Raw genomic sequence first — 72,089 nt, forward strand, 5'->3', positions numbered from 1 at the left:
GAACTATTTGCATTGGTTTTTTTTAGGTAGTAAAGATCTGTTTGAACTCTTTTGGACACTTTATAAGTCCTGTAAAATTAGTTGACAATTTGGTTGTAGTTTGGACTTGATTCCAAGTATTCGTATTAAGGACTTTTTGAGAGTTCGAATAAGGTTTCTAACCTTGGAACCATGCGTTTCTTTGCCTTGTTTTTGTTTTTATAATTAATTTTTAAAAATAATTTCAGGAGACTTTCGATTAATTTAGAAGCGCTTAGGTGAGTACAATTTTGCTGATTGGGTCTAGTATTTTAAAAGCCCTCGGGCGTTCGCCTAGGCGCTAGGCACAGGTCTGACACCTTGTCTTCTCTCACATAATAAGGCAAGCATTAAGCACATGCCCTTGTGAATCCTTAAGTCCCAGAGTCCTGGGCATTGGGGATTTTTCATTTCTTTTTAAAAATTGTTATAATTAGGGTATTTACTTTATTAACTAAAAAATAAAATTTAATAAGCCTAATGTGGTACTTTTATATGCAGTGCATCTCACCACTTTTTTTCACCTTGCTCTTAAGTCTCAAGAGGCTATTGCTCTTTAAAAAATATTGGTTAGATTTGTTGCCCTGTTGCCTACTATGCTGTTTGATTTATTCCTATTATGGCTTATTTTCTTCTTGAAATTCTGATGTGCTATATGGTTGAACTCACTTAGACGGTTGTCGTGTTGATTTTATAATGTTTAACATGCTGAGGTGCTATTATGTGGTTTTGTGAATATAAGCATGTTTGTTTTGTTGTGTTGAGAGCATAATATCGTTTTATGTGATTTTGACATAAAACATGTTTTGAAGTAGCATCAAAATTCTGTAGATTCAATTTTAGTCATCTAATTCTCGCCTTCTCATCATTTTTGAAATTTAACTGGGAAGCTATGGAGCAACAGATTGTTGGGCTTCGCTGCCAGAGAATTGGCTGCAATGCCTTGTTCACTGAGGAAGACAATCCCGAAGGTTCCTGTCAATACCATGATTCGGTTTGTTAAAACACTCACATACTCTTTCTCCTATCAACTTCAATAAACTTAGAATTACGGATTGTTGTTCAGTTTGAAATTTATTAAGCTATCCCAGCTTGGAATTAAGTTTCATAATGGAAACCAAGTTTATTCTCTCTTTAAAAGAAAAAGGTTTGTTTACAAGTGTTAAGAAGCTCTCGTGTAGCTCTTGGGAATTTAGTGTTCATGGCTTGTTTAACATACTTTATTGAGAGATGCTTGCTATCATTTACATTGTTTCATTTAATATTCAGAAAATTTTGTGGACTAGAAAGTTTCCAAATGGTATAGTTAGACTTTATTGGAAGTCGGCTGGTGGGGGGCACTGACGTTCTTCAGTTTTTGTATTTCATGTTTCCATTGTATCAAGGGTCAAATGAACAAATACTCCTTAAATGTCCATTCTAGTATAACACATTGGGATGTAACATTGTACTTTTATACTCTCAATAAGTTGAAAATTGTATCACAAGTATACACCTTTTTCTCCTTCGCCATTTCCTTTTATTCGATTCCTCTCGGCTTGTATTTGGGCAGCCCTTGAACTCTCTTGGTTTTGACTCACACCAAAGGTTGGGTTCGTTATGAATTGCAGTTACAAAGCCATAAGATCTCTCACAATTATGAGCCTGGCTTGGCCTGTGAAGTCTGATACTACGTAGACCTTAACAGTTCCTCATCTAGTCGTTACTGTCAAACCCCAATCTGTCTCACCATGAAGTCAATAAATGTTGGATCCATGACAAATTTAGGCTCCAAAACCATTAAAGTTGTCTGGTCATATTCCTTCTTGAGTGAGTTGTGATGAATACCAGGACTAACAAGAAGAACTTCCTTCTTTATTTCAACAATCTAATCGAAAATTATAGAACAAATGAATTGAAGAGGTCTCAATTCAAAGAACTAGGGCTACCTTCTTGATCTCCTATCTTTCAAGGATGTAATTTCTCTAGTATAGAAATCATATCCCTCTTTCTCGCCCAACTAAGCTATTTATACTTTTCTATTAGCTAGCTACCTTAACTAACTAAAGTGCCTCAACTTATCATAGTTAGTTATTTCTTGCACGTGCTCTTTTTCCGCCTTCTACTATTCTGTAGAATAATTGGAGGTCTATCATTACTCCTCCCTTCCAAATTCACCTTGTCCTCAAGGTGCAAATCTGGATGTAGCATCTGCATTTCTTCATACTTTTCCCACGTTGCTTCATGTGGTGGCAATCCTTACCAACTAATCAGCACTTCCTATTTTCTTGACTCATCCTTCCGATAATCAACACTCTCTTAAGGTACAACCTTCCACTCATGAGTCTCGGTCAGATGTTCAGAATACACATTCTCATGTTCACTGATCATTTTCTTCGATTGGAAAACATGAAAAACCGGATGGAAAGAGTACCAACTGGTAATTCCAGTTTATATGCTACAGGACCCACCTTTTTGATAACCTTTAAGGTCTAAAAAATTTGGGAGAGAGTTTCTCATTTCTTTTCTTTTTCATAAACGACTGCCTGTAGGGTCTTAATTTGAGAAACACCATGTCACCTAGTTGGTATTGCACGTCTCTCCTCCTTTTATCAACATATTTCTTCATGTTTTCTTGTGCCACCCTTAGATGTTCTTTTAAAACACCTAGAGCCACATCTCTTTCTCTGAGCTATTCATCCAACATGGATTTCACTGTCTCTCTTTTGCCATAATAGATTAATGGAGAAGGTTGTCGCCCGTACAGCACTTGGAAGGGTGTTACACCCAACGCCCTTTGGTATGTTGTATTATACCAGTACTCAGCCCATGGCAGCCACTTCAACTATTCTTTTGGCTTTTCACTGCAGAAACATCTTAGATAATTCTCTATTTCGTGATTTACAACCTCGGTTCAATTTCGTTTCTACTAAATGAAAAAGCTCTCTCCAGAAATGGCTGAGGAAAACCTTGTCTCGGTCTGATACTATTGAAGAAGGAAAACCATGCAATCTCGCTATTTCTTTGATAAACACATCAACCACTGTCTTGGCCGTGTATGGATGTTTGAGCAATAGAAATGGCCGTATTTGCTCAGTCGATCAACTACAACAAATAACACCTCAAAACCTTGGGCCTTAGGCAATTCTTCTACAAAAGTCCACAGAAATGTCGCTCCATGGTTGATTAGGCACTTCCAAGGGCAAGAGTAGGCCAACAGGGGACAAGGTGAATGCCTTATTTCTTTGACACTAAGCATTCATCACAATATTTTTCTACATCGGTTTTCATCCCCTCCCAGTACAATTCAGCAGTTAATCTCTTATAAGTTCTCAAAAATCCCAAATGGCCTTCCAAAACCGAATCATGATATATATGAAGTATAGTAGGAATTAAGACTGAAGATTTAGAAATTACCAACCTGTTCTTATACTTCCACATGCCATGTTGTATTGAGAACTTTCCTTCGGTTGCTTCAGTCGAGCCACTCATCTCTGCTACTATCTTTTGTAACTTGGGATCTTTTTTAACTTCCTTTTTAATTGTCTCAAGATCAACAATATTTGTAGTTGACAGGCTGTACAAGTCCATTGTTGGAGATACTCTGGAAAGAGCATTGACCGCCTTGTTTTCCATCCCTGGTTTCTACTCTACTTCGAAGGAATAACCCAATAGTTTGGCTAGCCATCTTTGATACTGTGGTTGAACCACTCTTTGTTCAAGAAGAAACTTCAAAGATTTCTGATCTGTTCTGACTATGAATTTAGTCCTTAACAGATACAGTCTCCATCTTTGGACCGTCAAAACCACTACATCAATTCTCTTTCATAAATCAGCCATGCTCTGTCCCTTATAGTCGAAGTATGACTATAAAAGGCAATAGGTCGTTTCACTTGAACTAGTACTGCTCTACTCCCACACCCTGATGCATCTGTCTCAATTTCAAAAGGAAGGGAAAAATCAGGCATTGCTAGATTGGGGAGAGTCATCATAGCTTTCTTAAGCTTCTCGAAAGCTTCTTCAACTTCACTGGACCATTTAAATCCTCTCTTTTTGAGCAATTGAGTAAGAGGAACAGCAATGGACCTATAATGCCGAACAAATTTTCTATAATATCCTGTCAAACCAAGGAATCCACGCACTTCTCTCACGTTGGTTTTACATGGCCATTCAGCTACCGGTTTGATTTTTTCCGGGTCTGTCTCTACTCCTTGTTTTGATATTATGTGACCAAGATATTCAACCTTGGATTTGGCAAAACTGCATTTTTTCTATTGGCATAAAACTCGTTTTCTCTTTGGATTTTAAGTACCTTCTCTAAATGTTTTAGATGCTCTTCAATACATCTACTGTAAATCAAAATATCATCAAAAAATACCGACACAAACTTCCTCAAATATGACTTGAATACCTTATTCATCGATGATTGAAAGGTGGCTGGTACATTAGTAAGCCCTAACGGAATGACTAAGAACTCATAGTGTCCTTCGTGAGTTCTAAATGCTGTTTTTTCGATATTTCCTCATTTATTTGGATTTGATGGTATCCAACTTTCAAATCAATCTTTGAGAATAAGGATGCCCCGTTTAACTCATCGAATAATTCTTCTACAACTAGAATTGGGAATTTGTCTGGGATAGTAGCATTGTTCAGTGCCCTATAATCCACTTAAAAACGCAAGCTGCCGTCCTTCTTTTTGACTAGGAGAATTGGGCTTGAATATGGACTACTACTCGGCCTTATAACCCCTGAGATCAACATTTCTCGCACTAGCTTCTCCATTTCTTGCTTCTGATGATAAGCTTATCTATAGGGTCTCACATTTACAGGATTGGTGTCTTTCTTTAGGTGTATGTGGTGTTCAATGCTCCCAATCGGAGGTAACTTTTCAGGCCATTCAAACACATCTGAAAAGTTGTCTAACACTGTCTTCACCGATTCTTCCACAGTGCATATATTCTCATTTTTGTTTGGTTCAGCTGTTGATATTTCCATCGGTTCAACTGTTCTACATTCCACCAGAAAACCTTGGTCATCCTCTCCCCAAGTTTTTATCATATTTTTAAGGCTCACTCGAGACTTAGTGAGACTTGGATCCCCTTTAATACTCACTCTTCTACCTTGATGCTGAAATGTCAAAAGTAAATTCTTCCAATCTACTTCGGTTACTCCCAAGTTCTAATGGCAGAAATTCGTCCTTCACTATCCATTCTTCTAGCTGAACTTCTACTCCTTCGCAAACTCCCTTTCTTTGGACTGCCTTTCTAGACCCCAATATAACTCCATAATGAGGAGTTTCTTTCGTTGGTAGTTGTAGAAGGTTCGCTAATTTCTCAGAGATGAAATTATGAGTGGCCCCACAATCGATCAACACAATAACCTCTTCATTCTGTAGTTTCCCTCTCACTTTCATGGTCCCTAGATCATTCAATCCTACCATAGAGTTGATTGATAATTCAACACAAGTCGTTTTAATTCCCTTGACTTCTACATTGTTCATTCCTTTCTGTTTCCTCTTCTTCGATAATTTCAAATTCCTCATTGTTATCGGTTACTACAAACATCTGCAATTCTCTTTGATCTCTCATCTTGCATTTGTGATCGATTGAATACTTCTCATTACACTTGAAACACAAGCCTTTCTCCTTACGAGCTTAGAACTCAGCATCAGGTAGTCGCTTGAATGTTCCTTCTCTTTTAACTTCATTCGCATTCAATCCTCTCAAGGTAATGGTCCTTATAGGGAATGTAGTGTTTCCTGTTTTCAGTTACAGAGGTGCCCCCAGTGTTTTTCAAAGTTCCTCCAGAATTTGGCGGGTATTTTCTAGTTGCGTATCCATTTAAATTGGCTTCTCCCTTTATGATTTCTCTATTCTCAACTAATTGAGCTATTCCCTTTGGTATACAAAACTCCACCTCGGCTTTTATCCAAGGAAACAATCCATTCATGAATGTCTCATCGATTACTCTATATTAAACAAGTTTATCAAACAAGTTTCTATATTCTTCTACAGTAGTTTCCTGTTTAATTCGAAGAAACCTTCCACATATTGATCCCTTTCTCACTGATCGGAAACGTATTAATAATCTATCCTTCAAATCTGCCCAGCTTAAGAACTTATTTCTCTCCTCTCGTGATCAGTACCAGTTTAATGTTGGACCTTCGAAACTAATGGTTGAAACTACCATTTTCTCAGATTCACAAAGTTTGTTAATTTGAAAGTACCATTCTGCACGGAATAACCACGAATCAATATCCTCGTTGTTGAAGATCGGCATCTCGATTTTCTTGAATTTGTTTCGGTCTCCATTGTTATCCTCTGTATCAGACTTCTTATCGGCTTTTTTCGAACCGATTTTGCGATTGGTAGATCGTTCGTTTTCCTTCGCACTTCTCGTTGGCGACTTGCGAACCATTGATTCTGATAACCTTTCGCTCATCTCATCATCGATCTCTCCGTTGCCGTTTCCATGAATCGCAGTATCGCCTGTTGTTGCTTCTTGGATTGCAATTGCATCAATTCAAGATTCTTTGTGGTTTCGGTCAGGTTGAGTTCGATCACAGGAATTTTACTCATCTCCTTCTTTATTCCGACAATCTCCTGATCGATCAACTCCATCCTTTCCTCGATCCTTGTTTGAACCATTTTGGATTTCTTCCCCAGAGTTCGTCTCTGATACCAAAATGATGAATACCAGAACTAACAAGAAGAATTTCCTTCTTTATTTCAACAATGGAATCAAAAATTACAGAATAAATGAAATTAGGAGATCTCAATTCAAAGAACTAGGGCTACCTTCTTGATCTCCTATCTTTAAGGATGTATCAAGCCTAATTTCTCTACTACAGAAATCATATCCCTCTTTCCCGCCCAACTAAGCTATATATACTTTTCTATTAGCTAACTACCTTAACTAACTAAAGTGCCTCAGCTTATCATAGTTAGTTATTTCTTGCACATGCTCTTTTTCCCCCTTCTACTATACCGTAGAATAATTGGAGGTCTATCAAGTTGATTTCTAAGTTTAGTCTATGCTGGCCCAATAGTTTCTTAACTTATGGACAAACCTCGATTTGTCTCAACTTTAAAACCATTGGCTATGAAGCATGGGCACTCCTAAAATGGGCAAATGTTGGTGTTGGACACATGTCAAGTGCTGACACACTCCGACATGCCTTGGACATGTGCCTGACATGCTAGTTGGCATGTCTGTTATTTTATTATTTAATTTTTAAGGTCCGACGTGGCAGGACATGCCTCAACACGGCCAGACATGACAAGCGACAGCTCAGGACACAACAAGCTGCAGTTTTTAAGGAAAAAAGTTTAGAACATTATAATTTGTGTCTAGTTGAGTGACGGTGAAAGGAGGGGCGGGTGGCCACGTTGGTGAGGGGTGGTCGGCGTCAACAACATTGATTTGACTGAGCGATGACAAAGGGAGGGATCGACGTCGTTGGGAAGAATCAAGGAGGAACTCTGGAAAGGGGGAAAACTGGATAAGGGAGGAGAGATGAGAGGGCTGTCGTGGATGTCGAAGAGACTAGTGGAGGGAATAGGGTAGGGCTTTTTTACATCCCTTCCATGTTGGATTTTTTTAAAATGGGTTTTTGACTTTTAAATGCCCTTTCCTTTTTTTTTTTTTTTATTATTTATTACTTTCAAAAAACATTATTTTAATAATTAATAAAAAAACTGAAGTATTTTATTTCTAAATCTTTTAATGTTATACTTATATATATGTACTCAAATATATGTATGTGTGTGTATGTATTTTTTAAAAAATAACGTGTCCTCGATGTACGTATCCTTAACGTGCCGCGCTCTACAGTTTCAAAAATTGGTGCATCGTCGTGTCGTGTTATTTTGTGTCTTGTACCAGTGTTCGTGCTTCTTAGGCCATTGGTGGTCTCCGAGATGAATTTTGACTATGTTGGCATAGAAGTTATTGGAGTTGCAAACCTGACTTGGCCAAGTCAATTATTGGTGGCTTCCTCACTTCATGAACTTGCTACAAGTGCCTAATGTCAACTATGACAAAGATTGAAATATTCATTGATATGTCGATATATCCATCAATGTATCCGTAAATTGGAAGGTTCTACATCGATATTTAGGATTAATTGATATCTCCAATATCTTTTATAAATACACAAAACTCAAAAAGAATTTCATCTATTTAATTCCAATGTGAATAGGAATGCTAATAACAGGATGCATTATGTAGTTTGAAAGCAATGACAACTTAATTATTGATTCATACAATTTTATTATTTTTTTATTATTAGAAATATTTGTTGATAATGATATTGATGTATCCATCTGTAATCCTATGATGACTGCACATTGATAAAGAATGGTTAATTTCCTTATTACTCAAGGCCGTGGGATTTCAGCTACAACCTCCAGGGATCCAAAAGGTGGTCAGCCATATTGCATACATTTTCCCCTAGAGGTTGTTGCTGAAATTGAGCAGTCGTAGGCTTTGCGGTGGGCAATTAACTCTGTTGCTCTCCTGTTGCAAATTGTGCTTGAAAGACCCTTTTCTTCCTACTAAGCTCATGTTGGTAGTATGTTAGATACCTAGATTAGTATAGGGTAGGGGTATAAGGGTGATTAGTTATGTAGGCAGTTAGATTGTTATAAATAGGAAGTTGGTGAGGGAAAAAAGGGAGATCAGTTTTGTGGGTAGTTCTTCTGCACTCTTTCTTGAGAGAGAGGATAGGCAGAGAGGGTATTTTACTTGTTCGTAGTTAATTTCTGCATTTTCATCTCAGAATTGATATTCATCAATTATTCTCTGTAATAGTGAGGTTTATATCAATTAAATAAGAACACATCTTATTGGTGTTCTATCATAGTACTTGAAGTTGTGTTTATGATTATACTCTTAGTTCAATTAAAAACAAGGGTCTTGGTGGTGTAGCTGGGCAGAGGGGTTCCCTTGTAATTAGTCTTCTTATGATTATTAACGGTTGGAGGACTCTTCTTGGTTAGCTAGGTGGGAGGGGTTCCCTCTACCCTGCTCTTAGGCTGTTCTTTTGGCTCTACTGGTAAATATTAACCTTTGTTGTTTATAAAAAAATAATAAAAAACAATTATTTAGTAATTACATGTTTCTTTCCTCAACAAGTTATGTTGTCTTGTTCCTTTGCTGCGTAATGTGTACTTTACTAATTGTCTTTTTCCCTTTACATGCTATGCGGCCACGGGTTTGGTTGAAATTTGTGGTCTTCATTGTTCCCAGGGAGTAAGTTCACATCCACCTATTGGCTCTCAAGAAAATCTTAGTTTGTTTTCATACAAGGATTTTGTTTTTTTTAAACATATATTTGATAGAAGGTAAGTTGAAATATCTTTTGCAGCCTATATTTCATGATGGGATGAAAGAATGGAGCTGTTGCAAGAAAAGAAGCCACGACTTCAGCTTATTTTTGGAGATTCCAGGGTCAGATCTTTTTTCGTTCTTTTATTTTTAGTTGGAATGCTACACTGTTTCCATGCATAATTGATATGAACTGATGTTTTTTGATTCCATTCCCACACTTTCCTAGACTATATATATTACTTCTATGCAAATACAAATTTTTTTCAGGGCAATTCTAAATATGAACCAAGTCTTGGTATCCAGACCCTCAAGAATTTACTCTTGTTTTTTAGATTCATCAATTTTTCTATAGATCGTGTAACCATTTTATTACTCCATTTCCGGCTTTGAGTCCTCATCCTCTGATGTGCAACAGATTCACGTACTTGCTTCGTTACCCCTCACATTCTGATGGGTGGGTGTGACTTTTTTGTGCTGTCACTTTGCTCCTTGATAATATATTCGCCTGAAAATTATCTGATCCTACTACATTTGGCTTCTAAAAAAACTAGTAGGATATTAAGTTCTTGGATAACTTAAACTCATTCCATCAAATCCCTTTACTATTTGCTTTGGCCCATGTTGACCGTTAAGCCGCACACAATGGTTTAATGATATGAATTATTGGTCTTCACTCCTTGTTTATATGGTTTTTCATTTGGACTTTGGAAGATATGTGTTGTATTCATACTGCATTTTTGTGACAAGTATGACGTGTTCTTCTGCATAGAATATGTTTTTGTTTCGCTGATCTTTCATTTCTGTAAATCTGTCTACAATTTATACAAGTGAGCATACCTTTCATGTTTAAGACTTAGATGGATGGTATTAAAAGTTAAGGTTGGTCTTCGAAAGCCTTTTAAGTTGAATCAAAGTTGTAGTTTTTGTTCACTTTTTTGAATAAAGATGCAAGACCGGAAAACATACAACTGAAAAGCCAGTTTTGACCAAGCCAACCACTGCTGTTAAGAAGTTAAGTCCTCCTTTGTCTTCCATGACAAATGCATTAGGGAAAGAGTCATGTGCTAGGTGTCAGCAAGGTTTCTTCTGTTCAGACCATGGTAAGCGCATCTTTTTACTTTCTTTCAATTTGTATCGGAGTACGGTACCTTGATTTTATGCTATATTTGCTGATGAGTTTGGTATCCTCATCTGGCAACTCTCCTGAATGTTAATATTGTAATTTAATCCAAGTTTGAATCTTAGGTACACAAATTAAAGGCACTAACAAATCTATTAATGAAACCTCAACTATACCCGGTGCAAGCAATACTGATACTCAGGCCCCTCCAACAAAAAAAAAAGAAATTGGTATTAATGAACCTCAGATCTGCAAGAATAAGGGGTGTGGTAAAACTTTCACAGAGATGGAGAATCATGAAACTGCCTGCAGTTACCACCCCGGACCTCCTGTTTTTCATGATCGGTTGAGAGGGGTGAGATCATATATTTACTAAACTTTAAAAACACCTTTTTTTTTTTTTTTGTCGTCATGGCGTTCAATTATAGATTTATCAACTACCGATATTGATGCTTTCTATGTTTGATTTAAAGTGGCAATGCTGCAACATTCACGTTAAGGAATTTGACGAGTTCATGGAAATTCCTCCCTGCTCTCGTGGTTGGCACAATGCCGATCCAGCATAACTAAACAACATAGCCATATAAGGTATTGAGGTTCTTGCATTTTAGAAGAATGCACTAACCCTTTGGAATTCTGTTTCAGTTGGTTTTTTCTTTCTTATTCGATGAAATCTCTCAATCTAGACAAATTTATATATTGCATATTTCTCCACTCCATCTTCCTTCCAGAATTGATTGAACTACCAGAAGCTTTGCAAAGATAATCTATTTACTTCCGAGATAAATATCATAATAATTTATATGGTACAGGGTTTACCATGAACTTTTATTGGACTTGTTTTGTAGTACAACCTTGTGTTTCTATGAAGATATTGGAAGGTGGACTGGTTGGTCGTATCTGATTCCGACATTCATTTCCTTATGGCTTATAAATAGGAGAAACAACTGTGGAGATCTAGTTAACTTCATCAGCATATATACTAAATGAATGAAGCTTCAGTATGGTTATGATAACTTCAATGTTGTATATTTTTGATCCTGCGATATAACATTATTAATCTTTTGAAACTATGTCCTCGACATGTTCTTCCCTATAGATGCTTATCTTGTGGCCGCAATGATTGGCATCCCCCTTATAGTTAAATTCTCCTTACATCTGATGGCAAACTAGAGCCATATTGTTGCCCCCAGCAGTTTGATTGAATGGTATATGTATTCATTTCATCTAATCACACAAAATATAGTTGATTGACAAGGTGTGAAAAGTGTGTCATGTGTAGTTGGTAAAGTTTAAAGAGTAATCATGCAACAATATATGCTAATTATTGTGGAAAATGAAACACTAGTTGCGAGTGAAGAATTGTGAAAAGGGTAGAGATTTACCAATTCACCTTGACAAAAGATTATTTATAAAGATTCTTGCTTATTTATGTATTGTGGTGGCAAATAAGGATATTGAACTCAAAGGACTTGAATTCAAACTCAGAAAGATTGTTACAAAAAATAAGAAAGCATTAAAAGATCAAGCAAAAAATTTAAAGAATTATGTTGCGAAAAGAAACAAAGTATATTCTAAGTTGTTCCAACTCATGATAATAGAATATGTGAAAAAACTACTCAATTAATAAAGGTAAGGCGAGAGTAATTGGACATTTGAGGGGGGTTTTGGAGGGTTTTTCAAAGAGTTTTTGAGTTTCCTTTGGATGAATTAGCGTATGGGAGTGAGGGATGCTATTTATAGAATTTTAGGGCGGTGGAAATTTAACTTGGAAATTTAACTTTTGGTGAAATTGGTGAAGAAGAGGAAGGAAATGGGGCTTTTAACGTCGGATTGGGTATTTTATGTGTAAAAAAGGAAGTAACATGTTAGTCTCGAATAGCAGTAGATGATGGGCGAAAAGAAATGTGTAAGAAGTGTTTTCGGATTGAAATCCATATTTAAATGTGTAAGAAGTGTTTTCGGATTGAAATCCAGATTTTGAACTTATAACCTTGGGGTGGCGTGTGTGAGTGGATGGACGACATGTGTCATGGCAAATTTGCAATATTTACCAAAATGCTATTTGATTAATGCTGAAGAAATTAATTCATTGATGATGGGTTTCGAACATGCGACCTTGGAGTAAAAAATGCTGAAAAAAATGTGTGGTTGTGATTCGAATTCGGTGGATTATGCACATGGAATTTTGAATTCTTTCTCATTATTTACCATTTTCCCCTTGTCTTCAGATTGCTTGTTTTCCTTCTTTTCGACTCTGTTTGAGGTGATTTTCGTTGCATTAGGTCCGTAGCGGAGTCTACTATCACATTCGGCATACAAATATCAAAATAATGAATATGTATGCACTATGGGTTGAGAATAAGCTAGTAATAAAGAGGTAAAGATTTGTCCTAACAAAATACCTCCAACTTAAGCTTTGTTTGTCTCGTGCGAAGTAAAACTAATAAGGATTAGTCAATCATGTAGCATGCATGAGAAGCAAACATGAACTTAAGAGAAAAACAAACAGTGATGCAAGTATATAGGCGATCATTAGCCTGTTACTCAATGCTTTAACAATCTATTACTAACGAGTATAGGTGATCATTAGCCTGTTACTAACGAGTTCAACCTAACCACGTTACTCAATGCCTTAACAGTCTATTCAAATCTATACTTAAACTTTATTCAAACTATCAAAGAGATTACAAGCTACTGATTGAATTTAGGGTTTAACTAAGTTCATCCGAAACAAGCATGTTTAGACAAACTTAAGTTTGCTACTCCGTCACTAGACATGCTTCGAAAGGGTTAAAAAGACATCTTAGACTTGTTTTTTTTCCTACTATGGATCGAGAAGGATTCATCCTCTTTTCTAATTCCTTAGTCTACTCGATGTTATGTTAAGAACTTTAAGAACTGGGTAGTAACTTTCTTTTGCTTAGGTCAAAGTGAGGGATTCCTAGGAAGGGTTTCGTGCAACACTAACTGATCATGTAGGAATGCTCAACCTTTCAACCTACCCGACTATATTCTTATCTTTTTTTTTTTTTAGCTTTTACATGCATAGCGCATAAATTTTTTCTTTTTCTTTTCTTTTTGCTCAAGGATACCTCACGTATTGCTTATAGTTAACACTCTCTTTTCTTTCTTTGGTATGCAAAAAAAAAAAAAAAAAATGGTAGCTAGACCTTGCTAGAATCGATGGACTATCTTTGTCTAGGGTTTTTGACTTAGTTTCTAATGACCGTTTCCTTCGAAGTGACAACCAACTTTATTAATGCCTACCCTTTTGTAAAGGAATCTAGTTTGTTATGACTAGAGAAGAGGTTTCTAACTCATGTTTGACAAGACAAGAGTGTTAAAATCGTCTCAATGTCTAAAGAGTAACTCCTATCCTTTTTTAATTCTATCTAGGCTAGATTTGGACTAAATGTATCATAGACACTTCTTAATAACGCAACAGAGAAGACAAGGCTAGAAATACATCCATTCTTGTATCTTAAAATTACTTCTTTAACATTTCTTTAGCTAATTCTTGAGTATCTTGAATTACCATTCTTGTATCTTAATATTAGTTATTCTTAGTTGTTCTTTAGTTAATTCTTGTATCTTGAGTTAGTTCAAAAATAAACTAACTCAATCCTACAAAGTTAGTTCTAAAATAAATAACTTCAATAACTATTGTAATTTTTCAGCCTATATAAAGGCTTCCCCTCTCATTAATAAAAAAAATCAGAAGTATTATTTAGGAAATTCCCTAAAGTTTATGCATTACTGCATCACCGTTCCTGCAATAACAATAATAATAACAATAATGATAATAATAACAATGACAACGACGACGACGATGTCCATTTAGTCTTAAATCTTTGAAAACGCTAAGAGGCACGACATTTATTGATGTACCTAAATCAAACATTACATTAGATATGTCTATATTACCTATTATGCAAGGGAGTGAAAACATTCCCGGATCAACACATTTTTTTTGGAAAAATTTTCTTTTAAAGAGAAGATACATTTCTACTAACCATTGTTTTTCTTGGTTCCTACTCATTCTCTTGTGAGTACATAGTTCTTTGAGAAACTTTGTGTACCTCGCTATGCTCTTGATTGCCGTCAAGAGGGGAAGGTTGACTTTGACCTTCTTGAAGACTTCAAGGATTTCTTCGTCATTCTTAAATTCCTTCCTTGGTGATGCAAGCCTAGAAGGAAATGGAGGATTAGAACAGTCTCTTGAATCATTATTGAAGGAAGAAGAAGCATCAGAGGAAGAAGGGTTAGTATGTACCTTATTCTCTTGATTAGAATCGACTTTTTCTAAGTTTGGATTGCTTTGAGACAAGGAGATACCATCTTTTTCATTTAAAATTCTGCCACTTCTTAAAGTAATCGCACTCACATTTGCGTGGTTGGGCGGGAAGTTTAGCCTTCCTTTCCGTTTTAAGAACATGTATTGCTAATTGATTAAACTTACCTCCTAACTTAGTAATTAATGCTTTCGTAATATCTATGTCACTTCTAATGGCTTCAAATGCATTAACGATTTGTTCACCCAACTTAACTAAATTTTTCTCAATCGGTTTTGAAACTATTTGAGCTAAGAGCTAACTTGGAGATGATCTCCTCTAGGTACGTACCTTGTGATGAAGATGATGAAGTGGAAGTGTTGGTAGGTTTGGGTTCTTGAGGACTCACCTTAGGTTTGGATGGTCCCTCTATCTAGAGTTATAGGTGTTACTCTGTGAATCATTTCTTCTAAAACCTCCTATGGGCATTGATCATTGTGATGGCCTAGTGGTTATTTATAGAAATACAAGTTATTATGGTCTTTTAAGTAGAACAAGGGAGCCAAAACACAGGATAATGTGTCACATAGTTTCTATCGCAAATCCATAAACATTAGAGAATATAACTTGCATAAGTCGCATGCTTGTTTTATCCTGCTTTTTAGTGTTTTATCGTAGGATTATAAAGAAAAGAAGACACAGTGAATTGCAAGAGGAGTGCATGCAAAAGTACTGTGATAGGAAACTTGTATGGCGATTAAACATCCTTATGTGAGGAACCACATCATCACGCGATGAAGATTCACTAGCAGACAAGAATGGTAGTTGGAGTTGATGTGGCTTGACAGGGCTGCAATCGATGCTGACATGTTCAGAAGAATAGAAACTTCTCGTCTAAATTGGTCTATATAAAACCTCCATCCCTACCATGTAAATATGTCGGGTCTGAATGGACCAAAACCTAAAGAGCTCCATAAGAGCCGGCAAAAAGGACTAGCCTTTCCGCCTTTTGTAAAAGATCTTTTCTCTTCCTGGTCAAACTTGTAAGTGAGAGCTTAGAGAGAATCCTTCTTCTTCTTCCCCCTAACTTGTAAAAGAGCCAACGAATGCTTAGGCATTTTGCAGCTCAGATCCTTTTTCTTGCTTTCCATTTTTGTACTTTCATTGTAATGCCAACGTTCATTTTTTACATGGTCATATGACCTACATTCTTTAATACATTGCAACTTTTCCCCTTTCAATCTATCATTCCATTACTGTTCATTTTTGAAGTGTTATAAGTAGCTTATGTTTGTGATAAGTTCTTGATAAGAGATTTAACTTATAAAGTTCTATCGCGTTTAGTTAAGCTCACTCCATCATTTGGCTAGTGTTTGTCGTCAATTGCTCGAGAGAGTAAGTAGCAAGAACATAGCTAAACGTGTGCAAGGAGGAGTCTGTAGACAAACTCCACCCTAGCGATTAAACCTCCATCATTTGTATTCCGAAAGGAGAACAAGTGTGATAACTTGGCACCTAAAGGTTGTTACCCTTAAAAGAGAGGTAATATGACCCTTACAAGTAATGAAATGTATATAGTCATTGCGTAATTATTTTTTATCATTTACATCTCGAGAGGTGAGTAAGTGTGGTGTTTAGACACTAAGAAGTGTTCACCTTAAGTAAAAGATGTTAAGTGAACGTTATGGCATCAAGGACTATCCCATGGCCTAATTGCCTAACAATGCGGAGACATTCCTTCACACTTTCTTTAACACAAGTTAGTTCAATCTCCATATTTCAACCACGTATTGTCACTGTTTACAAAATCTCTAGTGTAGATAGTAGATTTAGTATACAATCATACATTTATTTTATACTATATAAAAATTGTATACTGCCTAGATGAGAAGTAGACTTTAGAATTAAGGTTTGGTAGAAATTTTATGTGTTCAACCTTGGTTTAGCTAAGAAATCTCTCACTCTACTTACACTTGGGCAAGCGAGAAGAAAACTTGTACTACATATTTACCATTTGGAAATCAGCAACGCATAGATAGGAAGACACCTTTTTTATTCCTTATTTCTACTCTAATTGCCTACTAAGTCATTCACTTAGAGCTTATCATGACATATCCATGAATAAATGTTGCACACACACGAACTACCACCCCTTAGCAAGGCACAAACTCCACAAGCAGTGACCTTAAGAACCTCCCCTTGCTCTAGAAACTGGAAAACAAAAATTTCTAAGAATTTTTCATAAGTTGTTCCCATGAAGTTATGGTTTGCAGCTCTAGGTTAATAAGCCATCTTTTTTAGTGATCGGGTAATGAAAAGGGAAAGGCCCTAAGGTTAACTGTTCTTCGGTTACCCCGTGAGGTGCAAGGAGTTTACAAGTCCATGAAAAATGTCTAAGATGCTTGTGTGCATCTTCCCTATTTGATCCTTTAAAGATGTAAGTTCGTGATCAAGTCCAACCTAAGGTGGAAGTTTGTTGTGGTAGGTGGGATCACTATACTTATTGGCCTTTGATGCACCTCAAGCTCATAAAGTTCCTTAAGGGTTTTTTCGGGTATCTCCTCTCCATTGTATTGTTTAAAGGGTTCTCTAGGGTTGTCTTTAAAAGTCTTTCTAAAGGTGGTTATACTTCTTTGTGAATATGAGATTCTAGATTATTTGAGCTATTAGCCTTTTTATTTTATTTTCTTAGTTTCCTCTCATGCAATGTAATATCTTCTACAAATTCTAAACTAGAAGCATTAGGCATCCTAGTCATGCACTAAGGAAACCAAAGAAAAAGAAAATAACATGCAAACTTTTTTATATGTTTTTTTAAATGTTTTTTTAGAAGCTACAAATTCAAAATACTTTCTAAAGATATCCAAAAATATGCAAGCAAGAATTCAAGAAAGTAACTATGTCGTGTCACTCCTCGACAACAACATCATTTTTTGACAAGGCAGGAAAAGTGTGTAATATGTAGTTGGTAAGGTCGTTTAAAGAGTAATCATGCAACAATATATGCTAATTATTATGGGAAATGGAACACTAGTTGCAAGTTAAAAGAATTAGAAAAAGAGTAGAGACTTATAACCAATTCACCTTGACAAAAGATTATTTATAAAGACCCTTACTTATTACCGTAGTGTGGTGACATATAAGGGCGTCGAACCCAAAGGAGTGGAGGGGATTCTTACTTGAATTCAAACTAGGAAAAATTGTTAGAAAAATTAAGAAAGCATTAAAAGATTAATCAAGAAATTTAAAGAATCATGTTGTGACAGTAAATTCTAAGTTGTTCCAACTCAAGATAATAAAATATCTAAAAAATTTACTCAATTAATAAAAGTGAGGCAAGATTAATTGGACATTTAAGGGGGTTTTGGAGGGTATTTTGTAGAAAGTTTTGTGTGATTTTTGAGTGGGAACTTGATGAATGAGCGAATTGGAGTGAGTGAAGTTATTTATAGGATTTTAGGGCAGTGGAAATGTAATGTTTGGTGAAATCGGTGAAGAAGACAAAGGAAATGGGGCGTTTCACGTCAAATTGGGTATTTCATGCGAAAAAAGGAAGTAACGCGCATTGGACTTGAACTGGCAACCTGAAGGACGCATGCAATACAAATGGTTGACACGTGGCTGCAAATGACGAACGAAAAGAAACGCGTGCAAAGTGTTTTTGGATTGAAAATTCAAATTTTATTTTACTTCAGTTAAAACTCAAACTTGTAACCTTAGGGTGGTGCATGCTTGTTATTTTATATGCATATGCAATGACTCGTGGTTACGTCATGATCAGGCTTTAATTGAGGGACTGACAGGCGACTGAGATAGGTTATGTGATAAAAGATGCAATCCTACTCATGCGTTGCAAAACTTCTAAAGATATGCATGTAGTACAAGTTTCCCTGTCTATTGTTCAAGTACAAGCGAAGAGAGGTTTCCTAATAAGTCTAGGGTCGAACATAGGGAGTTAATGCTCTTAAAAATCAACTAAAATCATGTGGTATAGTCTATATAGTATTGGTATGAATATAATTTATCCTACTTATTTACATTAAGATGCTTTGACGATGCAATTGAATGGAAAGTGAACTCAGTTCTAGGCATGACAAGAAGGAATGTTTAATTTTCTAACCACAATGAATTGTGCTTTAATAGTTTGAAAAGATACAAAGCATACATTAACTTCAAATTAGAGCGTGTAACCTCTTGGCACCTTCGCCATACTTTCTCGTCTTTTGGGATCCAAATACCTAAAAGTTAATATGTGATTTGTACCTAATCGTCTTGTTTGCACTATTAGTAATTTGTCCTTAATTAAGGTGGCAATTTTTCGGTGATTTCGCCGCACATGTTAATATCTTTGCAACTTATGCGAAGGACAAATTCGGTAACAATATTGCATTTCTACAATCTTTCGCTGCCTTCTTAGTTAGCTACGTGCTTTCACTTGTTAAGTGATTGTGATCAATATCATTGTCTTTCTCTCAAATACACAATGTGTTGACATCCGCGTTTAACTAAACAAAACTTATAAAACAACAAAAAGATTTTCTAGTATTAAAAACATTGCAAGCTAACTAAACAGATTGAACATGAACAATAAAAGGAAAATGAGAGAATGATAGAAGAAATGCATCGCTATTATAAATATAGCTTTAGACCTCTCAACCATAAGGTACATATTTCATAGCAACACAATAAAGACACAAAATGGAATACAAAGAAATGTGTCAAGCCGTAAAGTATGATTTCTCATATTCCTTGGCTCTAACTTTTGCCTATCTTTAAGGGAAAATGGTGAGGAAAAACTCTCTCTTTTGTTCTTAGCTATCACCTAAAACTCAAAGGGAGAAGAAAGAAGGGAAGAAATGAGCTTGCTTTCCTGTCAAGAACGCACACCCAAGTTTGAAGTATAAGATTTACTTAGAAGGATTGATGTTGACAGGACATTCCACGTGTCATTAATACCTCTGAAAAGTGGCATCAGCGTCGTGCATATGTCATTTTATCCTTTTATTTAACATTTGCACCAATCAAATTTCTGACATTCAAACTATTATACCTTTAGATTGAAGTTTTGTTTTAATTAGAATCTTAAGTTTTAAGATTTGCCCTTCATTTCGACTTTTTCAAAATACTCATGTTCGATCTTTATGTTTATCAATTAATTTAAAATAATTATGAAATAAAAATTTGAAGTTAATTTTAAAAGTTATGAAAAAAGGGCCGCAATATTAGCACCAAAGATTGAAAGTGAATTTAGTAAAAATTTAGGTTTAAAATGTTAAAGGGAAATGAGTAAAACGTGGGTGCTAGTTGGATGACACTGGGCCTTACATCCTTTCCATGTGGTCCATTTTTATGGTGCCATGTGTCAATTTTTGATTATTTTCTTTCTTCATCTCATTTCTCTCTAATTTTTTATTATTTCTCTCTTTATTTTTTCTTCATCTGAATCTCAATTTCACTTCTTTTGCCTTCATCTCTTGATTGTTCTATATTTCTAACTGCATGATACATCTACGAATTAAACAAGTCAAGTGTGTACGATAAGGCACCGAGAGGTGTTCGCCTTAATATAAGATAGTTATAAATAATGAAATTAAATAGGTTAGATATAAATCATCTGGTAACACATATAGGATGATTTGACGTGATGATTTATAACTTCAAGTATTTGTATCTAGTAACATAAATCATTTGGTCACATTATCTGCAACTCATCCTATATTAAGGCGAGCAACCTCTCTATGCCTCATCACTGTACACACTTGCATTTTTTACATGTATGTTAAGGAGAAATTCAATGATAAGATTGTATTTCTACATTCTATTCACCATTTATTTAGTTAAATCCAGGTCACTACTCTTTCGAGTGACAACATCTATCAAGTACATAATACTTTCTCTCGAATAGAATGATGTATTGATTATAATACTTAACTGAACAAGAGAAATAATACTAATATCTAGATTCTCTAATACAAATTATGCATTTCATTGTATCATGTTTACAAAGAACTAATGCTATGGAGGAGTAAAAAAATGGGAGAATGAAATGAAATTACAAATGAAAAGTACAAGGGATGAGTCGAGACTTTGAGCATAATTTCTAATGGTCATTTGCTCCTTTTTTCCTAATACAACTAAGGGGGAAATGAGTTATGGATTCCTCTCAACTCTCTTCTAAGCTCTTGATAACTTGTAGACATACAAGTTATTATAGCTTTTTAGGAAGAAAACATGTAACTAAATAGATAAAATAAGTAAATTATGTGTTAGAATTAACAAAAAAGTTTTATGTTTGTTTATCACATTTTTCATATCTGGTATGAATGCAGGTTTTTAGGCGAAAAAAAGAAGAATAGCTTAGCAGCAAACATCAAGCAAGGAGACACGCGACCACCAGGCGATCAAAGAATGAAGCTAGGCAAATCACATTGCTAGAAGATAAAATGGTTGGCACGAATGTTAGAAAAAGGATTGATGAATTAAAGAATTAATGAAGGGAATGTCTGCAGCACGAAGCAGCTTTATCAAAGAACTAATGAAGCCCATACGATGATAAGTCCTATAAGTCCTCACATATAAATAGAAGGTTGTTTCTTATAAAAAAGTGTGCAAAAATATTGGAGAGCTGATAACTTGTAGAAATACAAGTTATTATGACCTTTTAGGTAGAACAATGGAACCAAAACGCAAGATAATGTGTCGAAACGCGTAGCTTCTATTGCAAATTCATAAACATTAGAGAATACAACTTGCATAAGTCTCTGTGCCTGTTTTACCATGCGTTTTAGTGTTTTATTGTAGGGTTATGAAGAAAAGAAGCAGCATAGTGAATCATAAGAGGAGTGCGTGCAAAAACTCTGTAATAGGAAGATTGTCTAGCAATTAACATTTGTAGGCAAGGAATCACATCATCGCGCAAAGAAGATTCACTAGAAGACAAAAATGGTAGTTAGAGTTGATGTGACTTGACAGGACTGCAATAGGTACTGACATGGTGCAAAAGAAAAAGATAATTTCCTACCTTCTATAGAAAGCCTCCTTCCCTACCATGAACACTTAGCTAGTCTGAATGGACTAAACCTTAGAGAGCTCCTTATGAGCCGGTGGAAAGGATTAGTCATTCCTCTTTTGTAGAAGTTCTTCTCTTCCACCTCTTCTTCGGTTAACCTGTAAGTAAGAGCTTAGAGAAAGATTAGAGAAAGACTTCAGCATCTTCTTCCCCCTAACTTGTAAAAGAGTTAAGGAATGTTTAACCATTCTATGGCTCAACTCATTTTCTTTACTTTCCATATTTGTATTTCATTTGTAATGTTTGACTTTTATATTGTACAATGACATAAACCCCTACATTTTTCGATACATTGCAACTTTATTTCCTATCAATCTATCATTTCTTTGTTGTTCATCTGTTGAAGTGTTATAAGAAATCTAACTTGTGATAAGTTCTTGATAAGAATCTAACTTATAAGGTTCATCGCGCTTAGCTGAGCTTTACTCCATCACTCGGCCTACGTTTGTCGCAAACTACTCAAAAGAGTAAGTAGCAAAGACATAATTAAACGAGCATAGGAAGAAGTTTGAGAACAAACTCTATCATGGTGATTAAACCTCCATCATTTGTGTCCCGAAAGGAGAACAGTGTGGTAACTTGTCGTCTAGAGGTTGCCACTCTTAAAAGAGAGGTAATGTGACTCTTACATGTAATGAAATCTAGATAGCTACCACTTAATTTCTCTTTATCATTTGTGTCTCGAGAGGTGAGCAAGTGCGGCATTTAGGCTCTAAGAAGTGTCCGTCTTAATTAGAAGATTTTTAAGTAGTCTCTATCTCATTAAGGACTACCGCATGGCTTAATCGCCTACAACGCAAAAACCTTCCTTCACATTTCTTTAATGCAAGTTAGTTCACTCTTCATTTTTCCACTATTCCATGTCACCTTCTACAAAGTCTATAGTATAGATAGTAGATTTAATGCACAATCATACTTTTATTTTACTATATAGATATTGTATACCACCTAGATGAAGAGTGGACTTTATAATTAAGGTTTGATAGAAATTCCTTGTGTTCGACCCTGACTTATTTAGGAAACCTCTCACTTCGCTTACACTTGGGTAAGTGATAGGAAAACTTGTAGTCAATGCAAATATAGTAGGTACGCGGAAGGGAGTGTGTGCTTTTATTGCACAATCCTAACCTAGAGACATAGTGAGCATCTCGCGTGCAATGACCATGCTCACCCTATAACGTAATCGCAGACTTGGAACCTCAATGACACACCTACGAACTAATTGCTTCTGCAAAGAGAGGTTTGCGATAGGATCATTAAGATAATGAAATCTAATTTACATATTAATCACGCAACCCATGCGATGAAATCAAACAACCAAGAGCAAGTTCATTGCATCTTTATTTTCCTTGCGTGTTTTAGGTAAGAACTTAGAACAGAGTTGAAAGAAATTCTTCGTTATGCTTCTCCTTTGTGTATTAGGCAGAAAACTGAGTCAATGAGTATGAGAAATCATACTCAGAGGCTCGACGCATCTCTCTATACTTCCATTTGTAATTTTTCATACTGTATTTATAATTTGAATATCATGGCCGAGAGGTCTAAAGTTTTAATTTTAGATCCAATTTCCTTCCACTTTCATTCTCTCATTTCTTTATCTATTCATGATTATTGACCCTATGTAAAAAGGAAAATGACATGAGGCGTAATCAATGCTAAAGAATCTGGATGTCTACCTGAGTTGTCTAGTTAAGTTAAGTACAGCAATCAATGCCTTATTTTATTAAAGAGAAAGAATAAAGTAATGACTATTGCCACTTAACAAATCGATGACCTAGATTTAACTAAACACGCGGCAAAATGAATGTAGCAATACATTCTTGTCCCTGAATTCATTCTTAGCATGCATATCAGAAATGCTAGTGTGTGTGACGATAAGGCACCAAGAGGTTGCTCGACTTAATACAAGATGAGTTGCATATAATTTGGTCAAAAAAATTAGATATAAATCATCTTTTAACTTTAGGTATTTGGATCTCGAAAGGCAAGCAAGTATGGCGAAGCATCAAGAGGTTGCTCGCCTTGAGTCTGAAGTTAATAAATGCGTTGTGTCGCCTTGTTGGATTGATTACCCTTGCTTTCTACTTGCTTATTTAGACATTCATGCATTCATATGGCCAACGCACACTAGAGTTCATATTCCACAAATCACCAACGTCATTTTCATCTTGTCTCTCCAATGCATGTAGGGTATATATGCATAGTTAGATAATATTGTCCATATATTTATATTGTATAGATACAATATGATTTTAGACAAGAAAGACTGAAGCCTTAAGATCATTAGTTCCTTGTGTTCGAACCTGACATATCCAGGAAATCCCTCTTTTTGCTTATACTTGGGTAAGGGAGAGAAAAACTTGTACACACACAATGCATCTTTAAAGTTAGCAACACATAGGCACTACAAGAGACTGAGGTACTCTCGACGCACAAAAACGTCGGCGAAAATGGAAAATACATTGGACAAGGATATGCCGACGTTTTTCATGGCGTCGGAAAAAACGTTGGGAGAATCGAGTCGGAAGAGGTATTTCCGACGCCCTATTGGTACGGCGTCGGGAATACCTCTCCTGACGCCGTGACATGCGTTGGCCATAGTGGCGTCGAGAGTTCCTCTTTCGACGGACCTTATGCCGACGCAATGTGCGACGTCGGTAATGCCTCTTTCGACGTTTTTTCCTGACATCTGTTGTGTGTCGGGATACCCTTCCCCGACGAATCTTATGCATCCTAGTTTCGACGTTTCATTGCGTCGGGAATTCCTTTTTATATAATTTTTTAAATATTTAATTTCTAATTTTGTTTCCTAAAATATTTTGCTCGAACATTCACAACGACATTCGGGGTGCTCAAATATTTTTCCTAACGTTTTGGATTAAATTAAAACAAATTTAATATAAATTAAGAAATACAAACACAAATTAAAAAAAAAAAGATTTAAAATTAATAATATGAATAAGTTCACAAAATATTGGTAAGCTTAATACAAAAAATGTAGTTCTCATAATACAGAAAAACGCAAACATAACAAAATCTTCCAACGAGGCGCGTATGCGTCATTCTACATCTTCGATCTTAAAATGATATAAAAGTAACTAAGTTTAGTACATATATCCATATGTTCACTGTATACTATCATTGCAAAAACTTAAGAATAATGGAGACATATATACGTACTGCAAAGCAAAGGATCATGTGGTGGTCCCTGTTGTGCACAAGTGAAGTCTTCTATCAGCTTTGCATTTGTTCCACTTGTGAAGCTAACGCTTGGTGATTTCTATCTTGCACTTCAATCCGTTCCAAAGCTTCATTAAGTTTAGCTTGTAATTCAATCTTTTTTTGTATGGACTGCGAACAAGATGTCGACGAACTACTCACATTCGTCGTCCTGCGGGCCTTCGGCTTGGGTCTCCAACCAAGGCCTTTTGAGTAGCCTGGTCGTCTACCCAACACCTGATCGCATATCTCATTCTCAGAGAGTGGCTGACTACCCTCTAGGGTAGGCTGGGATTGGAGTTCTAGCATTTAATTCTACAACAAATTTAAAAACTATGTTAGGTAACGCGTAAAAATATATAATGAAAAAGGATAATTAATAGGGGCATAACTTACATGCGCATCTTTTGCGGCCTGCAACACGAACGTTCCAGCTCGAACGTGTGTTCTCAGAACAACTCCACACGATCGATCGACTCTCCTTTTCTCTCAATGAGCTCGTACTATCGTTGTAAAAACGACTTGGATCTGCTACTATGATTGTAAGGCTGTTTCTGTCTAGTAGCCTTGTTCGTTCGTGATTGCTCCTACATGAAAACAATTATATTGTTTATTTCTTATACATATTAAAACTTGTTATCATAATTAATCACTGACAAATACCTAGAATGCACGGCTTATATAGTGGTCGCAGAGGAAGTGACAATCCTCATGACGTCCAACCAATGTGTTTGGTGGGTTGGCACGAGCCTCCTCCGGGTCGCTGTACTTTTTGAAATGTCTGTGACAGTCTATCCGGAACTCTTTAAAGGTCGTGAGCATCTGATGCTCAACAAACCTATTCATTACTTGATCATTGAAATCAAGCACAAATAATTGCTACACATTACAAACATAACACATTAGATTGGTTAAACTTAGATATGTTTCAAATGAAATCTTAAATATGTAGTGGACTTAATTACCTGGAGGTCGCCCTTAACGACCTCAATGTATTCTCTCCCAACGTCGCCCACTTAAGGCAGTAGACGAAAAATGTCTTCGCACGCACACGCCTATCGCCTGGTTGAAGCGAACAGCGTGTAGGGAAATAGGCTTCTCCGCTCCAGGGGTGATCGCCATCGAAATGCGCTCATTTATTGCAACGTGGCACTCTAACTCTAAGAGTCGAGACTGCGCACGTCTTCTAGGAGTCGGAGTCGGAGTCGCAGGTTGTTGAGAAGAAGACCTTGCTCAATAAATCGATAATAACTACAATCCAATTAAGTAGGTCCCTAGTATAGTTCCCTATCCATGAGTTTTGTACTCTGAGCTGTAGAGTTAGTAGAAAAAATTTCTTCTTCGGCTAATGTTAGGAAAAAAAACATGAAATAATCGTAAGTTAAAATGAAGGAAATTCTTAGACTCACTCGTATTGTCGTCCACGGACGACGACCCTCCCGCGATGTTATATAAATCGTCTTCAAACTCGAGGAATATAGGTCTGTCTCCATAAAATTATTACGTAGATATGACGATGACATAATGGCTGTGGACATAGAAAACAAACATTCAATAAGCAAATACGAACACATAGCTAGAATCAAAATATATAAACTACATAAATATGTGGGTACGTGGTTTGTCATTCATACGAGGTACTCAAAAGTCCATAACTTTTTCAATTCCTCAATCAATGGTTGGAGATACACATCAATTTTCCTACCAGGAGATTTAAGATCGTGTATGAGCAGTGATATAAAGAAATTTGTCTCTTTCATGCATTTCCATGGTGGCAAATTGTAAGGAAGTAACACAACCGGTCATATACTATACGAGGTACTCATTTGACCAAATAGATTAAACCTATCTGAAGCCAAGCTCAAACGCACGTTCCGTGGATCACAAGCAAAATCAGAAAAATTCAGAATCAAAGTGCTTCCACCCCTCTGCATCAATTGGATGTCTCAAGACATCATCTGTTTTAATACGTTTATTCCTATGTCATCTCATGTCAGCAGACCCTTCCTGCGATACAAACAAGCGTTGTAATCTAGGTACCAAAGGAAAGTGGCGCAATACCTTATGCATAATTTTTTTCCCTCTATTATGATTAACCTTGTATCTAGTCTCGCCACATGTAGGACAATGTTGCAAATCAGCAAACTTTTTTCAATACAATACATAGTCATACTTGCACGCGTGAATAGTCTCGTATCCCAAACCCAAGTCACGAAGTTTTCGTTTTGCTTCATAAAATGAGCTAGGGATAGTAGTACTACACATTGGAAATGTTGCTCTTAAGAGTTCTAACAACATGTTGAACGACTTGTTACTCCAACCATTTAGAACTTTCACATGCATCAACTTAACCAAAAAATTCAACGACAAAAATTCAGAACAACCGGGGTACAACTCATTACGTGCTTCATTCAATAAGTCCTGAAATATATTGTTTGTTCTATCTCCATCTATATCTACCCCAACATTCATCGGCATTTCATCTTCCAAACGAAGTTCCTCTATTTCCTCTTCATGTTCAATAGGGGCTTGTAAATCATTTAGCATACCAAACATATCACCTTCTTAATTAAATTGCATGCTACTAGTTCCTTCATCAAAAGGATTATTACTAGTTCCTTCCTCAAACTTTTTTGTACCTCTAGAGCTTAACGACTCTCCATGATACACCCATTCTGTAGTAGGGGGATATTCCAATAGTCAGTAGATGTCGTTCCACACCCTCTAATGAGCTCCAATTTAAATTTAAACATCTCTTGCATGGAAACCTTAATCGTTCTTAGGCATCAAAATGAAACTTGGCAAATTCTAAAAATTGGGTCACTCCCTGTCTATACGCAAGGGAGAACTTATTTCTAAGTTTCATCCAACCCTTATCCATCGTTTAAGTCCCTAAAACATAAATAGATTTGATTAGAAACATATCTCTCTCACTCTCTCACATCTATAACTTACTCTCCTGAATTTTTATTATTGTTCAATAACTAACTTCAAACTACAGAGGCTTTTATAACTGCAAGATAGTCAAAACAAATCTTAACACACATATTACATTTTCAATTCAAAACATAAACCTCATTCAAATTTAAATGCAACCATAACCCCATTTCCCCCCCCCCCACCCCCCATCCCCCAATTCAATTTTCAATTTAACTATAAATCTTAAACCCCAAATCCTTCAAATTTCAATTCAATCACAAATTACGCACATTCTATACAAAAATATATTTAACAAACAAAAATCTATTCCAAAAGAAAATCCTAAAACAATTTTCTTAAAAAAAAATCTTAAAACATAAATTTAAACTAAACAAACTTTATATTTAAACTTACCTAAGGTGGCAGACGACGGCGAGACGGCGATGAGGGACGGCAACAACGATGGAACAGACGGTGGCGAGCTACGGACGGCGAAGGCTCTTCGTTTCTCTCTTCTCCCTTTCCCTTTCATTTTCAGTTCTGTGTAAAACAGAACTGAAATGTTTATAAAGGGAAAATCCCCTATATGGCATCGGGAATAATGGTATTCTCGACGGTCATTAAAAGGGTTTTTCGACGCGCTATGGTGCGTCGGAAAAACCCCTTATGCCCGACACCATTTCCGATGCACTGTGCATGGTGTCGGGAATAAGGTGTATTTTAAATTTAATTTGACCTATTCCCAACGTCGTTTGGTCGATGCATGCTTGACGCATCCGGAATACCCATTTTCCTGATGCCACTCCCGACGCGTTGTGCATAACGTCGAAAATACCTTTATTCCCGACATGGCATCGGGAAACCCCCGTTTTCTTGTAGTGAGGGTAGGAATCAACGCCTTTTATTGCATGAGCCTAGCCTAGAGGCCTAACCCAGTCGCATACTTAGAGCCTAACTATAATGCATGCACAAAATGAAAAAAAAAAAAAAAAAAAAAAGCAACCCTCACCTAAAGTAAAGAAGAAAGGTAGAGGATGAAGTTGAGCTTAATCTCCAAAATTTTCATGTTTTTTCTTAAGGAAGTAGTCTTGTATTTATAGGCAAAGGTCGATGGGACTTAACATCTTTTAGGCATCATTAATTGTTTGATAAAGTTGTGCAGCCCCTTAGATCTCCCTTTTGTCCTTTTCTGACATTTGCACTAATCATTCTTGTCTTCTAGCGATTAGCGATTTAAATCGCCTAGCATCATTATGCTTATTGTCTGGTTGACGCACACATTCTCGCCTGATGTTTGTCACTTTGCTATTTCTCTTTCTTTTGCCTAAAAATCTTACATTTAGACATGAAAACCGTGATAAACAGGCATTTTTCTCTTTTGATACTTGCAACACGTAGTCATTTTATTTTGGTACGTGTTTTCTTCCTTTTTCTCGTGTTAGGATTTCATTGTTCTATCTAAAAAGTCATAATACTTGTATTTTACAAGTTATCACCAGTCTGTGTCCATTTTCCAGGCTCTTCCTAGGTATATCACTAAAAATTCGAACCTACTCTTTCCACGAATTAGAGACAACTACTACACTAGTCTTTTTAGGAGTTCAAGAGTAAACTCATTCATTTTCATGGATAGATCAAACCGTAAAAAATGACTCTTTTTAAGGATTAAGATCAACCCTTCACTATCATATCGTCACCTAATTGATCAACGTGTTCCTCTATGATTCACTTCATTTCTTCTTCTTTTCATCATCATGCGTTTACAAACATTTGAACTTATAGTTAATCAGGCATAATGGATTATGTAAGTTGTTTTCTCTGAAGTATATAAATTTGCAACAAAAGCTACATGTTTTGGTCTTTTACTTCGCATTTAGACTCCATTATTTTACATGAAAGGTTATAATAACTTGTACTTCTACAAGTTATCACTATTTCCATGAGATAGTTAACCTTAGGAGACAATTACTCATGAAACTCGGATAACAGAGTGAATAAAATTGTCTTAAGGAGACATGTGAATTCAAGACTCAAATTCTATTCGGTATAACAGGTCTTACATTTTCTAATATCTTGATTATATCATTCATATAACAAGAACTACTTAATCTTCATTCTTAGTACTCGATTATTTTTTTTCAAATAAATGTCTTTTCTAACTTTTCCAAAGATAAAATATTCCTAAAATATATATATCATTTTTCTCAAGTAAAAATACACATTGCCTTCCTAAACCATGTAATTGAATTGTACCCATGATCCCTTAGATATTATTGAAACCATGTATCATTTTTTTACCTTACGGATCCATGATTGTTTCTGATCAATTTAGCCTACGATAAAAATGTATGAATTCATACTAATTCATTATGCTATAAATCAACCAAAGATGTGTAACCCAATAACTATAAAATACCTTTTTGCTGAATTTTAATTTAAAAAGTCGTTTATTAATTTTTTTTTTATAGGTTTAATTTATATATATAGAACAAAATCCAAAATTATTTATAGTTTATGTAACAAAAAATAAAAGTCCATGACCACCATTATATCATAGATTTCAGACTTGTCCTTTTTGGTTTTGAATTCGTGTTGAATGTATGTGCATATTCTTCATATTATTACTTCTTGTCGTTCACAATTTCTTCATCTCATCTTCTAAAATTTCTTCCTTCTTCTTTTTTCATCTTTTTTTTTCTTCTTTTTTCATTACACGATCGTATACCAAAATATAAACAATCAGTCGTCCCAGATAGACATAGATAGATCACTATTTATTCCACATGGATAAGTGATAAATCTAAACGATTGTTAACGATTGTTTAGTAAGACCTAAATAACAATCGTGTATCAATATCCAAACAATCTTTTAGACTATATTATATGATCATTTAAATTATAAGCTTTTTTCGCACGTGTGTTGTCGATTGATTACGGGGTATTTTTGTTACTTCACATTGTGGGCATGTGGACTTTTTCCTTTTTCAAAATCATTCTATATAATGTAAATATTTTACCAATTTGTTATGTTTTTAAAAAAACCTATAGTTGTTTTCAAATACATTCATAATTTATGATAATAGGGTTCATGTCACTACATTTTCTAAATTACAAAAATAGTAAATATAAAAACAGATAGTCGTCTGATAGTCGTATGATATCATTAATTACTTGTCATATTTTTTATATTTGTCATATTTGCAATATGCAAAAAAAGAGGTGCTATAGATAGTTTTTTTCTAAATTTTTTTATCATCCGATATAATTACTAATTTTTATTTTGTTAAATTCTTCCTTCAGGGAGAAATCCACAACCCATGATTACCCTCCGTAGTGCTTTTTCTATTATTTTAGTTTTTTCATGCTGCAAATTCATTTCTAAATAGAAAAAAAAAAAGAGTTATTTTAAATGACGCATTTTTAAAATATTTAGAAATATAGAAAAATATCACAATTTATATGATAGATCATGATAGACTACTATCTATATCTATCATGAAACTTATAGACACATTTAGTCGTATATCTTGGTTTATAATATATAAACGATGATATTTTATAAATATTTTGATTTATTTTATTATATTTAGAAATAGCTAAAAAAAAAGAGAAATTGTAAAAAATAAAAATATTTGACAAAATATTTATACTTCACTAAAAAAAATCAAGTGTAACAAATTTTGTCTTTAGTAGTTTTGTTCGGTAAATAGTTTATCAATTTTTTATTTTGAAAAAATTCCAAAAAGGAAAAACAATTTCAATATATAATTTCAAGTTTCATGTTTATTTCTTCTACGTTTATTCAATAAAATAACTTCTAAACCGTTGATTAATGATTACAAAGAATTTATGTGTACACTTTTAGATGGCTTTTGTAAGGTCTAGTTTGTAGCTTCATTTTTTGTTAAAAAAAATTGAAGAAATGTACGCATTGCTTGGCTCGTCAAAAAGCAAACCAATATTTTTTGTGTTTGGATTGAAGAACACCCTGAAAGATGCAGTTGTTTCTACAGATACTCTCTTTGTAATATTTGGTTTTCCGTAGAAAGAAAATATAGCAATATGACCCCTCATCAATTTTGGTCAATCAAACACGGAGTTCTTATCTACTAGATAGTAGCCAACTGGATGAATCTGGATATTCTTTTACCTCGAAATCTTTCACCTTGTATATCACACACAAATACTTGTATACATACATAAATTTTAATAACTTGTATATCAAGAGATGACAACAAATAGGACTTTTTTTTATTATTATTCATCGATGTTTATAAGTGAATCTCAACTGATCTCACGAGACAACCCATCTTGAGTGTCAAGAAAACTCGTAAGAATATAAATCTTAAGTAAATGGCTACCATAGATTAAACTCATGACTTCTAAGATAGGTGACCACAAGTGTGGGACTTAGGCTTAAATCTTTAGCATCTTCTCGGTCTCCTATGCCTCAAAATTTTCTAATTAATGATATGAAAAAATAAATAAACACCTAGGGGCTTTTTCCCATCAAATTTCCAGTAGAAAAAATCCAATGTTATAGTAAAAAGCAACAGACTATTTCTGATTGATACCTGCTAAGCTAATTACAGTATGGACTTTCCCCAAGTTGAAGGGAAAACACGAAGTAAAGAGAGAAAAAAGGTGAGCACAAGAGTAATTAAGACACTGGCATTCTAAAAGGGAGTGTTGAAGGTTCGAAGCTCTGTAATTCTTTCTAATTCCTTGGCTACATTTTTAATTGTCTAATATATGAACCTAAATGTTAGATTTCGCTGATCAATCCTCCAAGTCAGGATCAACGGAAAGATTTAAGGGGAGAACGTCAGTCCAGAAAAGAGAAAGAAAATCACTAGAAGTGCTTTCTCATTGACTTGTTTTCCCTGGTCAATCCAATTCGTGCATGGACAACTTGTTAATCGGTACTCTTTACTTTGTGCCGCTCGCATACCTTGGCTCCGAATTCCGCCCACCATTTCTCGGCTTGTGCTTCTGTAAAATGTCTTCGACTGCACACAATGAAATACAGGAAAAAAACTTAGAATATGCTTTTCCTCGCTGGTTAACTGATAAATGAGATTGTTGGTACCATAAAATAGCAGCAATAACACTTTTGAATATATGTAATCAGGGCTGATTAATTTTGTATATAGGTACCTTTAGGTAGACAAAATTTAAGTGGATAAGAGAGGGTGGGAGAGGAAGCCTATTGGCCATAAAAATAAAAATAAAAAAGGATGATTTTAAATCAGTGACACAATTGACTTTAAATTGAAGCCAGCAAACTTTCATACTGACAGGCCAAACAGGTCAGTGAACAAGTTCAAGAAAAGAAAAAAATATGTGTTAAGAAGATATTTGAAAGGTTAAACTTATCTTATGTTAATCTCAAACACCAGGTTAGGATAAACTTAGTTTTTTCAAATAGATTTATAACAGTCACTTTCGTGATACTCTTAAATGAAAAAATATTTCTATGATAACATAATACAACACTGGACTAAAAAGCTTAATAGGTCGAATAGTTTAGAGTAAATGTAATCTTTTGAATATATTTTCAATACTCTAAATTGAAATGAGACAAGAGTTAAACTGAATTATATTAAAGATCGCTATTAAACTCAAAAGTTAAAACTATTACGCTAAAGTGAATTTAGATTTTTTCATTAAATTCTTGACAACAATTTCTCATAAAGAAATCAAAACACCGAATCTTTTAATACACCTATAGGTAGTTGGGGGTATATAAACTCTCTTTATTACCATTATAAATGAAATTTATTTTTCTTCTAAAAAAATTTTTTAGAAGTAAACAAGAAATCAAGAAGAGGGTATAACTCTAACCTACACAACAACGGTCTCCTATCACAAAGCCAAATTATATGTGAATATATATTACAAACAGTTACCAAGCAAACCTTACATTTTATCAAAACCCTATAAGATAAGGTGTCAACTAAAGTATTAAGTTAAGGGGTTACGATGAGGTAAGGAATTCCAACAATCAGCACTAGAAAGATATGGATTGATGACAAAGCCATCATACTATCAAGTAAAATTTAATGTCATGTAAGCGCTCAATAAACTTTCACAAAAAGGGAGCTAAATTTAGTACCTGAAACGAACTCGTTTCAGCTCATTGAATCCTCCAGGCAAAGCAGACAAAGTTATATACACGCCTGGTTCGTCTTGTACAACCCATTCTGCCTTCTCGTTTACTGTTTTGATTCCAGTTGATAAGGTTTGACTTTTTGAAATGCCATTCGACTCCAAACGTGAGTTTATGCTCATTGAAAGGCTCTCGGTGGAAAGCTGGTTCAAATTACTACCATTTTGCCCAGAAACAGTGCTAGAGTTAACAATAGCAGTTTGTGCCTCTGGCATTTTTTCAGCCATCTCTTTTAACTGCAAAACAATTAAGGGAGAGAATAGAAGTCATGCATAAATATTAACTAAAATATTAAATACTGATAAATTCTTCAAATTAACACTCATACAATTACATTAATGAATCTGTAGATTTAGTGGTAAAAATAAACTTATGAATCTTCAAAATATGACTATCCTCCAGATGGTCTTTTGTACATATCGTATTTAGTCTTTTCTTTCTTGTAATTGAGATAAGAACAAAAGATTTAAGAAAAACTATTATTTAGATGAAGAAATATTCCAAGTAATTTTGACCCTCTCGAGTAAACTTAAGCCTAAACAACTAAAAAATTGCTTCCTTCCACCCCCACCCCCCCCTCCCGCGCACACATACATTCTTTATAATCGTCTGCTAGTAAACTTTCACGCTAATATCAACTATACCCTAATAAAATTTAACATGATAAGACATACTGTATTATTTTTATTAGTGAAGGAATATAATTCTTTTTCTACTTCCAAATTTACTGCATGAAACTTGGTTTTGACTCATCAATTACTTCTTTAAGAACATGTGGCTAATCCATCCATCCTTTAAGACTTCCTATCCTCTTGGTGAGACGTGAGAGTTAATGAAAAATGGAAAAGTTTCAACATTCTTAGAAAGTTAAAAAGTCTTAAACGTGCTTGGTGTAGCCATGCAAAGCTGGTCTGCACCTGATCTTTATAAATCCCTTGATGGATGGCTCTAAATTCGACCGGTTCACAAAATGAGTTGGGCATTATTGCTATTTTATGTTGGGCAATCTGGTCGAATTAGGAATAGTTATTGATTGAATAATCTGACTCCAGATCATATCTTGAATAGCAAATGGGTCCTAAAGTATTTCAAGAACTTGAACTCCTTTCTTTGATCCAAAAGTGGGAAGTGGGTCCTCGTTTGTCTGCTACCTCCTCAAAGAAATGCAGTCCATTCGCCTGTTTCTTAAAGTTGGATGTTAAATGTGGCTTGGAAGTCTGTTCCTCCATCCACTGGTCCAAGTGCTATTGTCCAAAATTCTGATGACGGTTTGAAGGTGATGGTTCATCTTTTTATGTGGATTTTGAAGCCCTCGTGGCCGAAATTCTTGCAGTCCTTTTGGGGATTTGACTGATAACACCAATTTCATGAAAATTTGTTAGTTGATTGTTTGCAGATGATTAATTTGATTTCTAGCAAAACACAGTCCCTAAGTGAGGTTGGGTGTTGGACTGAAGAAACCAGGGATGTGTCTAAGCATTTTCATTTCATTTCTTTTATACACGTTTCTCATTGTCATAATTCGTGGCTAATAAAGTTGCTAAGCAGGCTAGGTCTTGAAGATTGACAGAAGTTTGTCTATGACTTCCTGTGTTGATCTAGCTGTATTGGACTGTTTTCCTATTTCTTCCCTAGTGACGTAATAATATTGGTTCTGTCAAGAAAAAAAAACGCTTAAAGGTGCTTTTAAGAAGTGGAATATGGGATCTTAAGAGAAGGAAAGCAATGTTCCTGATGAGGCAGAGCTGGCACACATTTATTTGAATTCCCAAAAGTTGCAGAAATCTCAACAGTTGCATTAGATTTTCAATAATTGAATCTGACCCTTCCACTTCCATCAAAGTTAAGTAATTTGTCTTTTCCTCTCTCAGCAAATCCGGATAAGCATTAATATTGAGATCTTTTTGCATTAAATACGAGGAGAGAAGACAATGTCGGTTAGTACTCTGAAATTCGAACTCATTTTGCATTGTGTGTGATGACAGATGAGTACTTTCCAGAGGCACCCAGATCGTACCGCTGTATTGTGGGATTATTCATCAATCATCTTGTGTTGATACTTCACCCAAAATGAAGTTTGCTTAATGAAAGAATAGACATCTTGAAACTGCAAAAACATTATCATTTCAAATACTTGAGCATTTTTTCGTTGATGCTATTTCCACTACTTGTTTTCTTATAATTGGACGCATTGCTCAATTCTCCAAGTTCACATTCCTGATCATGTTCTTTTTCCAACCGTCTTTGTTTTCCATTGAAGAAAAATATCGGGTTGAATGTGTGTAGTTTGTTGATCCCAAGATTCACCACAAAACTAGGTGGCACATAAATACCTCTTCTTCAAAACCTCCATTGAGAAAAACATTCTTAATTGTTGATTGGCACCAATCAAAATTAACTGCAACAAATAATAGAATTTTTATAGAATTAATTTTACCAACTAATCCAAATGTTTCTTTGATAATCAATTCCATAGGTCTAAGTGAATTCCTTTGAAACCAGTCTTGCTTTGTACCTTTCGATACTACCATTAGCTTTATATTATACGGTGAACACACATTTGGACCCAATATTTTCTTATCTTTTGGTAGTTCAGCTATGTCCCATGTACAATTTTGTTTCAGCGCAATGGAAGATGAACAACCCATAGCAGCCCCTAGCTTTTGCTAGGGTTCTTTAGGGTTTCAGAAAATGATTTGGTGTCTGGTGCTCCACTTGGAGTGAGTTGAGTGTTATCAAACAATCTATCATGTCATCATCTACGAGCTCCAATGACTACCTTCGACAGCCAACTCCGAAATCATGCTGAAAAGGTATGCTCTCTTATTCCTTTTAGTAGGAAATGGTTTCTTAAATAGAAGAAACATCCATTGCAGTTAAAGAAAATGAAAAAAAAAAAACAAATATAACACAATAAATACAAAAAAGATTTAACAAAAAGAAAAAAGAAGAAACATCCATTGCAGTTAAAGAAAATGAAAAAAAAAAACAAATATAACACAATAAATACAAAAAAGATTTAACAAAAAGAAAAAAGAAATAACCAACAAGTCTCTTCATTTGGCTTGGTTTGTTTTGGTTCGGCTAGTCCCTTAGTTTCTTATGGTGCTCTCTCACTAAATTTTTGTGCTTCTTTGCTGGAAGTATTCTTCTTTTTGATCCATGCTCTTCATTTGCTGTACTTGTCTCCAATATTTGTCTTCTATATTCGGAAATTTTGTATTTTTGGACCAATAGTCTCTTTTCCGTAAACCTAGACTTTCTATCTCTTTGTTTTTAGAATAGCGATGCTTACTTAAGGTTGTTATCGTGGTTTAATTTGTAGCAATCGGAAATAAAGAGTCATCGGCTATCCAAATTTTCTCATTACTGGCACAAGGAATATAAGAAACAAAGTACTCCGAAAAACCTGTCAAGTGATTTGTGACCATGGGACTTGCGCACCCGACAAAGGCGGCACAGGTGCTTTCTAACCATTTGGCTGGTGGGTTGGCCCACTGTGTAGATCAACGGCTTCTGAATCTAGTGGAGTAGTTTTCCAATGGTGGTGTCCACGGCGGCGGCTTCTGTTTTGGTCTGGGTTTTTTCCTAAACTGTTTTCTAGAATTTCATTGTTGCTTTGCTCTCATACCATATTTGATAGTATGGGGTTCCATCTCAAAAGCAATTGGCAATGAGAGGAGTAACCTATCTACCTTATAAGGAATGTGAGTCTCCTTGGTTTTTTCAATGTGGGACTCTTAACATCTCAATAGTTTTCATTACTATCTTCATTCTCTCCACAATAACTTTGGCTACGACTTTATAAGCTAGTGTTGTGGGACTGATTGGCCTAATATCTTTAACTAGCACGGCATCCTCTCTGAATCAAACAAATAAAATTCTTCTGAATACAAGCATTAAGTCGACCATTCTCATGAAATACTGTGAAGAGGGCTTGATTCTGTCTTTCACCAAATTCCAGTGTTTTACAAGAAATTCAGTCGTGTATCCATCCAGTGCCACGGCCTTATCCTTCCCAAGGGCTTTTATTGCTGAAAAATTTTCAGATTCTGAAAAGCTGGCTGTAAGCCTAGCATTTTGGCAAGTGGAAACGCATGGCCAATAAAAAATGAAGGGAATATATCTTTTTCCTGGAATTATTTTGTAAAGACTCATAAAAATACAGTATAATGCCTTCAATTACACAGAAAGAAATGATGACCACTCCTTGATCATTAACTAATTCAGGGATTAAGTGTTTCCTTTTTTTTCTTTTTTGCTGCTAGGAACCGATGGAAAAATTCTGAATTTTTATCTCCGACTTTTAACCAATTCAGCTTGCAGTTCTGAATCTTGTGACTTTCTTCGACAAGATAAATGCTTATTAACTCGGCCTTTAAAGAGTTTCTATTCGTCATATCCCCTTCACTTATCCCAATGGTTTCCGCCAAGACGTCCCACTTATCAATATCCCCTAATAACTCTTTTTCTCTTCGCCTCTGAGTTTCACAGAATTCTGCATGCCACGATTTTAGAGCTATTTTAGTCATTCTCAAATTCGCACCAAGGGCAGAGCCTGCCCACCCATTAATTTCTGTTCTGCCCCAAGCATCTTTAATAATACTGTTAACAAGCATTTATATCCAACCAACTTTGCGAAATTGAAAACGAGAAGGCCCCCATTTCACTGAACCTGCTTCCAAAAGAATAGGAAAATTATCAGAAAATATACGGGTTTGTCTAAGAGCCCTTAAATTGTCGAACTCTTCATCCCATTTTTTATTAATGAAAAAACGGTCAAGAAGGATCTAGCAATTGAGTTTCCCTCCCTTGACCAAGCGTATCTTCCATTTTGTAAGGGGTCCTCCAGATTGTTTACCGCCTCAATGAACTTATTAAAATGCCTCATCCCTCCTGTTACTCTGCCGTAAGGAATTCTTTCATGTGCCCATCTTGTTATGTTGAAGTCACCTCCAATACACAGCCTCGGGGAAATGTTCTGCAAGGGAAGTTAGCTCAGACCAAACAAACCTCCTTTCTCGATATTCATTTGGGTCATAAACATTTGTCACCCAACAAAGCTTTTTGCTAATAGAGATGCATTTAACTGAAATGGAATACCCTCCTCTTATAGTTTCAACAACCGAGATTTTGCTTTGATCCCACAACGTTAACATTCTACTAGATAATCCATTTGATGCCACAAAATCCCAACCAATGTCTTTGGAGCTCCATAACGATTTAATAAAGGCAGCATCGAAATTCTCTTTCTTGGATTCCTAAATCAGTACTATGTCCAGATTTACCTTCTTGAGAAATTTCTTGAGGGTGATTCTCTTATTCAAGTCTTTTAGTCCCCTTGTATTCCAAAAGAATATCTTCATCGGTAGGCAGCCAGCCAATCAGAAGGATAACGAACTCCAATTAAGCCAAAATAACTCCACAATCCTTGACCACAGTTAGGTGGGCAGGAATATCCAAAGACTTCAATGGAGAGAAGCAGGACTCGAAACTTAAATCATTTTCATTAGCAAAAAGGGTAATGAGATTCTTGCCAGAGAGCTCTTCAATAGCTGACTCTTCTTGTTCCTTTATCAAATCCTCCGAATCTTCACTGACGCTAATTAGGGAGTCAGTTTCCACCTGTCTTCTTCTCAGTAGAACGCCTCGGTGGGGAAATTGGAGTTTCTAAGCTTTTAAGAGCATAAGCATGAGATTTGAACTATCTGGATCAGAAAGCTAGAATTTACAAGCATGTTTTATACTACTTTATACCCAAGTTATCTAGAGATCATTGAGACCCATTAGGGTTGGTATTGTGCACAGAGATAATTTTACACTAAGGTGAGGGCCCTTATTGGGTGCCTAGAGTTCCAATTCAGTGAGAGCCTAGTAGCATTCATTTAATTCTGCTACTATGTACCGAGTTTCAGCGAAATCAGGGATCTTGGTATCAATTTGATTCTACCATACCCGAGTTAGATACAGACAGCTCATAGATGGGTATAAGAGTAATGAGAAAGTTTTATAAGCTTATGCTAGGCCTCCAATCACTCAAGTTTACAAGAGAAGGGATAAAAAAGGGAATTCCACCTAGACAGCTTGGTAGTTAGGATGGCCAGTGGTCCTCATGACTCGTGGCAGCAGGAACGTAGGAATATATATATGAGTGTTTTGTGTTAGGGTTCAGGATTTTTGTCATTATGCATTTTGTGTGAACCTTGTTCATGGTGGAGAGAGCAGCCCTCTTATTTGGCTAAATCCCTTTTGTTTAGATACTCTTTTGTGGCTGTTGAACTGATAATTCAATATATATATCTAAATACAGTTAGTCTTTCCCTTAATATCTTTCTATGCATTCTGCTGGAATCTTTGTGTGGTTGTGTGTGCTGTTTGGCTGATTTATTTGAAGGTAGGATAAAAGCTTAACAATTGGTATCAGAGCGAATCGACACCCTGGGGAGGTGGAAGAAGATGACGCAGAAACTAATTGAAGAGCGCTTGGATGCTTCGGAAGCTGAGATCGAAGCAATCAAAAAAGAGGTTCAACGAATACCTGTCCTGGAGAAGACAATGGAAAGATGCACGCCATGTTAACCGAAATGTATGAGGATCGCCAGAGACGGCTAGGAGAATCTAAACTGATCGGAGTAAGTACTAGAAAACAAAAAATTCGAACTGAAGACTTGGTCGAAGGAGACGAGGAAGGGGAAACCTCTTTGAGTTTAGAAACAGGGGCAGTGCAAGATCGTATAAAACTTAGAAAACTGGAGATGTCGGTTTTTAACGGAGAAGACCCGGACGGTTGGATTTATAGAGCAGAACACTACTTTCAGATGCACCTTCTGAATGAGCAAAAGAAGTTGAAAATCGCAATAGTAAGTATGGAAGGGAAGGGCCTATGTTGGTTTCATTGGGCAGAGAATAGGAAGCGTTTCCGATCATGGAAGGAATTAAAAGAGAGAATGTACAATCATTTTCGTAATAGGGAACATGGAATGAGTTGCATGCGATTCTTGGCAATAAAACAGGAGAGTTCGGTGGGGGAGTATCTGCAGCGGTTTGAAGAGTTATCGGCGTCGTTACCGGAAATGAAAGAAGACGTTCTGGTAGGGACCTTCACGAACGGGTTGGATCCAGTTATTAGAACCAAAGTATTTGCAATGCGGGTCGTGGGCTTGGAGGATATGATGGACGCGGCCCGATTAGCCGAAGAGAAGTTGGATATAGCTAGGGCTTCGCAAGGCCCATACACTAAGGATGGGAAACCGACCCAAAAGCACCCGCCAAAAATTTCGGAAATCCCTTCGACTAAGATCCTGACATTGGCTGAGAGGATTCCCACGAGTTCAAATCAGTCGAGCAACCCACAAAACGTTGCGGCGGGGAATGGTGGCCGGCGAGAAAACAATTTTCGAAGGTGGACGGATTCTGAACTGCAAGCACGACGTGACAAAGGGTTGTGTTATCGGTGCGACGAACCATTTAGCAAAGGCCATCGCTGCAAAAACAAAGAGCTTCACCTCTGCGTGGTCGCGGATGATTTAAAAGATATTGAGATGGAAGACAGCACGCACGAGGGAGAAATGGTTGAAGTCAGTCCGGTGGTAGAATTATCACTAAACTACGTTGTGGGTTTGACAGCAACGGGTACGTTTAAGGTGAAAGGAACTGTTGATGACAGAGAACTCGTGATCATGGTGGATTGTGGAGCCACCCATAATTTTATCTCCCAGAAGTTGGTAGAGAGCCTCAATTTACCCATGGCTGAAACAACAAATTATGGGGTCTGGAAAAGCGGTGCAAGGCCGAGACATGTGTAAAGGCATCACCGTGGGTCTGCCAGTGCTAACCATAGTAGAGGATTTCTTGCCGTTGGAGCTGGGTAACTTGGATATGGTGCTGGGGATGCAGTGGCTGCAGAAGCAAGGCGCAATGACAGAGGATTGGAAAGCCCTCACCATGACTTTTGTTGTTGGAGACACTAAGGTAATCCTAAAAGGGGACCATTCGCTGACCAGAATGGAAATATCCTTGAAGGTATTAGTTAAAACGTGGAAACCGGACGATCAGGGATTTTTAATTAATTTTAGAGCCATGGGCATTTCGAAGGCTAACCAGGAGTTAGTAGTGACAGATTCAATGGAAGATTTCCAACTAAAGTTTGAACAACTACAACAGGAATTCAGTGATATATTTGATATGCCCGACGAATTGCCCCTCCATAGGATCCAGTTGAAAGAAGGTACGGATCCCATAGGATCCAGGAGTTAGTAGTGACAGATTCAATGGAAGATTTCCAACTAAAGTTTGAACAACTACAACAGGAATTCAGTGATATATTTGATATGCCCGACGAATTGCCCCTCCATAGGATCCAGTTGAAAGAAGGTACGGATCCCATTAATATGAGGCCATATCGTTACCCACATGCCCAGAAAAACGAGATTGAAAGATTGGTGAATGACATGCTAGCTTCGGGCATTATAAGACCTAGCACCAACCCCTTTTCCAGTCCAGTTATCTTGGTAAAAAAGAAGGATGGGGGATGGCGGTTTTGCGTCGACTATCGTGCTCTAAACCAAGCCACTGTACCGGATAAGTTCCCTATTCCCATGATTGATGAGTTGCTGGATGAGCTAAATGGAGTGAGTATCTTCTCTAAAATAGACTTGAAATCTAGGTACCATCAAATCTGGGTGCGTGATGAAGATGTACGCAAGACAGCCTTCAGAACACACGAGGGCCATTACGAATTCCTAGTCATGCCCTTCGGCCTCACCAATGCACCCGCTACGTTCCAAGCTCTTATGTATCAGGTTTTTCGACCTTGTTTACGTAAATTCTTGCTGGTATTTTTTGACGACATTCTTGTGTACAGCAAAGACGTGGAAGCACATCTAGAGCATCTCATTGTGGTATTCCAACTGTTGAGAGCATTGCCTTTTTGCTAACGGGAAGAAATGCCATTTTACAAAGGATCGAATTGAATACCTAGGCCATTGGGTGTCGGCCAAGGGGGTTGAAGCTGATCAAGAGAAGATTAAGGCTATGTTAGAGTAGCCAATACCAAAGAATGTAAGGGAGCTTCAAGGGTTTTTGGGGCTGACCAGGTATTATCATCGGTTTGTAGCAAAATATGGCGTCATTGCTACACCACTTACGAAGCTGACCAAGAAGAATAATTTCCGTTGGTCGGAAGAGGCAACAAAAGCATTTGAACAACTTAAGAGAGCCATGGTAACACTTCCGGTGTTAGCATTACCCGACTTCCAACTGCCCTTTGAAGTAGAAACAGATGCGTCAGGGTTCAGTTTGGGTGCTGTATTATCGGAGAACAAAAGACCAATCGCGTATTTCAGCCAAAAACTCTCAGAAACAGCTCGTGAAAAAACTGTTTACGAAAGGGAGCTGACGGCCATAGTGTTGGCAATGGAAAAATGGCGGCACTACCTATTGGGTCATCGTTTCGTGGTATATACTGATCAGAATGCGTTGAGGCATATCCTGGAACAAAGAGAAATAATACCCGGTGTACAAAAGTGGTTGATGAAGCTGGTGGGATTCGATTTTGAGATACGCTATCAAGCTAGACCAGAAAACAAAGCCGCGGACGTTTTGTCCCGTATTCCAATTGAAGCTGAGTTAAATGTCATTATTGTCCCCTCTTTGCTGGACATTACAGTGATCGAAAGGGAGGTGCAAGAGGACGAGAAATTAAAGGCAATATTTGACAGAATTGTGGCAGATCCGGACTGCATTCCCCATTATACGGTTCGCCAAGGTAAGCTATTTTATAGGGGCAGATTGGTTCTCTCAAAGACATCGAGCTTCATTCCTACGATATTACACACTTTCCATGTCTCGGTCATTGGGGGACATTCCGGACAGCTACACACCTACAAAAGGATTGCAGCTGAATTGTTTTGGGAAGGGATGAAGAATGACATAAAGCAGTATGTAGATCAATGTCATGTTTGCCAGCAAAACAAGGTCCAAGCGTTATCTCCAGTCAGGCTGTTACAACCTCTTCCTATTCCTAACCGTATTTGGGAAGATATTTCCATGGATTTTGTGGAGGGTCTACCACATTCCAAGGGGTTCGACACAATATTGGTGGTAGTTGATCGCCTGAGCAAGTATGCTCATTTTGTTACCTTAAGTCATCCGTTCTCGGCTAAAATAGTAGCTATGGTGTTCATCAAAGAGGTAGTGCACCTCCATGGATATCCCCGCTCGATAGTATTCGACCGTGACCAAGTCTTCTTAAGCCACTTTTGGAAAGAGTTATTCTGATTGCAAGGGACCCACCTAAAGCGGAGCACGGCATACCATTCCCAAACCGATGGACAAACGGAGGTCGTTGACAAATGCTTGGAACTTTATTTAAGATGTTTTTGTAAAGAGAAGCAAAAAACATGGAGTGATAAGGTTGCGTGGGCTGAGTATTGGTACAATACCAACTACCAATCGTCGATCAAAAGTACCCCTTATGCGGTAGTTTATGGACAGCCCCCTCCTCCTATCATTTCATATGGTCAAAACGGGACAACTCCAAATGATTTGGTGGAGCCTCAATTGCAATCTCGAGATAAGATGCTGGCAGCCTTGAAGAGGCATTTACAGCATGCCTAAGAGCGAATGAAGAAATTTGCAGATGTACATCGCCGCGACGTGGTGTTTGACATTGGGGACAGGGTATACTTAAAATTGCAGCCTTATAGACAGCAGTCAGTAGCGAAAAAACATTGTGAAAAGTCATCGCCAAGGTATTTTGGGCCATATACTGTGTTGGGTAGAGTGGGAGAGATCGCCTACCTACTGGACCTTCCAGAAACTGCCAAAATACACCCCGTTTTCCATGTATCACAACTTAAGAAAGCGGTAGGAGACAAACATCAAGTCTATCCGAACATTGCAATGATCAATGATCAAATGGAGTTAGTGTTGGAACCGGAAAATGTGACCCAACTTTGTTGGAACGAGGCTCAACGTGATTGGGAATATTTGGTACAATGGAAGGATCAACCAAGCCATGAATCAACATGGGAGTCCTACGCGGTGCTTAGGCATCAATTCCCAAATTTCCACCTTGAGGACAAGGTGGCTCTTCTCCATGGGGGTATTGCTAGGCCTCCAATCACTCAAGTTTACAAGAGAAGGGGTAAAAAAGGGAATTCTACCTAGACAGCTTAGTAGTTAGGATGGCCAGTGGTCCTCATGACATGTGGCAGCAGGAACCTAGGAATATATATATATATATATATGAGTGTTTTGTGTTAGGGTTCAGGATCTTTGTCATTATGCATTTTGTGTGAACCTTGTTCATGGTGGAGAGTGCAGCCCTCTTATTTGGCTGAATCCCTTTTGTTTAGATACTCTTTGTGGCTGTTGAACTGATAATTCAATATACATATCTAAATACAGTTAGTCTCTCCCTTAATATCTTTCTGTGTATTCTGCTGGAATCTTTGTGTGGTTGTGTGCTGTTTGGCTGATTTATTTGAAGGTTGGATAGAAGCTTAACAGCTTATTTGTTGCTTTGCTAAGTTTCCTTTTACATAAATTTATAAAGCATGTTTTGTTTAAAAGTAGTCACTCAATGGGCTTTAGCTCATGATTTCAAATGTGTTCCACTTTTCAAGTAGAGATCATGATTCCCGAATCTGACTTACTGCTACTTTACCTCTAGTTTAGGGTTTTATTGTATGTCATAACTTTGAACATGCATTTTGGATTGTGTATTTACGTGAGGGTTGAGTTGACAGTTATGAATGTCTTGGACTACTAAACCATAGTCTTATGTTTGTTTTGTGTAGTGTTTGTGTTATTTTGAGTACTAAACCCTAGTTTGGTGTGTTGTTATAGGTTGTGCAGTTATATTAAGTTTGTGTAGATGAGTACCTTTTATGTTTTCTGTAGTTGATTCTAGACTTAGATTTAGAAGTTCAGTAGTTGTTAGTGAGTGTCGTAGAGAGAAGTACGATATTTACTGGCTTCACGCCTTCTCTAAGGCTTAGAAGGCGTAGAAAAGGGAGTTTGTGAGCGGGTATGAAATTTTCAATTTTCATTATATCAATAAAAATTTTATTTCCATCTCGAAAGATTAGATTACCTTTGTAACAAGTTCTGCAAGATTAACATATATGCTTAAGCTTGAGGGGGCAAAGTGTTACAGTATACATATAAATCCTAAGCTTATAGTTTATTGTCCTTTATTGTAATGTTATTCATTCTTAGTTTAGGACTTCTAAGCATTCCTATAAATATCGAACTCTAATCAGTTTGGAGCTCTCTCATATTTGTGGGTTTTACTGTAGCACCTTGCATTTAGAAGGAGGATATGAATGAACCAATATCACATCTGAAGAAGAAGAATTCCGAGGACATAAAAGTAGGGTTAAAAAAGGCAGGGTTAAAAAAGGCAGGGTTAAAAAAAGCTTACAAGAATTGAAAATGACTGCCTATACCAACAAGGTGCACATGCCTTTTTAGTGGCTCAATCATAGAAACTTCAAAGTTAAGTGTGCTTAGCTTGGAGCAATTTCTATATTGGGTAACCTTTTGGAAATTTTCCGAGGATGCATCTAAGCAAGGACAAAACATGCTGAAAGAACCCTCACTCTAATAAGCCTTTAAGGCAAGCAAGGATGAAATTGTCAGGTCATAGGGAATGCAGGGGAATGTTGGGGCCTTCAGTTGCCAAATCTGAATTTGAATCCAAATCCTAGGTTTGGTGCGTTACACTTACATCCAAGTAAGTTTAGTTATAGTTAAGAAGAAAAATTATAACCAATGAACACCAAATAAAAAAAAATGAAAAAATAGAAAAACCAAAACCGTAGTTGACACAACCAGATCTTGAATTCGAAATGAGTGAAGTGCAGTGGAAATATCAAGAGCATTGCCCTGAACCATCAAATGCCAGAGTAATCTCTCTATTAGTTTCCTAATTTCAAAAATAAGAATAAAAAAAATCGAACAAACACAACAATATCTGAACTACCAATTTGAAAGACTACAGACACCCTCACACACACAGGAAGTATTGTGTTATCGAAAGAACCCAGATCTTTCTTTTGAAATAGAAACAAAGAAAGGCAACTTAACAATAACAAACAAAGAATTGGTTTTTTCTCTACCTCAGACTGTAATGTTTTCAGTTATCCTTATTTCACAGGAAAAAGGAAAAAGTTGTAGGCTTCGGATTGAATCTAAAAGTAAAAGAACAGGAAAAAAAAAAGAGCAGAAGAAAGAACCCACTTACTTATGGCATGGGAAGCTTTGAAAGGAACATAATTTATAAAATGCTGGGAAGATGGGATGTAGTTCAACATAGTTGCATGTAATAACAAAAGAGGAGTATGGGCATAAGTTTTAAAGTTTATTAACGATGGAAATGATATTATGAAGGAAGCTAACTGAATAACAGCTCCTTTCCTTACTACTTCTGACCATATATATTTGACAATTGACGTTATTAGTAAAAGTGGGAATGAATATGATGGAAAGAAATAGAAAATGATTTAACAACCGTTATGAAATATAATAGAAATGTTCTTACAAAATCTAACCATAAATAAAAGACTCTAACCTGAGCCGCAAGGGATTTAATAACTTCCTTGGCTGATTTGCATTTTTCAGCTTCATCTGCAGCTATTGCAGTAACCTCCATCAATTTCTTTGAGGTCTTCTCGAGTTCAGCTTCAAGATTTTTGGATTTGCAAGTGAGCTCTTGCACCTACAAAAAAAATTCTAGTCAATGATCAGAAGTGCACTCAAAGCAGAGTTCAAAAAGTAAAACTAAAAATAGCTGAAAGTTCATTAACGTGGGCCATGTCTTCAATCATTCACATGCTTTTTTCTTTTACACTACTTCCTGACTAAATACAAAATAAGCTAAGGCCCAACGAAACAGGACATCCTACCAACTTTCTGGCCCATTTCTATTCTTGTCAAAAAGGATACGATTCCTTGCATTAAAACAATAACAAGAGACTATTCTCAAAATAGAAAGAAACAAAAACATAAAATTAGGCTGAAAAGACAGAGTCAATCCAAATTAAGCATAAAAAGATTGGGATTCAAGTCTCTTGGACACTTAATTCAGAACTAGTACTCTCCTTAGATTCAAGAAAAAGCCAAATCTTCTGATTGATGTTGTTAGCTTAAACGTTAACTTTTTGGATGTTTTGTCTTCGTCATCATGATTATTAGTGGAGGGCAAAGATCCTTAGGCAAGAATTATTTGGGTTGGATAGTTTTGAAGCAGCCAATTGCCTCTTCTTGGTGTTCCCTTCTCCTTTCAAACCGAAGCATGTGGGATACAAAATTTCCGTCTGAAGTGGGCGCTTTTCGACATAGTGTTTATATTTTCTTTGTATTAATCTCTTTACTAATGTGCCAATGCTTTGTTGGTTTGGTTCTTTTGTTGTTTCTCCTTTGTGATTGTTTGTAGGTCGTTTTCCCTTTTGTATTGCCCGAGTTCATCTTGGTTTAGTTTGTTAGGATGGTATTGTCTTTTTCTTATTTTGCTCTTAGTATAATACTCTTGTACTATGAGCATTAGTCTCATTTATTATTAATAAAGAGGCTTGTCTCCGTTTTTTAAAGAATCCAAATTAAGCATAAATTCTAGATGGAAAAGTCATCAAAAAACATAGAGAGAGAACACCAAGTGGAGTCATTAATTCAAGTAACTTCATATTAATCAACCCGTTTAAATTATTTATCTTGAAAAACTCTAAAATTTCTCAAATAAAAAATCAGTAAGGAAAGCTTTCACTGAGTTTATCCATAGAAATTGAGAATTAAGCTTCAAAACCAACAAAAGCTGCATGGCATTGTCTTTTAACATTTCAACAAAGACCAAGAAAAAACAACGGCCACAAACAAGACTTGGGAAAACGATGCTTAGAGCCCAAATGCTTAAAAAGGAAGTGCAATGAAAATTGTTGGGAGGACTCCAAAGACAGAATTCTATGGACCGAAAATACAACCAATCTTTTGTCAGACAGACCTTGCCAAAAACTGAAGATCAAAATCTCTTCCTCTTTCTGGATTATATTAGTACTCAAGGTGTAGCTGTTGATCCCTAAAAAGATTCGAACCATAAAAGATTGGTCAGCCTTAGCCCTCACTACCGTCAACGATGTTCAGTGCTTTCTAGGTTTTTTGTTTTAAAGGAAATGAGCCTCTTTATTCATATAGATAGAAAACAAAAGAGACTAGTGCTCTAAGTACGTGAGTATTATATAAAGAACATAAAGCATAAAGCAAAAATATAGGAAATTCATCAAAGATTTTAGTACTTTGGCAGCACCTTTAACCAAATGGTTCCGAAAAGGTAAATTTATTTGGACAAAACTTCAAGAGGATAGTTTGGAAAATATGAAATTAAAATTATATTCCACTCCGGTTTTGATACTTCCTGGTTTTAACAAAGTTCATCAAGTGGTTGCTGATGCTATGGGCAATGGCATAGGAGCAGGACTATTTTATCTGTAGAGAACCACCCAATTGAGTACTTTAGTGAAAGGCTGAGTGAATTTAGACAAAAGTGAAGCACTTATGAACGAACAAGAACTTCACGCCAGCGTGAGAACACTATCTTCCAAGTAAGGAGTTCATACTTTTTACCAATTGTCTATCACTAAAATACCTCACACTCAATGACACATTAACACAATGCACGCAAGGTGGATGTACTTTCTTACAAAGTTTTGATTTTCTCATTAAACATAGAGCTGGAAATATAAGTAAGGCCGTTGAAGCTCTAACTAGAAAATTAGAAAACACTCTTTATTAGCTTTACTAAAAGGAAAAGTTGTGGCCTTTGATATTTTACGCGATATGGAAATAACAGATTTTTCTCATACTTGAGCCAACTGTGGCCATGCCATTAAGTACTGACGACTTTCATTTGGTAGAAGGTTACTTGTTCAAAGGAAATCTCTTATGCATTCCACATACTTCTTTAAGGGAGGTCCTCATCTGAGAATTACATGCTGAAGGATTAATTGGCCACCTTGGCAGGGAGGCCTTTAATTTGGTATCTAACATATACTTTTGGGGTCAAAGCCAAAAGGACACATAACTTTGTTAAGCATTGAATTGTTTGTCCAGGCCATGCACAAAATATAGCATTGAAGGGGTCTTATATAGTGTGTATATATATGTTATTGTGATTGTCCTTAATCGTATTACATTCCTAGCTTAGTGTTTCTTTGTACTCCTAAATAATATTCAACATTTTCCAAATATCGAGTAAATCATGGGGCCTCAGTGACGAATTTTTTTGTAAATATTCGAAAGGTCATATTTTGTTAGATTGGAGAGACCCTTCCACTAGGGTGCCCCTTTTATGGTATTTTCTTTAATGCTTTTGTATTATTTCTTTTCTTCTTTTTTTTTTTTTTCTCTCCATGTAAGTTGGTTTTTTATCCCCAAAAAAAAGACAAACAAACAAACAAAAACAAAAACAATAAGGTTTTACCTGTGCCCTCAAACTAATGATTTCCTGGGTTAAACTGTCATTTGCACGCTTAGAATCCTCTGAAAAGTCTTCAGATGATCGAATCGGGCTTGATGTTCCCAATACAGGAGATGTTGCTCGAGAAGCTAATCTGGAAGCAGGAATAGAAACTTATGATACTTATTTAAGAAGCTTTATATGGAGGGATAAATTCTCCGGAGGAATTATAAGCCCTCAATTTAAAATGCTCCCATATAAAAATGTGAACAAAGGACTACTTTGTCACTGTTGTTTTACATTAAATACCTGGAGTGCACGCTTTCAGCATTATTAACAGCACCAAAAGATGAAAGTCTAGAGAGTGTTGCTTGCAATTTTGGAACCCACGTCTCTTTGTCCATAACACCATTAGATTTATAATGCATATTTCCAGTTCTGGCCCTAGAATTTTGTGAAACAGAACTGGATTCCATGGCCTTCTTTAGCTTATTGAAACAATCATCGCACACTCGATACGGCTTATTCAAATTTGGGGCTAAAGATGCCTTCAGGGATTTTTTGCTGCTGCATGCTTTGCAGAATACTAGACCACAGTTGTAACAGTTGTGACGCTTCCTTCTGAAACCAAATGGGTTGTGACAACCAGAACATACAGAATGGTCAGCACTTGATACCCATTTATGAAGACATATAACAACAGTGAAGTTTGAACCACATGCAACATTTTTCACTTGCTTATCTTTCAGGACATCTACAATGGTAGGTGTATTTCTGTGATTGTTGTCTCCATGTCCTAACTGCCCATTTGAACCTTTTCCCCAAGTATAAACCTCAGTTTTGGAGGTTAATACTGCAACATGATAAGAACCACAGGCAACCTCTTCAACAAAACTGTTGGCAATTTCACCTTCAACACAAGTAGGAATCTTTCCATTAGCTGTAGCACTTCCTAACTGGCCATAAGCAGTACTCCCCATTGTATATACCCGTCCTGCCGATGTTAAAGCAACTGTGAGATCATTGCCACATGCCACTTGACATATATTTTCTTCAATCAATGCAGCTACACATTCAGGAACAAGTCTAGGCTCATTATCTCCATGTCCAAGCCGGCCTTTGTCTCCATCACCCCATGTGTAAAGTTTTCCAGATGAAGGATTTGCTGAAGTACCTGAATCAGAAAGTTCATTAATTGCTTCAACAGCAGCAGCAGTGTGCCAAACACCACAGGCAACTTTTGTTGTTCTAAGCCCTCTCAAAGTTTCCACTTCCCGTGGAAAATTTGAAGTAATATGATCCCCATGACCCAAGGCTCCGAAAGAACCATCCCCAAATGTGAATAACTGACCAGCTGATGTCACCACAGCTGTATGCCACACTCCACAAGAGATATAAGATACACGAATCCCCTCCATCTGACCACTTACCTTTTGTGGAATCCAATGACTAACTTCGCTACCATGACCAAGTAGACCATAATTATGAGTCCCGTCACCCCAACTATAAAGATCCCCTGAAAGTGTTACGGCACAAGTATGGTACTCTCCGCATGCTACTAGTTCGACATTCATGCCACTGAGAGTATCAATGATTTTTGGATGAGAAACATCAGCTTCTACACCATGCCCAAGCCTCCCACCTGACTCCTCACCCCAACTAAAAATCTCACCCTGTCTGGTAACCAGCACAGCATGTCTGCCACCACATGCAATACCCTGAACATCTAGAACAACTGTTGACTCCAATGCCTTCGGTAGCTGAGCGTCCAGCTTGGAGTTTAATGAACATTGGCTGCCAACCTTGTTCACACCACCACCCAACAATCCATCCCCTATACCTTCTCCCCATATATAGACATCCCCCAAGGCATCAAAATCTTCTGGACATGATCCTTGACTTGATGAGCTCACTGCACTGGATAAACTAACTCGAAAACCCTCAGATGCAGAAATTCGGCCATTTGAGTTATCTACAAGCGCAGTTGATAGAGAAGGATTGACAATTGACTTGGGCTGGCTAGTACCCTTGGAAACTGCAGTGTAGGTTAATAGTTCAGAAAATGCTTTCCCTAGTCTGTTCTGTCCAGTATTTTCGTAAGAAACCCCATCAAGATCTCCAGGATCCTGTCAACCAGAAGAAGTGAAAAATGTGAATTAGATCTACATACTAAGAATAACGGACAAGAGTAGAGATTGAAATAATTGTAATTATCGTTGTACAGACACATGGTGTAATAGATGGAGAATTCCTTCGCATGCGCGCATGCGGACTATCTGAAGATACACTCTCACATCTTGATTCAACTCTCCACTTGCGATGGTTTCCTCGTGTGATCAATGCCTTCAGACCAACAAACCAAACTTCAGCTTCATCCTTGTCTTTACATATCTGCCCATCAGCAATGAAATTGGTTTGTTAAATTTTCATTCAAGTTTCTAAAAGTAACTGCAAAACTTCTTCAATTGTCACGAATACAAAGATATTACAAAAATGCTAGCATGCGTGCAAAATAACAACCGGATACAGGAGAACTTTAACATTAGTGGTGACTGGTGAGTCAGTCTTACAAAACTGTCAGGACCATATGTCTAAATGGGATAACAAAATCAAATAGGAAAAAAAGAAAATTCAGGGAATGAACACCGTAATCTCTTACCAAATCTAATGATCTATCATTATACAAGAGTGAAAATGACTGGTACTCCTTTTCGGGTTGTGGATGCTGCTGAAATATTGCCTGAAAAATAAATACACGCATACATCCTCTTGAAATTGGAAAACTAAAAAATGAATATAAGGTTTACAAAACCAGATGAGAAATCCTTTAAAGACATGCTGAGTAGGTATCCTGAAGGCGGAATTTCCAACGTTATACTGAACTTACGCATTTTGGTAAATGTTTTACGGATTTTTTCTAAAATAAGAAGCAACAAAAGCTAGTTTTGATATTTTATTATTCCCAGACAATGACTTAGAAATCAAGGATGTGTATGTAAACTTACAGTACGTTGGCCAGGAATGATCTTTGAAACCAAACTTAATTTTAGCTGCTTCTCATCTTTTCCAGAGTACCATAGTAGTAAAGACTCATCCTGTTACATTTAAAAGGAAAAAGAAAAAAAAAAAGGAAAAAGACATCCTGTAACCAATCCAGTAAAAAGAGAAAAGAAAACATAATGGCATTACTTAGTCTGGTTGGAGTCCGGATAGACAACTATAGATGCCTCAATGCATGAGAACGAATAGGATATAGTTTTACGTTGGTTACAATTTTTTCAGTTTGACATTCTACATCATCAACAATTAATTAGGGGCAAATATTCATCAAAATCAGGACATAACTAACTTCCAAAGGATTGAAATGCTGCAATTACCTTGATCTTTAAAACTGACTCAAAAACATAAAACATGATCGTTACTGTAGCAAAGTATTACATTTAATAAACTCGCTCAATGTTTCTGTGAAAAGTTGTTTACATAAGGTTTCAGCCTTAGAGAATGGAGTCATGGACAAAATGCACAATCGGGTACTGCAAGACATGAGAAAAATAAAATGAGGCTACGTACGCTTTACCAACACTACAGGCCACCAAGATAATTCTATGACAGTGCAGAATCAATGAGCTCTAGCAGTAACAAAAGCTTTTTGTTTTCAATTGTCTAGAATAATCTGTAACGACCTTTTATAAATAGCACCGATGCAACTTTTTGAAAATAAAAAGGAAAATTAATAAACATAAGAAATAACGTTTATTCTCTTACAGACTAATAGAGTATAGACAGTGGGGAGAAATCAGGTATGAATATTTATGCTTTACATAGTTCAAAAGCCAGAGGGAACAATAAGAAATAAACGGGAACATAGCAAACTGCCCCCAACATTCATTCTCTGGTCAGTAGACTCAGTACAATCTTTTGACATCATTTGCCTTCAGTAATATAACTACAGATAAATTATTTTCAAATTCAAATAATTACTACTGAAGAACCGGAGCTTTCGATTTCACCAAAATATATAGATAGATAGATAGATAGATAGATAGATAGATAGATATTATAATAATTAATTAATTAACAAAATTCTTACACTTGAAAGCCTGAAAGGGCAGAACTTCGGCTTCCCCCTCCTTCCATATTTAAGTAAATGTGCCCCTTTCTTAAGTGCTATAATGGCCTATAAAAGTCAGACGGTAAAGTTCGGCGTGAGAAGATGGGACAACAAATGAGAGAAAATTATTATTATTGTTGTAGACTTTTTTCTCTCGAGAAAGTTGGAAGAAATTCTTCAGTGGAACAATTAGAACATGCAACAGAAGCCCTTGATAATTCATATTTGTTTGCAGGAGAACGATGGACGAGCTATATTTTTGCCTTATGACAACATTATGTCATAGTTTCACGTTAAGAGTAATTGTTAATGGCTGCAGCATTACGTCATTTCTCAAGTGAAAACATCTGTAATCAAGAACTTGATTTTGAACTTGCCACTCTACTTGAAACTTCAAATCAGAAATATATCCACGCGACAAACGATAATTCATATTCATAGTTCAGAATAGAGCAGTTTGAAGAACTGGAAAGGAAAAGTTTGCAACGCCTTCACATTTTTAAGCAGGGCCATATATATATTCGTTGACGACACTAAACGGATAAATAAAAAATATGAGGAAAAAATTTGAAAATAATAAAACCAACCTGCTCGATATCCCTCTGGGCGAGACCAACTTTCTGGGTATCGGCCATTCAAGATGCAGAATCAAGCGCTACTCTAGAGCAGACCAAACATCCATTTGAAGAATAAACCCAAACGTAGTATCTCAAGAAACAATCGCTGTTCAAACTTTGCGCCATGAAAAGCATTCTACTCGTCCTCTCGAATGAAAATACTTGCGAAAAAATTTCCTCACCGCATGAAAAAAAAAATTCCAACACAATGCTCAAACAGCTCCTCCACTGGTCACTATTCAGCTCAGACACAGCTGAAACCACCCGCATGTAATCTCTCAAAGGAACCCTAAAATACGCATAGCGAGAAATCTCTACGAGTCTCTTCGATTATCCACAGATTATCAGCGGAAGAAGACCATTTTAACCAAATTACCCCCAATTTCAACGTTGGTGGTTAGAATTCATAAACATTGCATTCAACAATGATGCATTGATGGGAGCATTACAGATTAATCCAATGTCCACGAGAATGAGCGCCAAAAAGATTGCAAAACAGAGCGTGAAATAAAAGAAAAATCAAAGAGATCTGGACCACCTGGGAGGTCTTCAATGGCTTCTGAAGGAAAATTCCCGTGGCATTGAGGAATTTTTGACGTGCGGCCTTATACCTGCGCGCTCTATCGTCTGTTTTCTCTCTCTTTTGTCTGTATCGAGTTTTTTGATTTTGGAAGGACGAAGATTTTAACTGTTTTTTCTTTTTCTTTTTTTCATACATTTTTTTTTTTAGCTCAATTCCAAACGACTTCTTTATATATATATATATATATATATATATATATATATATATATATATTTATATAGTTTTGTATATTTATGTGTCGGAATTGCCATGTCAGCAAAAATGGAATATCTGGGATGTGACAAATTTTTTGTTGTACTTTGTTGCACCTTTTTGGTATTATTTGTATAAATGTCCGCTACAAGACAAATCGTGTGTTTCGAAGGACAACAACAAAACATTTGCCACCTGTACACCTCTCCAGTTCTTTCTTTTGACCAACTGATTTCCCGCCTATTTTCTGTACCGTTTTTATCAGACCAAATTTCGACTCTGTGGATCATCTTCTGTTTTGAAGTTTGTTGTTTTCCTTTCTTTTCTTTTTATTTTAGTTCACCAAACTTTGAGGTTTCCGATCAAGTTATACTTCCGGATTTTATAACATAACATGGTGGTTAAGTCGTTTACTTAGTAAAATATAACAAACTATTAAAATATTTACAATCGTATAACAAAGTTCATAAAATTAGTCATTTTTTAAATATTTCAGGTTTGTCCTTTCATCTTTCTTTTCCTCTACAAATCGTCTTTCTTCCTTTATTGTTCTTTTTTTTCCGCTATGAATTGTCTTTTTTCTTTTCATCTTCTTTTTTTACGTCTCAAATCTGATTTCTTTCTATCATCTTTCTCTTTTTCTCTTTTTTTTGCTCTTTCTTCTTTTCCTTCCTTTTTTTGTCATTTAGATTTGGGTAACCAAATTTAATTTCTTTCTATGGTCTTTTTTTTTTCCCTTTTTTTCCATTGCGTGCATCGTCTTTCTTCTTTTCCTCCTCTTTTTTACATCTTTTAGATTTGGGGTCATGTATAAAAAGAATCTTTAAAAAAATCGCTACAAAAGAATTAAAAAAATTGTTTAGCCAAATCTAATCGATCATGTACCAAAGAATATTGAAAAAAATAAACGATCATTGTAAACAAATTGATCATGTACCAAATTTTGAAAAAAAAAAAATCGTTTAGATTTAGGGTACGATCTATAATCAAATCTAAACGATCATGTAACTAAATTAAATAATAGAATTGAAAAAATAAATCATTTAGATTTAGCTATCCAAATTTAAACGATTATATACCAAACAATAGTCAAATCTAAACGATCGTGTACCAAATATATTACGTGCATCGTACCAAATATATTACGCGCGTTGTTGACTGGGCATTTTTGGTATTTTCCATTGTGGACCTGTGAATTTTTTTCATTTTTAGAATTGTTCTATATAGTGTAAATATTTTACCGCTTTGTTATATTTTTTAAAAGACCCCTACTAATTAGTGGATGTTTTTCTTTAAGTTGTATTTTGAATTAGGATTAATTTTCATACTCATTTTTAAGAGTGTTTGGTACTAAAATAATTTTTTTTCAAAAATAATTAAATTAGATGAAAATTTTCTATTAGATCAAATTATTATTTTTGGTGATGTCTATTTTGGATATATTCCATGATACAACTGTAATAATTTGTTTCATGAGAAAGGATGTCATCTGCAAAATGAAAAAAAATATTTGCACAGGTGTTATGTTTGTTACATGTGTTTGGATACTTTAAGAGAGTGTAGCAAGATAACAAACTTAATTTTTTGTTAGTGGAGATGAACTTACTTCTTCTTGTCACTATAAGTATTTATAACATTAAAACCCTCTTAAACTTATATTCTCGGACCTCTCTCAACGTTTGTATATTTAAAAATTGAAGTCCCCAAACACCCACTTTGAAAATCTATTTAATCTAAAAGTCATGTCACTGTCATGACAGTACATTGTATTTTCTCACACTTCATATTTGTTTCCCATTTTCTAAGATGTTTGAAGTTTGAAGCATACTCAACTTTATCCTCTTTATTACTCTCTGATCTATATACAAGGAATCACCTTGTGCATTCAATTTTGCTTTTGAGAATTTGCATTGAAATATAGAGAAACACATAATATATTTAAACCTAACTTACCAGGATGAAAATTATGGGATAGTATAATGTTTGATTTATTTTAAATGTAATCTTATTATTAATGTGGCCTATGTGCATTACATGTTATCTTATCTCTTTTGGACCTATTATTTTTGTAATGACTCAACTCTTTATACTAAGTTGAGGTCATTACTCAAAAGGTAACAATAACAAAATGCACTTTCTTGAAAAGAGGGAAACTAATACTTTAAAGATAAATAACAATTTTGACAATTTCTTGAAAAGAGGAAGACTAATTTTTTATTAAAAACAGAATATTGAAATACTGATACATAGACGCGAAAGCAAAATTGAGTCTCTATATGGCATGTCACGGATCATTCTCTATCGCTCACCAACTTTCCTCTACCTTTACCTTTGCCTGAAATATTAAACATGGAAAAGGGTGAGTATAAACGTATACTCAGTAAGGGACCCGCTACCCAGTCCCACTAGGTTTCTGTTAACTTCCCATTAAAGTCCCGTAAAGAAGTAACCCCTGAACTGGTGTATTCCCACATGTAATCTAGTGATCCTGTAGGAACACATCTGGTCTTCGGTGAACCCAAAGGAACCCCTAGGATAAAACTGGTATTTCGTGAACTCGAAAGAACACCTAGGACAAATCGATTTTCAGTGAACCCGAAGGAACACTTAGGACAATCGAACTATAAATGACCTCGTCGAACCACTCATATATATAACATCTCATGAGACTGGAGATTCCGTATGACCACACAGTCATAAAAAGGTGGTGATCCCTAGGGACACCCATCTGGGTATGACTCTAATAGACAAAGTTAACAAAACACATATCCATAACATGTAACATATCATAAACATCATAAACATGACATGAATATAAATCTTAACGTCCTTAATCATGTGATTAATATACAATGCATCATCATCAACGTAAATTAGTCATCAACATTATGGATCTTAACTATATCAATGCATAATGAAAAATTACATGCAAGCTCTTAACTTCTGTTCGAATGTCTAGTAGAAAAATCTCTTACTTGTAGATTTAGTACTCCCTAGTTGACAGTAAAAATTCTCCAATTAATTTGATCATAATCATAAAAGGAAAATTCAGTATCTTAATTAATAAAATTAGCAATCAGTTATCATTCACAAATTCTCCCAAATTAATTAACTTCCAAAAAACTTGGAGTTGAAACCAATTCAACTTTATTGAAAAAATACAAGATTAAATATTAAAAAATTAGCCAATTGAACTTTTAAAGAAACCCCGTGTAACGCCCCAAAAATTAAGATAATTTATTGGGCGTTATTTTGAATCCATTTAATGAGAATTATTTGATTTATGTGGGAATTAAAATTAATTAAATATTCCTTGGATGAATATTTAATTAATTAGAGGTTTTGACACGTGGTGTTTGTTGAGTTTTTATTAAATGGTAGGTTAAGAGGATTAAGTAAAGTTGTGGATTTTTAATGTTGTTGAACTTGAATTTAATTAAATAATTATAGATGTTATTTAATTAAATTGTCGGGTGAAAAGTTTGTTGGAGATTTGATAATTATAAGTATATGTGGAAATATATATATAATTATTATGTTAATGGAAAAGATAATTATATTTGTTGAAATATAATTATTTAAGGAAAAGATAGTTGTGTTTTGGAGAAAGGATATTTATTAAAGAAGAAAAAGTAAAATAATTATATTTTGGGAAAATATAATTATTTGTAAAAGGATAATTAATTACTCTGGAGAAAGATAAACAATAATTAATTATTTGTAAAAGGATAATTACTTTGGAGAAAGATAAACAATAATTAATTATTGTAGATGATAATTAATTACTTTGGAAAAAGATAAATAATAATTAATTATTGTGGAAGATAATTAATTATTTTGAAGAAAGATAAATAATAATTAGTTATTGTGGAAGATAATTAATTATTATGTAGAAAGATAAATATTGTTTATGGAGTGAAGTTGTTATGGTTGAGTTAAGATAATTCATGTTGTGGAAGTTATAAGTGATTTATTGGAAAAGATTTGATTGATTAAATTAATTGAGGACTTAAGTTAATTTGAGATTTTGGAGGGAAAAGTTAGTTTTGGTGGAATTGTAATTAATTGAGTATATATATATGGATATATATATTTAATTAATAATATGGAAAAGTGAAGTTAATTATATGATGTAATATAATTATATTTGTTTGGAAAAGAAGATAATCCATAAGGAGAGAGATGGTTGATTTGATTGGACAAAAAAGATATATATTTATTTGCAAGAGAGAATAATGGTTTAAATAAATATATATTTATTGTAGATTTTGGTGAGAGAAAAATAATAATAATAAAGAAGTATTATTATTATTACTAATAGTTATAAATGCCTAAGATTAAGGCATTGATTTAGGAAAGATAATGGGAATAAAGATATATGTATATTTTTGGTATTATATATATATCCTAAAAGGAAAAGGAAAAGAAAATAATAATAATAAATATTATTGTTATTATATATATCCTAAAAGGAAAAGGAAAAGGAAATAATAATAATTATTATTATTGTTATTATTCGGGTCTATAAATAGATTGGAATGCTTAAGTTGGAAAATAAAGGAAAAAGAAAAAAGGTTCTTCATCTTCTTCTCTAAGATAACCCTCTGCTGTCGCCGCCTCAGTTGAAGTTAAGATTGGTCTCTTTGGAAGCTTGAGGATTTAAAGTGATGAATTTTTCATCAAGGATAAGAGGATTTTTCAACCTCCATTTGAGTAACCTTGGTAAGCAAATAAAATTTAATTAATATTTTATTAATTTAATTTTGGATCTATTTGAGGTTTCTTTAAAGGTTCAATTGGCTAAACTTTTTAAGATTTAAATCTTGGATTTTTCCCAATCAAGGTTGAATTGGTTTCAACCTCCTCTTTTTAGAAAGTTAATTAATTTGGGAGAATTTTTGGATGTTAGCCAATTGCTAATTTCATTAATTGAGATACTAAGTGTTCCTTTTATGATTAGGATCAAGTTAATTGGAGAATTTTACTGTCAACTAGGAACTACCTTTGTTTGGCTAAAATCTCCAGGTAAGAGATTCTCCTACTAGACCTTCGAACTGAATTCAAGAGACCGCATGTAATTATGATTATGCATTGATGGTAGCTAAAATGCATAATTTGATGATAATGATTATACTGAGATTATGATGATAGTTGATGTTGATGATGATGACTGAGATTATTATGTTGATGATTGATGATGACTGATGTTATGTTAATGACCGGTAGTATGTTGTTGATGACTGTTGATGATTGTTAATGCATGATATATTAATCACATGATTAAGGACGTTAAGATTAATACTCATGACATGTTATGATGTTATGTTATGCTACATGCTATGGATAGGGTGTTCTGTTAACTTTGTCTATTAGAGTCGTACCTGCATGGGTGTCCTTCGGGATCACCACCTATTTAGGACTGTGTGGTTCGACGGGACGCCAGTCTAGCATGGATATAGATATGATTCGAGTGATTCGACGGGGTCCTCGCATCCCGATTGTCTTAGTGTTACCCCCGGGTTCACTATAGACCAGCATGTCCTAGGTGCTCCCTCGGGACACCGAAGACCAGATTTTCGTTCCTACGGGAGCGCATGTTGCACGTGTTCGGGAACGTGCCAGAGATTGGGTACCATTTTCAGGACTCTAATGGGAAGTTAACAGACACCTAGCGGGACTAGTAGTAGGTCCCTTACTGAGTATATGTTTATACTCACTCTTTCTATGTTTAACATTTCAGGCGAAGGTAAAGGTAGAGGAAAACTGGCGAGCGACAGAGAAGGATCCGTGACATGTCATATGGGGACTCAGTTTTGCTTCCGCGTTTATGTTTCAGTGTTTTAACATTCCATTTTTAATGAAAATTTATTCTTCCCTCGTTTCAAAAAAGTGTCTCTTGTCATTGTTCCGTTTTAGTAACGACCTCAGCTTAGTATAAAGAGTTGGGTCGTTACACCCCGATTAAATCCAAAATTAAATTAACAAATTATTGATTCAATTTCCTTAGCTTACCAAAGTTACTCCAATGGAGGTTGAAAATTTCTCTTATTCTTGATGGGAAAATTATCACTTTAAATTTTCAAGCTTTGCCAAAGGGACTAATTATAACTAAAGCTGGTGAGGTAATGACGACAAAGGTTATGTTAGTGAAGAAGATTTAAAACATTTTTCTTTTTTCTTTTCTTTCCAACTTAAGCATGACAAAAGTATTTATAAACCCAAATAATAACAATAATATTTATTATTATTATTATTTACTTTTCCTTTTAGTATATATAGATATATATATTTCCATTATCTTTTCTCAATAAATTTCTTAAATGTACAAAATCTTAGACATTTATAATCATTAATAATGATAATAATACTTATTATTATTATTATTCTCTCACCAAAATATAAACATATATATTTATTTAAACTATCATAAATATATATTTTTTCTCGTCCAATCAAATCAGCTATCTCTCTTCTCATGGATTATTTTATTTTCCGAACTATTAAAACTATATTCCGTCATATAAATAACTTCATTTTTTCATATTAATTATTTATACAAAACCAAATAATTAATATCATATTCCACACAAAATCCAAATTATTAATTAAATATATATATTCTTCTATATACTCAATTAAATCCAATTCCACCAAAACCAATTTTTCGAAGATCTCAAATTAACTTAAATCTTTAATTCTTTTAATCAACCAAACCTTTTCCAATAAATCACTCATAAAATATAACATTATTTTAAGCCAATAATTAAATTTTAGTTCAAATCCTTAATATAACACTCAAATAATTTAACATAATTAATAAAAACTCCTTAAAGATTTGGGATGCTACATTCTTTTTCTCAATAATTATATTTTAATATATAATTATCAATTTTCCTTTCAAATAAATCAAATTCCTTCTTTTTCCTTATTTACCCAATCATATCAACTTTTTTCCATAATCAATATTTATTTTTCTTTAAAATAATTAATTATCTTCCACAATAATTAATTATTATTTATCTTTCTCTAAAATAATTAATTATCTTATATAATAATTAATTGTTATTTATCTTTCTCCAAAATATATATAATTATCAAATCTTCAACAAAATTTTTCCTCTACAATTTAATTAAATAACATTCATAATTATTTAATTTAGTTCAATTTCAACGCCACAAAAAATCCCCAACTTTACTCAACCTTCAAAACATACAATTAATCAAAATCTCAACAAACACAACAAGCAAAAACCTCTAGTTAATTAAATATTCATCTTACAAATATTTAATTAATTCTAATTTCCACAAAACCAAATAATTCTCATTAAATGAATTCAAAATAATGTCCAATAAATTAAATATAATTAAAAAAAAACTAAGATAATTAACTCCAAAATTATCTTAATTTTGGGGGCGTCACAATCTTCCCTCTTTTAAGAAACTTTCGTCATTGAAAGTTCTAATCTTCAAACAACTCGGGATATCGGGCTTTGATGTCTTAATTAATAACAATTTCTACCAAACTCCATAATCTTTAATTAAATAGACACACCCATGTATATATATTTAATTAATCCAACATAACACACCAAATACATTCCTTAACTTCGAATTTTAATTAATCTAACACCAAACAAATTCAACTTCCAATTCTACTTAATGTAATACCCATAATAAGTTCTTTAAATTTTTGGGATGTTATAATTTTACTTGTGATTACTACATGCATTTGCACATATATTTTTGTATCAATATATACAATTGCACATTTAGTCTTCAAAGAAATAGTATAATTGGAGACGTTGATAAATTTATACACACAATGATTGGTGAATGAGTATGATTCACATTTTAAAAGAAAATAGTAGAATATTTATCTTTTCTTTTTTTATTTAATCTTGAATGACATTTTCTTTCTAAACCTCTACTAATTCACTAAGTATTTGAACAATAAATCTACATAATTTGGTGTGGTAACATTTTTCAATGTAATAGAAGTTGTCATAAAAATTGAAAAATATTAAAACATATATTTAAATGAACTAATTAAATTACAAGTTTTTATATAATAATTCAGAACTACATTTTAACTTTTTCAATGACGAACTAAATTTAAAAAGTTTTAATTAAAAAATTATTTGATATATTTTAATTCAAAATTTTTATGTTTCTAAAATATGGATGTGACAGTAATTCAATTAATTATTTTGATATTATAATTTATCATATGAGAATTGAGACTTAAAGTATTTCTGGAAAATGTCAAGAATTCTTGTGAAGAAGGTTATCAACCCTAGGATGTATTAATTTGGATTTTCAAAAAGATGTCAAGAAAAAAACAATACTATTAGCTTCGTATAATAATTAACTGAAATAAATACATTATTTAATTATAATCCATTTAATTGTTTAAATTAATTTAATTATATTAGTTAGTTATTTGTTTAGGGGATGAAATATTTATGGGTATGGTTTTTTATTCATAAAATTTTTAATTATCAATAATACATACAAATAAATTTATAAATTGCTTTTAAAAATAACTTTTTGTTAGACGAATATTTATATCTATATACGTGAATTAATAATTTATATCTATTTAATTAAGGTTCAAGATTCCTAAGATTCCTAATTTAGTATGGATTAAATGGGTAGACACCTATTCCTAGATTGATTAGGATTTAATAGGAGTCCTAATTGATCTAGTATATAGAGAGACTTAGGGCTATCGTCCCCACACTACAAGAAATTAGGGTTTTCCCAACGCACAAAATATTGCCGGGGGAAGAGATATTGGAAAACAACACATATGTACGCCGTAACGGGGGTGTCAGTAGAGGGAATCTTTCCCGACGTTGGACATATGACGTCGGGCAAAGCCAACCCATCCCCAACGTTATACACATAAACATTCGAGGAAAATGAAATAATTAAATAATATTTATTTTCTTTTCCTTGACGCTATCCACACGTACGTCAGGAATGGGTACCCTATGTTCGACATGGACATTTACGTTGTCGGGGGAAAGGAAATAGTTATTTAATTATTTACTTTTCTGCAATGCCATGCATAAGTACATTGAAAATGTAGCGGTCATTCCCAATGTCGACATTGACCGCATTAGGAAAAAGGAAACAATTAAATAATTAGTTGGTTTTTCCTTGACGCCATGCATACAACGTAGTTATGGTCAATATTCCCAACGCCATAAGTGATACGTTAGATATATGGGACACCATGTCCAACATTTCACTTATGGCATCAAAAATAGTAGGGATCTCCCGATATTTTCGTTGTGCATCGGGAGATCCCCTATAAATTCATATTTGTGTTCACAGAACACAAAATTGAAAAGAGAAAGAAAGAGTTAGAGAGTTAGAGAGGAAGAGATACGTCGTTCGCCGTCGTCATTAGGGTCCTCTGCTGATTAACGTCCCGCCCTCATCGTCCTATTCTGCCGTTATTGCCCGTCATTTTGGTAAGTTCTTTTAGTTGTTTTTTGTTTTTGTTTTGTTTGTTTGTTTATTTGTTTTTTTGTGTTAAAGAAATGTATGTTTAAAATGTATATCGAATATTGTTTAAAGGTTTAGGGTTGAATTTATTGAATTTGTATGTTTAAATGTATATTGAAATTGCTAGAGGTTCAGGATAAAAGAAAAATATCTTTCATGGGACATCAACATTATCTTCTAGAGAATCACGTTTAACGTAGAAGTAAGCTACATGATGGAAAGGTAGAGTGTAAGGCTCCTCTAGTTGTACTTAATGAGTATGATATCTTGGAACAGCTAGATTTGTTGGAGTTTTCAGTTATGAGTAAACATCTCTAATTGAAAGATAAGAAAAAAAAGAGCTCTCAATTAGACCAAGAGAAGTATCTTAGCCTTTTCCAACTTCCTTACTGGCAAGACTATTACTACGTCATAAATTGGATGTAATGCATATTGAAAAGAATATTTGTGACAACTTGGTTGGTACGTTATTGAATATTGAAGGAAAAACGAAAGATACCATGAATGCTTGGTTGGTTCTACAAGATTTGTAAATAAGAAAGAATTTACACCTAATAGAAGTCGAAAACAAATTTATGAAGCCGCATGCAACGTACATGTTGACTAGTAGCAAGCGAGTTGTGCTTTGCAAGTATTCAAAATCAATTTAAGTTTTTCGATGGATTCGTTTCTAATATTTCATGATGTGTGAATGACAGGGACAAAAAAATATCAGGTCTTAAAACATACGACTATCATGTTTTGCTACATCGACTTCTCCCTATTGGTGTTCGAGCATATCTTCCGAATGATGTGTCCACTATTGTTGCTGAATTGTGTGATTTTTTTCATGACTTATGCACAAGAACGATACGGATAAGTGATTTAGACCGATTGCAATCAAATGTCACAATCATCTTTGTAAATTCGAAAGAATATTCCTAGTTGCCTTCTTCGACATAATGCTACATCTTGTCGTTCACCTGCCGTATGAAACTAAAGTTGCTGATTCAGTCGCCTACAGTTTGATGTATCCCATTGAAAGAAGTCTACGCATGTTAAAAAAAATTTGTTCAAAAAAAGCACGTCCTAAGGGATCTATTGCAGAAACATATGTGATGAATGAATCATAGACTTTTTGATTGAGATATCTAAGTGAGATTAAAACTGATTCACTAGAGATAAGTGAAATGATGATAACGTTCCCGATGACGAGGTAATTGGTGATTTTGAAGTGTTCGTGCAAAAAGTAAGACCATCAGAGGCGTCAAGTCGACGAACTCTATCACAGGAAGAGAAACGCCTCACACATTGGTACATCATCAACAATGTAGATGAAATAGCAGGCTACCGCAAGTATGCATTTCCAAAACAATAAGTACTTAGTCTTTCTTGTATTCTAAAACAATAAGTACTCAGTCTTTCTTGTATTCCAAAACAATAACCACTAATTCTTTCTTGTATCCCATCAAGAAGAAGATCCTAATAAAGACATTCGAGGTTTTGGTTGAGTAAGACAATACTATTTTATAGCCATTAAGATGTATGTAACTTATTCTTGACAATTTGACAGGAATGATATTGGGTTAATCTATTATATAGATCTAAAATATTTATTCAAACACTTTTAACCCTTTTAGAAAATAACTCATTGCTTTTATTAATTTGCAATTCAACAGTACTAAGTGTATTTTGGAATATTTATTTATGAATACCAAACAACTCTTTTAATATATATATATATTGAAAGTTAATAAAGAATTACAAATAATCATGGTGAACAACCATTTAGACAGGTGTTTTTTTTTATTATTATTTTGCATTTTCATTCGGTCATATTTTTACATTTTCATGTCTATTAATTAACTTTTCGAAGTCCTCATTTTAAAAAGACTCTTACCTTTTAGACATGCTAAGTTGATTTTACATCCACACTTGTCATAAACTTCATTTTAAAATTATTGAAGTGTGTAATTTAAATAACTTGTAAGTTTTTCATTTCAATAATCGTTTGAAAAATCAAAGTGTGATAAAAAACAATTGATATAATTTCATAACATTTGTTAATTTTTTAAAACTAATTGTTCACGAATTATCAATTAATTTATATATTAACATTGTGTGTAGAACAAATTTATTGGAATTGTGAAATAAAAAAATGTTCTTCCTTTTTAGATTTCGTTCGATGATTTTCTCAACACGGTATTATTTTGAAAATATTTCTCTTAAAAAAATATATATATTTGAATACAATTTCAAACACGTTATAATAGATGTAACAAATATAAATTTTGAAATGCAAAGAGGTTCTTTATTTTTATTTTTGATTTGTTGTGACAAAAATTTGTGAACAATGGTAACTTTTATCCCTTCTTAAGAAAATTTCAAATTTTATTAACTATAACTTTTTATCATCATCATATAGGAAAATAAAATAAATAATTAAATCAAAATAATGCACCTCATTCTTTTTTGATAAATTAAAAGTTAAGAAAGTGAAGTTGTGTAACGAATAGATAAAATATATTATGAACTATTGAATTAATAAAAAAGTAGAAACTATAATGAACACACATAAAAATTAACAAATAATTTTTTATTACGAACAATTTCAATCTTCATCCTCATCTTGAGTAATCTTCGATCTTCAATTTTCAATCTTCAATCAATTTTCAAAAAGTGACAATTGACACACAATGTGAAAAACATCAAAATAACTCTATGCTTATATATTTGATCTTGACTCAATTAATTATTAGTCGTTTTTTTCATTTCAATTAAAACTCAATTTTTAAAGGTAAACTAAATTATATATGGTCAATTATTATTATAATTATTTAACTATACTTCTTATGCTAAAGAGACCTTGAGGAGGCTTTTTTTTAAATCAATTTACGTAATAAGTTTTTAATTGAATATATTTAATTTTAAACCATTCATTTATTTAAAAATAATATAAATGTAATTTTTTTTTATTCTGGCTTTTTATATATTATAGATTATAGATTAGATCTATTAGATAAAAAGATAATACCCTAATTAAATATTATAATGGGTGGTGCCTATAAATAGAACCATAGTAATTATTGGTTCATCTCACTACCTCATTCAAATAATTCACCCTTCCCCATTAAAAAATCTAATTAAATCCTAAAAGTCAAGCGAGAGAAACACAATCCCTTAGATGACAATCAATGTATGTTATTTTCTAACTAAATTTAATTTGTGAAAATCACATCTAATTCAAAGATCTTGATTTATACAATGTTAGGGATTTATTACGATGAAAGTAGAGATCAGGATAAATTTGATACCATGTTGATCAATAGAATAAAGTTAATACTGAAAGATTGATAAAGCATGCAATGAAAGCTCATGAATCATAATAGCATCCTAAGTGGATTAAATTAAAGGATTAAGCATGTATTCATAACTTGTATTTTTTTTCTTTAAGTTATACCTTTGAAGCTTGAATCCAACACTGATTTCTTGGTGTTTTAATCAAGAATACAACCTTGGACAACGGCTATCATCCTTATTTTTCTCTTAGACTTAGAATTAGTTTGTAGAACTAATGAATGATTAACTTAATAACAATAAGTATAGAAAGCTTTTGCTATTTTGTTAAATTTTCACTATAAAACCAGCAAAAAGTATTAGTGAATTGCTTAATTCATTACAAAAAAAAATCAGCGATTGGCATTAAAAACCTAATCAAATTAAGTTATTATATATATAAAATGATGGAAATGGAGAAACTTTTTAACTCCATTTTACCCTTTATTATAGTCTTTTTTAGTCTTGTATTAGTGGCAATTTTGTCATTCACATGTTTGTTGTTCTTTTCACATTCAATAAAATAGAATTAACTTTTCATCTTCTTATTATAACTTTTCTTAAATTTTTAAAATTTTCTCTCAAATTAATTATATAATTTAAATTTATCCAAATCCATTCACATTCCTTCCCTTCCTTTAATCTTCCATCTCCCAACTGTTCTTGTTCCTTTATCTCATATTTAACTCTTTTGTATGCAACCTTTCAAATTCAAATCTTTGGATATAAATACCCCATTTTTTCATTCATGTTCATGAGTCGCAACAAAATGCTAAGGGTAAAGAAGAAATCAAATCGTGCTTTTCTATTATCTTCCGATTCTTTTCTTTTCTTTTTTACTAGAAGTTCTGTGTGTGTATATTCATTTATTTTTAATACGTAACAAAAGTTAGGAAAACTTGAACCACCAACTTTGTGGTGGGCATGTACATATGTCTAATATGCTCTTTTATGTTTAAGTCATGTAATATTGTGATTTTTTTTAATGTAACCATGAGAATCTTGCTCATGTTTTTTTTCTTTATTTAATTTTTTTTATCAAAACTATTTTATTAATGAAACATTTGAGTGACTTATACTTTGATTTGGTTAAAACAATGTAAATATTGTTGAAATTTATAAAATATATACATAAAAATAATAAAAGGTGTAAAGCAAGAAATATTTCCTTTAATTTTTTATCGACAAAATCATTAAAAAAAATTATGATTTCGCATTTAAAATTTCATAATTTCAAAAGAAAATGATTTTGGTGGATGTTTTTACCTTTTCACTATAACTTTTTTTTAGTCTTTCTTTAGTGGCAATTTTCGCATTTACGTAGATTTAATGTTTGTGGCCATTTTCACATTCAACAAGATAGAAGTTAGACTTCGTTAACTTTTCATCTCCTTATTAAACAAAAGGTTTTGATTTCATAACCGATATTAGTTAATGTTCTATGTTATTAAGGTCATAATGTACTTTTCCATCTTCCACAACGTAACTGATATTATACAATGCTATATGTTATTACACAACCTAACAATCTTTCTATCTTCCACCTTATTTAGATATACATAGATTAAATTGTTAAGTTTGCAATATGTAAGCTCAAGATATTAAGAAATGAAATTTGAATTGTGCAAACAAATCAAATTCAACATTTGATGATTGAAAAACAAAGAGACATAGAAGAAGAAGATGAATTTGAAAAATATTGAAATAAGTACCGTTTCAATTTTATAAAGTTAAGTTAAAATTATAATTTTTTTTTGGTGTCATTTTCACCTATTATATTTAGTGGTATATATATAAGGTAACATGCCAGAGTTAACGAGAATTTGACACTTCAAATCCAATTAAGTTCAACGTGGAATTTCAAAATGTAATCTGGGATAATTCCACTAAGAAGTATTTGGACTAATCCATTATATAGTTATATGAATTTCATTATTTAATTAATCAAATTAGTTAATTTCCAATAAAATTATAAAATAATAATTAATTTATTAAAATATTTAACTCATGATAATTTAATATACCAACATTAAATTAGTATGTTATCCGATAATCTTCGTCAATTCAATTAACCTAATTCAAACCGTATTCGAATTTTCAATATTTAGATTTTATTGAAATATCGTTTCTCTCTCAATACTATATTGTTAATTATATATATCAAATGTTATTAGCAATTTGTTTTCAATATCGATTCGAAGAATTCAAATTTCTCTATCACACTATTTTAAGTTTAATTCCATTATGAATTAGTAGAGAAATCTAATAGACCTAGATTATAAGCTCCAACGATTGGAGATTAACAATCTAAACTCTTTTAGCCAAGTTAACCACCATTTGTTAACTAACTAAAGAGACCGATCACTATAACTTGTTGTTGTACTCTCCGAACTGTAGATATATTTGTGTCCACTTAATATAAACCACAATTAGTAAGCCAACCCTTCTTAAGTTATTTATAATTTCGGCTAGGTCAAAATATTGTTTTACCCTTGAAGATACGTCTTATTCCTTAAACCTCAGTTGATCCTCTAATAAACAATTGGTTTATGGTTCAACCACTAAACTGAATCCTTCTCAGACTAGTAAGAGGGTGAAGGCCCTTATTCAAGACCTGGAGCCAGCACTTAAAGACGCCCTTATTTACATGTCTCCACATGAATGATTTAGGATCTCAATGTTTGTAATACTTTACAAAACATTTCTTATAACTACAAAAACAGGCAACATCCAATAGTGTCCTTAGAATAAGGTATCTAGCCTTATTCATATACTATAAGCCGTTTGGCTATCTATTCGAACATGATCCACTTTTATGTAAGAGTTAAGTACTCATATTCAACCTTAAATCTTAATTTATTAGATTTAGGGCTTTCTAATACGAAATAAGCAATTTACATATTCGATAACATATTTACCGAAGAAACCTCAGTATCAATACTATAAAAATATGTTTATCGTTTACAAATGATGAGTTCTAAGACAAAACTCAACCAATAAATCATCCTCACACTATTCATTAGGTAAAAGCCTATTTAAATAGCCTATACATGAGAAGTAACAAGCTTACAAACGGCCTAACTATCCCCTAATAGATTAATTAGAAGTATTGTTATTTTCACATATGGTCATCTCTTAATATCCATACTAGATTTTCCATTTTTACTTTTTGTCCTCTTGATTTTCCTTTGTTTGTTTCTTTTGTTGG

At 34.5% G+C, this 72,089-nt stretch overlaps 2 protein-coding genes across 6 annotated transcripts in view; one reads left to right on the forward strand and one right to left on the reverse strand.

Moving 5' to 3' along the window:
• The window catches only part of LOC103485924 (cysteine and histidine-rich domain-containing protein RAR1), a 12,157-nt gene extending 453 nt beyond the window's left edge, over positions 1-11,704 (forward strand). Inside the window, exons 2-7 of one of the 3 annotated variants that reach the window (XM_051084509.1) lie at positions 909-1,012; positions 9,365-9,447; positions 10,273-10,427; positions 10,573-10,802; positions 10,921-11,035; positions 11,296-11,704. In XM_051084509.1, coding sequence (XP_050940466.1) covers positions 911-1,012; positions 9,365-9,447; positions 10,273-10,427; positions 10,573-10,802; positions 10,921-11,013 — 663 coding nt within the window. In that variant the 5' untranslated portion in view covers positions 909-910 and the 3' untranslated portion in view covers positions 11,014-11,035; positions 11,296-11,704. Of the gene's footprint in view, positions 1-908; positions 1,013-7,636; positions 9,250-9,364; positions 9,448-10,272; positions 10,428-10,572; positions 10,803-10,920; positions 11,036-11,295 lie in introns of those variants that run through there. The other 2 variants (XM_051084510.1, XM_008443707.3) reach the window with 2 other exon arrangements.
• A 20,453-nt stretch (positions 11,705-32,157) lies between these two features.
• Positions 32,158-55,988, reverse strand: LOC103485768 (PH, RCC1 and FYVE domains-containing protein 1-like). 3 transcript variants are annotated; one of them, XM_008443470.2, is made up of 10 exons: positions 55,249-55,988; positions 54,641-54,727; positions 53,556-53,645; positions 53,210-53,290; positions 52,777-52,941; positions 50,860-52,676; positions 50,575-50,704; positions 47,674-47,820; positions 34,044-34,333; positions 32,158-32,937 (listed from the first exon to the last, which is right to left on the reverse strand). In XM_008443470.2, exons 1-10 carry the CDS (start codon positions 55,294-55,296, stop codon positions 32,844-32,846), a joined length of 2,949 nt encoding a protein of 982 aa, XP_008441692.2. In that variant the 5' UTR covers positions 55,297-55,988; the 3' UTR covers positions 32,158-32,843. The 3 variants fall into 3 exon arrangements, with proteins under 3 accessions (XP_008441692.2, XP_016899470.2, XP_008441694.2); XM_017043981.2 differs by lacking the exons at positions 53,556-53,645; positions 54,641-54,727; positions 55,249-55,988 and having other exon boundaries at positions 52,779-52,941; XM_008443472.3 differs by lacking the exons at positions 53,556-53,645; positions 54,641-54,727; positions 55,249-55,988 and having other exon boundaries at positions 52,773-52,941.
• Positions 55,989-72,089: the final 16,101 nt, after the last annotated feature.

This window comes from Cucumis melo, chromosome 5, assembly GCF_025177605.1.
Source record: "Cucumis melo cultivar AY chromosome 5, USDA_Cmelo_AY_1.0, whole genome shotgun sequence".
Classification (NCBI taxonomy): Eukaryota; Viridiplantae; Streptophyta; class Magnoliopsida; order Cucurbitales; family Cucurbitaceae; genus Cucumis; species Cucumis melo.

Bases quoted from the DNA above. Each gene is read 5' to 3' on its own strand.
- LOC103485768 (XM_008443470.2), bottom strand. From the start codon at position 55,296: ATGGCCGATACCCAGAAAGTTGGTCTCGCCCAGAGGGATATCGAGCAG. The intron at 52,677-52,776 runs GTCTGTACAACG...TCTGGTTGACAG, and splicing joins CTCCATCTATTACACCATGT to GATCCTGGAGATCTTGATGG. The intron at 32,938-34,043 runs GTACTAAATTTA...CATTGTGTGCAG, and splicing joins CTGAAACGAGTTCGTTTCAG to TCGAAGACATTTTACAGAAG.